The 66,847-nt window shown below is 39.4% G+C and overlaps 1 protein-coding gene across 4 annotated transcripts; it reads left to right on the top strand.

The window, feature by feature from the left end:
• Positions 1-20,203: 20,203 nt before the first annotated feature.
• Positions 20,204-58,531, top strand: LOC149005219 (E3 ubiquitin-protein ligase DA2L-like). Of its 4 annotated transcripts, XM_089169439.1 has the most exons (9): positions 20,204-20,597; positions 20,920-21,246; positions 21,420-21,471; positions 21,718-21,778; positions 22,881-22,962; positions 23,051-23,192; positions 23,286-23,385; positions 35,041-35,107; positions 57,234-58,531. In XM_089169439.1, exons 2-9 carry the CDS (start codon positions 21,055-21,057, stop codon positions 57,804-57,806), a joined length of 1,269 nt encoding a protein of 422 aa, XP_089025565.1. In that variant the 5' UTR covers positions 20,204-20,597; positions 20,920-21,054; the 3' UTR covers positions 57,807-58,531. The 4 variants fall into 4 exon arrangements, with proteins under 4 accessions (XP_089025565.1, XP_089025564.1, XP_089025566.1 ...); XM_089169438.1 differs by having other exon boundaries at positions 20,204-21,246; XM_089169440.1 differs by having other exon boundaries at positions 20,204-21,246; positions 21,733-21,778; positions 57,234-58,527.
• The last annotated feature ends 8,316 nt before the right edge of the window (positions 58,532-66,847 follow it).

Consider the following 66,847-nt stretch of genomic DNA (forward strand, 5'->3'; position numbering starts at 1 on the left):
TAAAATCCCACCTAACCCTAACTGTAAAATCCCACCTAACCCTAACCTTGCTGTTGTGCCGAATGCATACCTACCATATACATTGTTCGATTTATTCTCTATCATATGAGTTGCCTAATTTCGTTTAGTAGAAGTTTACCCCAAACTTGACATATTCTCTCTTCGAGTTCTTCTTGTGCCTTCTATTCCTTTTGATAGGAGGGTGATCTTAAGTCATTCCCATGATTGATCCTTATATCCCTGCTGTTCTAGAGTGGATCTCCATACACTCTATAACCTTGTGAATTCTCCACATGATGATTTTGAAAAGAAATCAAGTGTGATCTTCATGATTTGTTATTCCTTCTAATTGTTTCAAGACTTCAAGCTTTTCATCTCCTATTCTTCAATCAAAGAATTTTAATCTCTCTTGTGTTGTATTGATCTACTCTTGCTATGATTTATTCTTTGAGATTGAGATTATGAAGTAGATGTTGCATCCTTGCAACATATTGATCCTTGCAACCATCTCTTCTACAATCTCCTTTCATTCTTAAAGTTTTGTGATCTTCATATTAATCTTCGCCATGATCCTTGTGAAATCTTCATGAAGCCATGATCATACTTTCGATTTGATTTCAAAGCATGTCAGATTTACTCCTTGTTTTATTACAAAAGACTTATTGTTATTTGTTTCCCGTAGATTTTGGGAGAAGAAAGTCAAGATAAAAGCAATGTATCTCCATCTCTTTGGAAGCCTAGTACTCTCCCAATTTCGAGGACGAAATTTCTTTTAGGGGGGAGGAATGTGAAATCCCCCAGATTTCTACCCCTTTAACCCGTGGTTTTAAGACCGAGAACCTGGGCCTTGATTCGGCGACAATTGTGGACCATTCAATTCGAGCCCGAAGGATTGGAAATTAAACAAATGTTGGTAGATGACCCTTATAATGACTCTAAAACTCTCCTAGAGTTTAAGTGAAGAGAGAAGATTAGTCTCGATAGTGTAAAAAGGGTAATTTTGGAATATCTGTAGATCAGTGATGGAGAATCCGATTGACATAAATAAGATATCAAATCAAAGATCGTCGAAAGACCTTTCCAACGAGCCAAAGATCATCAAAATCGGAGTTCGTTTGGGGGTCCAACCATGAGCCAGAAGTTTGAGCCGCTTAGGTGAACCAACCCCCACCCTATTTTCTATTTAGGGGCAAAATTGGAAATTCGGATTTTTAAACCCTATTTATGTTTTATCTCATCCGTAAACGCATTTTTGGAGGTTAGAAAGAGGCGGAGGCTTTGGAGAAAAGGATAAACGAAATAGAGGAGCGATTTCCATTCTTCCGAAGGTGTCTGTGATCCGAATCTTTGCAAAATCATTACGAAAGGTTAATTTTCTTTAATGCTTCTCTTACTCACAATTTTGTGAGTATTTTCTCTCCTTTCTTTTTGAGGAATCTTGAAAGGGAAGGTTGTTAGGTATTGCTTTCCTTTATTGTATTAATGTCCCTTCCTAGTTTGTGGGAGTGATATCTTTTCTCTTCTATTGAGGGATCTGTGAAAGGGAATAATGATAAGTACCCTAGATGCTTATATTTTCTTATATTAATGTTTCCCTTGAGTTTGGGAGTATTGGTTTATCTCCTTGCAAAAGATTTTAGAATTTGATTCTCTAGGTCACCCACGGGTGATTTATGAGAGCCAAATTTGGGGCATTTTGATTTTGGTCAAATTTAATAAAATTGAAGGTAACCGTAGGATCCTTTTGTTTCCAATTAGATTTTCCCAAAGTTTTGCTTCATTATAAACTTTGAGTTGGTGGCAAATTAGTGACCATTCACTAGTGAGGTTGAGAACTACCCTTTTTAACCTAGTTTTCATATTTGGGTTTTCGTGGGAAGATTTTAAGATATCATTTGAAACCCAAATTGGCTCTAATTTGTGATAATTATTTCTTTTGCATGAATAGGTTAATATATCTTTAGTCACTAATTTGTGAGAAGGAATTATTGATCATTGGAGGAAGAATAAAGTAAAAGGTGAGGAATATACTTAACTTTATATTACATGTGTAATGATGTCAGTTACTATTCATTATTGATATCTTGTATTGCTTTAGTATTATCTTGTGGTTATTTTATGTCTTTTGTTAAATATGAATTGCTATGATTTATGTTTATTATTACTTATGATGTTGCTCCTTGCTTTGAAATCTATTATTGTTGTTATGAAATGGAATGTGATTGTATGAGAGGAGAAATATTATTATTTCTTCTACCTTGTATTTTCTACTAGGGTTGTGGGTTCACCCATTGCCCTAGTGATATTATATGATTGCTTATATTGTGGTTGGGAATGGGGAATGCCCTTTGGGCATTTCTGCCATAGGATACCAAAGGAGGCGGTATGGGACGCATTCCTATGGTGCCCTTGGCTCTTTCCCGATTACTAATTTACATATTTAGGGCATGTCTAGAAGTGTTTGGTTAGGTGACCTCATGAGTACTACTACCCTTTCGGCAGGGGTATTGAAGCCGGTTAACCCGTGATGTTAGTGGCTGGGTCCCGTATGTCAAGCGTGCCCACTATCATCATAGAGAGGTAGGGTTGCATATAATAGATAAGGGCTCATGGACGCTCAAGACCGGTGAAATGACCCGTGAGAGGACATGGAGATCATCCTGTCCATTATATGTGGATGACCACTGGGTTAATGAATGGGGTCCAACAGATGCCTCCATTGAGGATTCCATTCATAGGTGGGAAGGTATTGAACCAACAGAGCACTAGGCGTGAGGGGAAATATCCGGACCATATGTAGTACGAGACCATATGACTTTGCATTGGGCCTAAGATTATCCTTGACACGCGCCAGATCTTATACCAATGGTGATGTGAGAGAGTGGTGACCTAATCCCCAACCATGGCTTGACAAGACTTTACACAACAACCGCGGAGAACCCAACAGACGTGCTTGAGTGCCGTGAGGGAAGAGTGATGAGACCGCCCAAAGAAGACTGGTGTATGACTTAATGCGTGTCTACCATAGAGACTTCATGATAGAGTTAAGAGCATAATCATTCACGTATCATATCATTGTCATTAATTACATTATTGATATTTATGTTATATGTGTGGTGTGGAATCTTGAAAATGAATGTGTGATATGATGTTGAGTTGACCTCACCGAGTTCGTTGAACTCATTCCTTTTATATGTCTTTTTCTATTAGATTATACTGCAGGTTATGAGGACTTCTTCCAAATGGAGGATTCGTTGCCAATATGTCTTCTTGAAGGAGTGATCGAAGAAGAAGTGGACGCACATGGAGCTTCATGCCAGTATCAAGACTATTCTTTTGGGTGGGATTCCATTAGAGAACTAGTCTAGTTTAGTTTTCCGCTGCGTTGAAAATTACTCTCTTTTCTTTTCAAAACTCTGATGTTATATTTTTATTTTGAAGTAATGGAGGATTGTAACCATTATTTCGGTTTTGATAACTTAGTATGATAAACTTGATTTATTCTTGTCCATTTAATTACGCTATATCATGTTTTGTATGGATTTGTCACTGAACCTAGATCTTGCGGTGTATCACCCCCACGGGCATTCGGGTATGACCGGATCCGGCTGGGTGGGGGGGGGGGGGGGGGGCAAAAAAGGGGGGGAAAAAAAACAACCAAAAAAGGGGGGGGGCGGGGAAAACCCCCCCCCCAACCCGGGGGGGGGACCCTGGTTTGGGGGGGGGGGGGGGGGGGGGGGAAAGGGGGGGGGGGGGGGGGGGGGGGGGGGGGGGGGGGGGGGGGGGGGGGGGGGGGGGGGGGGGGGGGGGGGGGGGGGGGGTGGGGGGGGGGGGGGGGGGGGGGAGGGGGGGTGGGGGGGGGGGGGGGGGGGGGGTGGGGTGGGGGGTGGGGGGTGGTTGGTTTTGTTGGTGGTTGGGGGTAGGGGTGGGGGGTTTGGGTGGTGGGGTGTTGGGGTGTTTGGTTGTTGGTTTTGTTTGGGTTGGGGTTGTGGGGGGGGGGGGGGATCCACTCGACCAATGGGTGCTGTCTTTGGCAATTAGGTCTTGCTTGCTCTATTTAAGTCCAATCTCGAGTCTACTTCGTATTTTCTGCCTCCAAACTCTTTGGAACGAACCAAAGACCTCTGCAAGTCATCTCCCTTGCATCCTTGGTGTTTTTCTTGACGGATCTTCGTCAAAACTCTTCCTTTTGCATCAAAGGTATGTCTACACTCTCTTCTTCTCCTCCATCTCTGTTTTTCTTTCCTTTTTGAGTTGAGACAGTAGAGGAGATGCTGCATTCTCTGTTGCAAACATCTCTGGACTTGTCTCTCATGATTTTCCTAAGGATTAATGGCTAATGCAATGATCTTAACCGTGATCATTGCAAGCTTTTGAAGGAATCATGATCAAACCATGATCTAGTCTTTGTTTATCTTTTGATTTGAATTCTGATCTCCTTAGATCTACTATATTGATCATGTTAGTAGTCAATTGTTGTGTTTTCTTTTCATGATCCATGATCTATCAATCTCTAGTGGTTTCTCTTCTACCATACCATGTTTTCTTCATGAATCATGATAATTACATATATGGTAGGTTTTGTTTCCTTATTTAGATTTATGCTCTTAGGTCTATTTTCTTGAAGATCTAAGTATGCTTTTCATGATACCTTTACCTGAATCAATGATTCATTCTCCTATTGTTCTTGCCTTTGATTTCTATCTTGAATTCTTCAAGAACCATGATTGATCTAATTATGGTAACTTTTTGTTTCCTAATTTGTATCTTGATGACTTGATTTGATTAGTGTTTTGAGATCCCCTATATGTTAGGATACTACTAATGTAGTCTACCCCTTGATTAGTACCCTTTTGAACCACCAAATTCGGATTTTATATCTCAAAACTCTGATTTTATAGGCTACTGTCTGCATTGGTCGACTGATTGGTCGACTGGACCAGTCGACCAATCCACTCGACCAATGAGTACAGCAACTCCAGAATTGGTCTGCTTTGGATGTTTTGGTATCTTTTCTGTTAGGGATCTTTCCTAATATGTTGTATACACTTGTTTAGGACCTTCTTCTCAAGTTTGTCAAGATCTTACTTGATTTCTTAGGATTCTTGTGCGAGTTATAAAAGGTAAGGATGGTTACTTCTTTAACAACATAAATTTCATATCCTAGTTTCTATTTGAATCTTGTTAAGTTATTTCTTTAATTAGATTCTTATAATGTTATACTACTGTGGTACTGTCTTGATATCAGTAGCATTACTTATTTATATTGAATTGACTCATGTATGATTTACTTACCAGTTATATACAAAGTGATTGTAATTATTGATTTCTTTCCATATATGAAGTTACCATATATGTGATGTTATGAATTGATGCTTGTGTATGCTTAAGTATGGTTTGGAAAGGAGAGGTGTCCTTTTGACACTTCTGTCCTTGGACAACTACGGGAATATTATGGGATGTTTCCGGAGATGCTCTCTGGACACCTTCCTAAACTGTTGGATGACATATCTAGGACTGTCTAGTAGTGTTGGGCTAGGATGTCCCGTTATGTCAGACCCTAATCGGAGGGGTATTGAGACCGAACGACCCGTGGTAGCAATGGGGATTCATGGGCGCTCAAGACCGGTAACCAATCCATGAGAGGACAGGAATCACATTGTGGGGGCCATTTATTGGTAGGGTTGCATATGGATAGACTTGGGCTCACGGGCGCTCAAGACCGGTAACCAACCCGTGAGGGGACGTGAGAGCTTCCCGTTTACCATATGTGGATGACCAATAGGGTTGATGAGTCCGTAGTCAGGGACTATGAGGACTCTAGTGTGAAGGATACCGGAAAGGATCGTCAGGGACAAGGAATGGACGTATCTGAATCTGACTTGATGTAACTAAGTAGAAGACTTGCATTTGGCTAGGCTTTACCCTGACATGCGCCGGTACTTAGACCAATGGTTATGTGAGAGAGTGGTGACCTATACCCCCAGCCATGGAATGTCCCGAGGGATGCCGGACCCATTACCAACTGATGATGAGTGATTGAGACTTTCCTAAAGAAGTACGGTGCTATGACTTAAAGCATGTCTGCCAATAGAGACCAGCATATATAGAATTAGATTCATACATTCATAGTTTGTCTCATACCATATTGCATCTATGTTTGTTTTGTAATCCTGCCATTTATGTTATTATGGATTTAACTGCCTTACTGAGTTTCTTTGAAACTCATTCCTTTATTGTACAATGTTTGTTAGACTATTCTACAGGTTCTGAATATCATGACGGCCCGTATGAAGAAGCGCAAGGTGAAGAGGCATATCTCCAGGAAGGTGATTGCGGTTACAACAATTACACTGAGGATCCCGCGGGTGGTTATGCTCCGTACGATGCTTAGTCCGACCATAGAGTGGAAGCGCCCTTGTGCTGTTTTTGAGATTTATACTTATAGGGATGTTATCTATAAGATTGAGAACAATTTAGTTACCTATTGTACCTGCTATTGGGATTAGATTCTATCTTGCTTATTCTCTTTTAGAACTACTTTTCAGCTGGTTATAGAGTGGGATTTCACCTCACTTTACTTATCTGATTAGACACTCTGATTATATCTCGTACTCTGATTTATATATGATTCATTCTTTCCTTATTTGGATCTATGGTTTATCCTCCGCACTTTTATTAGTTATTGTTTATGTGGGAGGTTGATTACTCGATACCTGATCTTCGGGCTGTGGATCACACTCTCGGGTATGCCAGATAGGGTACCGGCTGGGAGGATGTGACACCTCAAACTTATGTTGGTACTCCAACACAGACATGGATCCCTGCGTAAGAACCATAAATTCGGCTTCCTTAGCATCTTTCACCGCCTCAGGGAAATAGTTCATGCAAAAAGCTTCCTTGAATAAATCCCAAGTTACAACACCCGCATGCAAACCTTCCAAAACAGGCCGGGTGGAGGTCCACCAAGCGTCAGCTTCATGTTGCAACTTCTGTTCAGCAAACAGAATCTTTTGGGCTTCAGAACATTGCAGATGTCGAAAGCCTTCTCTAACTCACGAAGCCACTTGTTAGGAAACAAGGGGTCCTTGGTCACTCCAGTAAAAGTGGGCACTTGCAGTTTCAGGAAACTCTCCATCAGTCTAGTATGAGGAGTTTCAGCTAATCCTCCAGCATTCAGAACTGCGGCATGAGGATTCACATTAGCACCAGCACGAGTCTCATTATGCAGAGTCATGAAACCCATCAGCATCTGATTAAACTAGGCTGCTTGCTGCTGCATCATATTGCCCATGATATTGGCAATATCACGAAAGCTTCCAACATTCGGGGCACCAGGTATGTCATGGGTACCCTGATGGCCATTGTTGGTGTAACACCCCCCATATTTCTAACCCGAGATCCGTATTCCAGGTCCGAGAACCCGAAGGTCTAGTCGGGTGAACTTGTGGAGTGTCCAGATTGAAGCCCATGATCCATACCCTGGACCCATGGATCTGGATCCTTTATCTAAAGAGCCTGCCTTGGCTGGAATTTGGAATTCTGGAAGTCAGGTGTTGTTCAGAGATGTCCGGATTGAAGGTAAGATCTCCCCCATCTCCTATTTTAGGCTAGGTTGGCCTTGGGTATCAACCCCCTAGTAAAAGCACCCTTGTATGGCAAATTACATGGGGGCGGTTACTAGTGGCGGTCGCTCAACCTAAGCGACCGGCCCAAGCGACCTCCCGGTTTGTTTTCGGGGATTTTGCCCTATTTTGCCCCCTGACTTCTATAAAAGGCAACCTCCGTCTAATTAATGAATACTTTATTCATGGTTGCTTATTTGGGAGGTTAGACAGCTACGGGGAAGATCCAAAAGAGTCTCTGAAGTACTGACTGTGACTTGGAAGATCAGTTCTTTTCTTCTCTGACTCTCTGGTGTGAGGTATTGAACTAACCCTTCGTTCTTTACTCTCTCTGTCCGTTAAATTAGTTTTACCCTTTTTCCCTCGTCTTTGTGATTACCCCCTTGGATATTTTAACTCTTTTTTTAATCTACTTGAGATGGAATAACCGTAAACGAAACCCTGTTTCCGTGAGATGGTTAATCCAATCAAGGGGAAGGTTATGGGTAATCTATTGATGGTAATGGTTAGTTTTCTCTCACCCTTTTGGCTTAGGGAGTGTTTAATTCGAGACTTAGGTCAAGATTACTCGAAATCCAGATTGAAATTGAGTAATCAGAAGCCTGAGTTTTGGATTGAAACTCACTATTTTTGGGGCGGTCACTAGTGGCGGTCGCTCAACCTAAGCGACCGGCCCAAGCGACCGGCTGGTAAACAGTGACCAATTGGATTTTGGTTCTGATTCAAATTGATTCATGTGACTTATATATATTCTAATAACCCTGTGTTTAGGTGTTTACTGTTTAAAAGAAAAGTCTACTAATAGTTACTGGATTCCATTTTGCGTACATTTCAATTATATGCAAGTAAGGACAATCTATCTTATCTATCTACTTATACTTGAACATGTTAATCTGATAGTTGTTAGTCTTAATTTCTATTATTATATGCTACTGTAGTTGTATTTAATTCTGATATACTACTGCTGTTTGCCTTGATTTCATAATTACCTGGTGAATTGTGAATGTTATATGATGATGATAATTGGTATATGGTTCTGATAGTTGAGGTGTTCCTTTTGGGATATCTTGGCTGGGGATATCAGAAGGTTGTGGAATGGGACACATGCCTGCTAATACCTTCAGCACTATCATGATTAATTGATGACATTATTAGGATGAATCTAGATTGCATGGCTAGGTACCCCACATGCTACTACCCTTTCGGTAGGGGGATTGAAACCGAGTGACCCGTGATGACAGTGATGTGACTTGGTGGTCCACTGTTAGTCATATAAATGGTAGGGTTGCATATGTTAGGGTTGGGCTCATGGATGTCCAAGGACCGGACCGAGTGTTGTGAGGAATCATGAGAGCATCCGCCCCAATAATATGTGGATGACCATAGGGTTAAGGAGTGGAGTCCAACAGAGGTAGCCAGTCCGTGAGGATTCTTACTCCTAGGTTGCGAAGGATACTGAACAAAGTTGGTTGGTGCCATAGGGGATGTATCTGGACTTCATGTAGGCATGTAACCATTATGACCTTGCATTGGATTAGAAACACCGACATGCGCCAGTACTCATTACCAATGGTCGTGGTGAGAGAGTGTTGACTTAACCCCTAACCATGGTTTGTGAGCCAAGTGTGGACTTTCCCTTTTTCCCTGGATCCCTACAGAGGTAACCAGTCCTTGCCGGATCAGAGTGATGAGACTTACCCAGAGGAGGGCTGGTGTTTATCTTAAAGCATGTCCACTGTTAGAGACTTGCATAGTTACAAATCATAGCATCATTCATATTTTGCATTCATTCATATTACTTTTGTATCATGGCATTATTGGATGATGGATGAGATATATGATTGTTTCTTACTGAGTTCTTTAGAACTCATTCCTTTATTCTTTGTATGTTTATAGCCTGCACAGAAGAGGGATTTATATCTGAAGATGGGCTAGTTTCCTATGAAGGAACCATCCTGTTTGAAGAAGATGTGGCACCGCCAATGGGAGATGGAAATAGCATGTGCGGGAGTTCCTGCGGGTGCATGGAGTGCGCTTATCGCACCGGTTGATGGTCAGAGGCGAAAGGTTGTCAGGCAGTTCGCACAAAGACTGGAGAAGAATTGGAGGACCCCTCACCTTATTAAACTGGAGTTTAAGTTCATTGACTTAGAAAAGCAAACTGGAAAGAAACTGATATAAACACTTTTGAATTATTCTGCTGCCCTCATTTTTGTTTTATTCCTTTATTCTTTATTTCTTTCCTTTGATATTGTAGTATTTTGAACTCCTGTAATTCATTTAATTTAGTTATTGAATATTCTTTGCTCTTGATTATCTTTATTTGTCTTAAATATTGTTGATAGACTAAAACCTTGGATCTTGTGACGGATCGCACCCACGGGTTGTCGAGCGGGTAACCGAGACCGACGGGTGGGGTGTGACAGTTGTTCTGCTGATCATGACCACCATTGGGTATCTCACCACCTCCATGAGGTATCTCACCATGACCATTGCTACTAGATCCACCACGTCCACTTCTCAGAGTAACCATTCTGCAAAAATCAAAAACATCAAAAACACCAAATTTCGAAGCTTCATCATAATCCACAAGTCCAAATGTTTTGAAAATTTAAATCATGCTTAAATACATCCATATAGTCATCAAACAAAAATCCATAGGACAAAAATCACATTTTCCAAAAATTCAACAGAAAATGAGGTCACTGTGTCCATTGGTCGATTGATTGGTCGACTGGCCCATTCGACCAATGAGTCGACCAATGCTCACAGAATACGAAAATTCGCATTTTAAGCCTCACTTCCTCATTCTAACTTCATTCTATCTACTTCAAAATGTGAGAAAGCTCTAGGGAAAGTCTTCTAAAGTTCTTCCAAGAGTTTTTGAGGTGTTTTAGTGCTTCAACAACAACACCACATCACACATTCATCACCTACAAGGTGAATCTCTCATTTCCTCTTTCATATACAATCTCTCATGCTTGCATTCTCATAGAAATCATGTTTTACTTGTATCCAATGCTAGAAATCTTGTTTAGGAATACTTAGAAACATATTCCCTAGGTTTTAAACACAATGCCATGCATAGACAACAAGTTCTAACACATTCTAGCACTTTCACAACGTTTTCGTACCGAAATCGTTAACTTTCGAAAAATTTCGATTTCTCACAAACCGCTTGGAGTTTTCGCACGAAATCAAATGCTACATATTCAAGATGATATTGTAGATATGTCCATATAGTTTGATTTGACCAATTCCAACTTTTCAAAAATCCAATTTTGACCTAGTATGCAAAAATCCCCAAATTCTTCTTGCTGAATTTTCAACTTTAAACCAAGTTTTCGATCGATTTTCTTCAAATAAACTTCATGATCATGCAATTCCAAGTATTGTGCACATGCTAGTATCTTCAAATCGAATTTTCCCCAAATTTGAAAATTTCCAAAAAAACTACGAAAATGCCCTTTTGGTTGAAATCTTGAAATGGCACTAACTAGCAATGTCTTTTGTCTCTTTCACAGACAAACACCATGCAGAGAGGAGGGCGAGGACGAGGTCGAGGTCGTATGGTAGGGGCACTCAGGGGTAGAGGTCAGGTGCCTTCAGAGTCTAGACAGGAGGTTCGGCGACCAGACAAATTCGATACTCCACAGGCCAAGTTCTTATACAATGCCTACTTCAGTTATTGCAGTATCGAGCTTAGACATCTACTTCACCTACGCTAGCTCAGAGTGTTCAGGATTCGGCAGAGATTTGACACTATGGAGTGGACACATCTATTCACCGAGGATTTGCCGGTATATCCGGAGCTAGTGAGGTTGTTCTTTAGCAACCTTACATCTACTGAGGAGTCTAGAGGTCCTGGACATCCTCTTCGATTAGTCCTCAGGAGCAGGGTCCTTCAGACATGGATCCACTTCTCTACGAGGTCATTAGCTGAGATCCTACGGGTTCCTTACTACCCACGGCAATGCTTGTGGATACTGCGGGGGCCAGGGATAGACAACTACTTGATGCCGTATGAGCTACACGAGATATGCTCTACTCTATGGGATGATCGACGAGGCCACACTCCATGGAACAGCGGCGGATGATAGATTCGGCACAGATTATCGGTTGCATTGTCGGCCGAAATATCATGCCGAAGGCCGGACATCACCATCGGGTCACAGTGATGGAGGCCTTGGTTACCTACCGCATCTACATGGGCTTCCAGATAAATCTATCTTACATCATTCAGCAGGTCATTCTGGATCTGGTTCTGCGGCCTAGTATACGGAACCTTTGCTATGGGAGGCTACTGACTTTGATCTTCTGGCACTTCGAAGTGAGTTTCGAGGATACACCAGTGGACACTGGTTCACTGGGGTATACGATCGAGACTAGGACCATCCGACAGATGAAGCTGAAACAGACAGTGAGGTCTCCTGGTCCAGAGGGTGAGGAGGATGATGAGACAAAGGAGGAGGAGTCTGATGATGGAGGAGAGGATGTCGGTCCTGATAGTGATGATCAGGCCGGAGATGACATAGAGATGCACAAGGCTGAGCCGGAGCTGTAAAATCCGGCCTTATACTAACCCTGACCCGGCCCAAATTTTATACTGTTGCAGGTCCGAAGACCCAAAGTGGTGGTAGAAGAGACTTATGGGCCCTCTTAGTTGAAGATTTGATGCTTGATCCAAAGCCTATGGACATTGACAATGATGCCCCTTACTTGAGCATATTGTCAGTGTTGAGTGAAAATCTGCGCATCGATGAAGATTGAATTAGTTGAAACACTTATTGGACCCCCGTGATCAATCCGAAGGTATTTTTTGAAACTAGACTTGTTGATTGACTTGTAGGAGAAAACCCAACTCAATTCGGATCTGTCTGGCCTTCCAATTCCCTGTTCTAAGTTGTTGTCATGCCTTGGTCGACTGTCAGTCGACCAGCAGTAATGGATTTCGAAATTTTACAAAATCACTTCCCATTTTGCCCCTACCTTTTTGGAACTGGTGAATGAGGACCTAAGCTAATCATTTGCACTCCAGAGCACAAATTTGCACACTCTCTTGGGCTTTTCTTGGTGTTTAGGAAGATTTTTTACTTCAATCATTAGTATTGCACATCAATCATCAACTCAAGGTATGACTCCTTCTATTCTTCTTCTAATCTATTCATTTTCTACCAAATTATGATCTTAAGACCATGGTTGAAGTGCTGCAACCTTGCAAACACTTAACCATGAGTTTTCCCCATTCAATCCCATGATTAGCACCCCATTCTTGTTATGTTATGATTAAATTAGGATTGCTTACATTTCATTACTTTGATTCTCTCCATTTCACCCTTGTCTTGATTCAAAACTGATATGTAAATGCATGATAGGTCTAGATTACTATAAATTCAGGATTCTAACTTGATTCTTACCATTCACTTAATTGATTCCCATCATTCTTTACAATTTCAATCAATTCCAACTCGATTCTTGATATTTATCATATAGAACATAAAGCTTCAATTTGGGTATTTTTAATTGGATCGTTGGATCGTCATGAAATTTAGTGTGTAGTGATGAGCACATTTATGTGTGAAATCTTAAGGCATAAAGCATGCATTTTACACACTTTGAGTGGAGCTACATTGGGTTTTATGTTGTTTTTGCAGATTTTATGAATTTCTAGGACTTTAGCGAATATCTGGAGTTTTGGGTATTAAACATGCGGTTTTACACGTCAAGAGGTCCGTTCAAATTCTCAAGTGCAAAAGTGGGTCTGATTTGGAGCATGATAGGCTAAAAATGCGATTATGGGCCAACTCCAGAATATCTTGTAAAATTAGATTAGGATTTTTATTTTATTTTTCTTTATTGTAATTGAGAGTTGTATGGGGCCCACAAGTAGTCAAAGACTAGGATTTTCTATTTTTTTTAGAATATTTTATTTTATTAGATTTTATTTATTTCTCTAATTAGTTTTTCTCTCTCTCTCCCCACTTTCTATTTTATTTACTTTCTTATTCCCTTAATAACCAACCCACTTATATTTTTGTTAACAAAATATATATGTTTATTTTATTTTATTTTCTTTCTCTTTTCTTCTTCCACTTTTCTTTCTTCCACTTTGTCTCCACGTGAATTTCACTATAATTATTATTATTTTTCTCCACTTTCTCTCTCTCTCTCTCTCTCTCTCTCTCTCTCTCTCTCTCTCTCTCTCTCTCTCCCTTGAATTTCTAACGAATTTTAGCTCTTTCTTTCTTTATTTATTTTCTTTCTTCTTCTTTTATTTTACTCCTTATTATTACTAGTATTATTGATATTATAATTATTACTATTATTTTCCTTGTTTGTAAATTATTCTCCTTCTTCTATAAATATTATCTCCCTCTTAGGTCTAAAAAAGACTTGATTTTCTATTTAGTTTACTTTAGTTTTACACTTTACTTTCTCTTTAGTTTTACTTTAGTCTTGCACTTTCTTCTCTCTTTAGTTTGCTCTAGTTTTCTCTAGTTCTTTGATTAATTTGTGGGCTCTAGTTCTAGTTTTTAGATTGAATGTTTAGGAAGATTGAAGTTGTGTAATTTTTCTTTTATACAAGTGTAATTCCTTTAGTTTTATCAATGCAATTTCAAGTTCAAGTTTCAAGTTTGAGGATTCGCTTTCTCTTTGGGTCTAGCAATTGCAGATCTAGTTTATTCTAAATTTGGTTGTTAGGGTTGGTTGAGATTCGAATCATTTATACAAGTTTTGTTTGGAAGATGCAAGTAAGTAAGATTCTTCAATAGTCTTCTCTCCTCCCTCCATTCCCGCTTCTATCTACCCCTCCATATTCTTAATTTAGGATTTAAATTTCAGCATTTACTTACTGTTCTCCCTTCCCCTGGGTCCTTGACCAAAGATGCCTACAGTCGTGCCTCTCTTTGGTTAAGGCTTCCTTTTCCTTTTATTGCTTCGTTTATTGCTTTGTTATTTACTTTCTGCCTATTCATTCATCATCTCGGACCACATAACCGGAGCAAGCCTACAGTCGTGCCTCTGCTTCTAGTGACGGGTGGTGTTGCATCTGCATTTTAGCTATGAACTAAATTTTACTGACTGCTTTAACATACTAATTGGTTTTACTTCTTTTTTTCCTTTTTTTTTATTGTTCGCATTTTTTTCCTGTCTTTTATTTATGCATTGGTTATGTTTGCCTTATTTTTCGTTTCAATTCGATTGCATTAGATGTATAGATTAGGATCGTTGGTTTAATTTAAGTAATTAGTTAACAAAAATTGAATCATTCCACTCTCGCATTACAATTAAGAAGTTGAATTTTAGGTGGCATATCTCCCTGAGATCGACCCATTAGTTACACGATATTGTACGCTTGCGGTTATTTTATTTTGCAAACATGTAGTATCCTCATATTATTATAATTATGCCCTCCAAATTTCGTGTCGATCGGAGCACCGGAAGGTCAATTTCGAATCAAGTCTTCATTTACGCCCATGGTTAACAAGTCTTGGTCGACTGCTTGGTCGACCGACAGTCGACCAAGCCAGTCAACTAAGATATGATAACATCCCTGTACTTGGCCGAATTGATTCGTTTGACCTCCGATTCGATTGTTTTCTTCTCTGATGTTACTTGTATGTTGTCTAGGGTACCGACACTGATTTTTGGGACTATCCTTGGTGATCATTGATTTTATTTACCACTCGATTAAGGTAAGGACGGTCGTTAACACAAGTACATTAATTATGTAATCATGCTTATGCTTTGAGAATTCAGTGAATATATTTCCTATGTGTACTTCTTTACCATGCATGACTTTTACTTACATTTTTATCGGTAATAGTATGTTACATGTCATTTGGAATATCATGCTTAATTATACTTCATGATTTCGTATATGATCAATCATGTTATGATATGTCTTTGTTATTATGATGAATTATTGATTGTGAACGATATGATGAGGTTGAGCTTGTGATTGACTACGTATGACTTGGGATTGGGAAGTGGCCTTCCGACACTTCTGTCCTTAGACATTGGAGGGAATAGTATGGGATATTCTCCGAAGGTGTCCATCGACACTTTACCGGGTTATTGGATGGCATACATAGGATGGTCTAGGTGTATGGTTAGGATTTTCCTTGTCGTATCAAACCCGAATCGGAAGGGTATTGAGACCGAACGACCCGTGGTAGAGTATGGTTGATGGGCGCTCAAGACTAGTATCCACTCCGTGTGAGGACTTGAACCATACTGCGGATACCCGAAAGGGGCCATTTATTAGTAGGGTTGCAAATGGATAGACCTGGGCTCACGGGCGCTCAAGACCGGTAACCAACCCGTGCGAGGACGTGAGAGCTTCCCGTTTACCATTTGTGGATGACCAATAGGGTTGATGAGTCCGTATTCCGAGTTGGTCAGTGCCATAGGATACGTTGACTCGAGTGTGAAGGATATGGAACCGAGTTGGTCGGTGCCATAGGGAAAGTATCTGGATCTGACATGATACGACTGAGTAGATGACTTGCATTGGGCTAGGCTATGCCGTGACATGCGCCAGTACTTATACCAATGGTGATGTGAGAGAGTGGTGACTTAACCCCCAGCCATGGTTTGATGAGGACTTTACCCAATTACCCCGGCAGACCCAAGATATCTTGTATGATTGAGGGGGAGTGACAGACGACCCAAAGAAGTATGGTGCTATGGCTTAAAGCATGTCTACCTTAGAGACTAGCATACTTAGGGTTAGAATCATATATCATCATTGTCTCATATCATATTGCATCATATCATGAATTGTATCAGATGAACTGTGTATTATGAAACGACTTGCCTTGCTGAGTTCTTTTGAACTCATTCCTTTAGTGCAATTTGTTAGATTATTCTGCAGGTGTAAATGACTCTGATGGCGCACTCTATGACCCGAGCTATGATCCCGCATACTACCCTTCGGGTGATGGTTACGATGAGAGTCAGGATTATTGTGCCGAGGAGGATTATGGTTCGTACCAGGGTTAGCCCCACCATGGTGAGACGCTGGGTTCACTTCATCCACACTTACGAAAAAACATTCATTAGGATAGAAGAAACCTTTGCGTAGTGCCCCATTTCCCTGGATGACTGTAAAACTTATGGATACATTGTCTTTAACTCTTATGGATTTACTCTTTATATTGTTTGTAATTAAGTTTGAATAACCACTTTTCCGCTATTTTGAATGAGTGACTTTTGATCACTCTTTCCCCTTGAGATTACTTTTATGAGAAGTTGATACTTGATATTTCCGCACTCTGATTGATTATCTTTTCTTATTCATTTGATCTGTTTATTGCTTACTTTAAACATTGATTATATGGTTCATGATTATGTTATCGTGTATATGGGAGGCATGGCCGCTCAATCTGGATCTTCGGGCTGTGGATCACATCCCGGGTATGCCAGATAGGATACCGGCTGGGTGGATGTGACAATCATAACATCAATGGAATGAATGGAGATTCATTCTAAATCATTAGAAATTGTAGAAGAGGTGTTTGCAAGGTTGCAATACCATCTTCATAATCACAGTAGAGAGATTAGATAAGTACTAGAGTAAATCACAGAAAACATAGAGTTTACTAACCTTGAAGATGAACTAGAGATAAAGAACTTAAGATCTTGCAAGAGTTCTTCACAATCACCAAGGAGAGGCTTTGAGAGAGGCTTCCCACGTACACAATAGGTTATGGCAACAAGGGAGGCTAAAGAATACGAAGTCTACTTAAATAGAACATCAAAAGACCTAAAAACAAGATATTCTCGGATTTCATATGCAGCTGGCAGCCTAGCTGGTCGACTGGCCAGTCGACCAGACTAGGACAACAAGCCTAACATAAGGAAATGACAGCCTAGATCAATTCAAATTCAAGTGGGCTTCTTCCTACTTCTCAATTGACTTGTCTAGAACAGAGAATTACCTTCAAATCATGTCCAAGAGTGCATTAGGTCCATCAACTAATCTCTCCTTCTTCAAGGTGCAATTTCTTATCAAACACTGTCAAAGCTTCCAAGTATGGAGCACCATCATCAATCTCCATGGGTTTTGAGAGGGCCCATAGTTGTCTTATTCCTTTACTTTGGGTCTTCGGACCTACAAACAACAGGGTTTTCGGGTCAAGGTTAGGGCTAGATTTCACAGCTGCCACGGGTTACTTGGCCTCAATATCCTTCCGAATCGGGTCTGATATAACAGGGACATCCTAGCCAAACACCGCTAGACAAGCCCTAAGTATGACAACCAATAAGTCAGGAAAACGTCAAAGGGCATAATAGGAAATGTCCCATACCACTTCCACTGATGTCCAAGGACAAAATGTCAAAATGACATTTCCAATTCAGTTATAACATACACAACTGATATTCCAACATATAGAAAGATACATAAAAACATAATCAAATGATAAGTAACAACATGAATAAGTATCCATACATGATCCAAGTAATATGAGAATACATGAATAATGTCCTACTGTACTTAAGGTACTTACAGCAGTATCATCATGATAATAAAAGACTATAAGAACAACAGCGATTTCATGAAATTCCCAATTAGAAACTAAAATCATGCAATCTAGGTTAATATGGAAACAACTGTCCTTACCTTAATTAACTTCGATGAATATCCAAAGATTAAAGAGAATGGGACCAAAGTTAGCAAATAAACCCTAAACAATCATAAATACATCATTAGAAAAAAGCCCAGAAGATTAGAAGTCAAAAGGATCAAATCGGACGAAGAAACAAGCTGCTGTCAGCCTTGGCAGCTTGCTTGGTTGATTGTGCCAATCGACCAACCAATCTACCATGTGAACAGTACGCAGCAGAATTCAGAATTATGATTCGAAACTCATCTTCTAGGATTCAAAACACTCTGAAAATTCAAAGGAACATTAGGAACAATAATCTAAGACTAACTAGCATAGATTAAACACCAAACAATGATCAAAATCATGACTTTCTAATTTGAAAACATGACTTTCTAATTTAATTAAAAACATGGTTTTCAATGAAACCAACCATGGATTCAAAGGAGAAAACAATGATTCACTCTAGATGAATATCTACAGTAGATTATCATGAATCTAACATGAAAACAGATCTGACATGCTAGAGAAATCAAATCAAAGGAATGATCATAGCTTTGTGAAGAAATATGAATCATGGGTATAATCAGGTATGAAGCTCATAGCATCATTGGAATGAATGAAGATTCATTCTCAACATTGGAGATTGTAGAAGAGGTGTTTGCAAGAATGCAATACCTTCTTCATAATCATAGTACAAAGATTAGATCATGGCAAGAGTAAATTCAATAGCAAGTTAAGAAATTGCTAACCTTGATTGATGAACAAGAGATGAAAACTTGAGAATTTGCAAGTAGATCCTCCACAACACCAAGAGAGGTTTTAAGAGGGGTTCTCCACATTTTCTAGGGGTTTTAGAAACAAAAGAGGCTAAGAAACTCAAAGTTCTATTATATAGAACACCAAAAGACCTAAACAGAGAATCTTCATAGATTTTATAGCGATTGGCCCTGTCGACCAAGCATGACAGCAAGGCCAAAACCTCTTTTAAATCCAATGGGCTTCTCCCAACTCAACATATGACTTACTTAATATAGAGGAATGCCTTCAAATCATGTCCAAGTAGGCTTTAAGTCCATCAACTAGACTCTTCTTCATTAAGTTGCAGTTTCATTTCTAAATCTGCCAAAGCTTTTAAGTATGGAACACCATCATCAACTTCCATGGGTTCTAGGTCAAACACCATGTCTTCCACTGAGATGGCCTATAATTGACTTCTTCCTTCACTTTGGGTATTCGGACCTACAAACAACATGATTCCTGGGTCAAGGTTAGGGCTGGATTTCACATCCAACTTCATAGTAAGGCATATTCTTCATCAAGAAAATTCATATCCATGGGTTCAATGTATGGATCATGGACTTCCAGCGGACACTCCACAACTTAACCAGGCTTAACCTTCGAATTATCGAACTTGCAATACAGATTCCGGATTAGAATTACAGGGGTTGTTATAGTGTGTTACCCTTGAAAGTCACATAATTGACTTTCTGGTTCACATTTATACTATACAGTACCTTAGCTCCTCTTTCTTCCCACTAGGCTTGCATTTGTGGATACTATGCACAAGTTTGGATTCTTTACCCACATGAAGAGGGAAAATTTAAATCCATTTGATTGGATGCTTGAAATGTGTTATATTTAAAAACAAAATCCTCAAATTTAGGAAATTTGTGATACTATTGATTTGAAAATTTTCCCTCTATATGATGAAGACTTCTTTTTTTTATTTTTTATTTTTATTTTTTGTTAATGTGGATAGAAAATCCAAAGTTATTGCGCAACGTCGCTGGATCGATTGTAAATGGACAGGTCATCTCACACATGTTATTAATCCTCGTGAGATTGAGCGTGGTATTTCTATTTCTACAAAAAAAAAAAAAAAAAAAAGATTGAGCGAAGTATTTTCGCAATTAAATGGAGCTCATAGACCCTATTTTGTAAATCTTCCCGGATTCTTGCCGGGTCGTCCACTCTTACCACTTCGTACTGTTCTCCCAGCTTTGCTTCTCTTTTAGCCATACCTGCATCTTCTTCTGTATCTGTATAGTTCTGTCCTAAACTCATCGAAGCAAGTGCAGAAACCAGAAAGAAAACAAAAAACTCAGATACGAAGGAGTGAATAAAAGTAAAATCTACAGTAACAGAGACCAGTCTCATGTTTCTCAGGGACAGTTTCTGAAAAAATCTTGCTCCTGTTCCGGTTGGCAAATCTTCTCGATCTCCAATCAGTTCTTAATTCTCTCGTGCCCTTAAGGAATCCTTCATTTCAAATGGTCGCTGCTTCCATTCTGTTGAAAAAGAGACTCCGGAAATGCTAACAGTTCCTCATCTGGACCTACAATTCTGTAGGATGAATCCAGTTCGTTGCCTATCTCAATCTTTGTTTTAGTTTCACGTTTTAATAGTTTGAACCTTGGGTTTCTCTTCAATGCGTGTGTTTATCCGGGTTTTGTTTTCTCGAGAGGGTAGTTGAGGCTGTATGTTTGTTAGAATTTATTTGTTGTGGGTTTCTGGTGACTGGCAGGGTCTCTTGAGGTTATGATATATTAGTTTTGAACTAGAAGGAGTGAAAGGCTGGATTTCTGAGTGGATTTTGTTGTGTTTTGAGAGATGGGGTTTTTAGATGTTGATGCTTTCGGTTTTGAGCTTGTTAATGACCGACTGTGTTTCTAAATGATCAGGATTTGAAATTGAGTGGAATTTATGAAGTTATTTTTGGAATGGAATTCAGAATTGCTGGTATGGTTCTTGTTAATTTGGTGTTGTAGTCTTAAGAAATAAGGCTGAAAGGAGGAGTTTCTTGTCATTCATTTTGAATGGGGAATAAGTTGGGTAGGAGGCGGCAGGTAGTTGACGAAAAGTATACGAGGCCGCAAGGGCTGTATCAGCATAGAGATGTTGATCACAAGAAGCTGAGGAAGCTCATTCTTGACTCCAAGCTGGCTCCATGTTACCCTGGAGACGAAGAATGCGCCTTCGATCTCGAAGAATGCCCAATATGCCTTTTGGTTAGTAAACTTAATTGTTGCTTGTTTCCATTCTTATCGCTTTGGTTTTAATATTTAAGAAGAAACTTTGCAGGCCTTATTGGATAATGTTTTGCAATTGAGAATTCTTGTTCTTTTTGTCTGTAGTGAACCACTCTAATGAAACCATTTTGAACATATTTGTCTTCTTTTAGTATTACCCGAGTCTCAACCGCTCGAGATGCTGCATGAAAGGCATTTGTACAGGTATCTTCATCATATCCTATTTCTTGCTTTTAAAGGGTGAACCTGGTGCTGAAGGCTTCGGCACACATGGAATTTGAGGGGACAATTCTCCTATGCAGCCTTACCCATCAATTTTTGCTGAGATGCCGTTTCAGTGCCTTGAACTCAGGCTACAATTGTGGTTCACTGACCATTGTGCCAAGCCCACCCCATTCTTGCTTTTCAAGTGACGTTAAAATATTGTGTTATCTGAATTAGTCTTGATAGTCTGTCCTTTGCCAGAATGTTTTCTGCAGATGAAGCCTCCTCATTCAACTCGTCCTACGCAGTATCCTTCTGATTGTTGAATTTAGATCGTTTTTGAATTTTAGTGTGTGTTAGACTAAGTGTAGTTGTACTTGTGTTTATTTCCTTTTTACATTTTAATGTTAATTAATAATTTGCATTTGGAAGGATCCATGTAGCTGACTCCATTTAGTTGGGATAAGGCTGAGTCATTGTTGTTCAAGATCTTGGTTGTGCGTGGACAACTGGTGGAAACTGGTTGAAACCAGGGAATTTTCCTAACCATTTCGAGATGACATGTTCAAGGCTTGACTGATTTTTATTTATTATTATTATTATTATTATTATTATTATTATTATTTTTTTTTTTTTGATAATCTGATTTTTGTTATTCTGCCTATTTTTGATGATTAACATGCAATGCATGATCTATTTTCGTTGGACAACCACTCAAGATGTTAGTTGTGATTTGTGACCCAAATTTACTAGTGTATGTTGAAGTATACTTGGTTACAAACTTAAACATACAATTGTCAGGGCAAAATACAAGTAGTCCAAATATGATTTGAAGTGCTATGACACTACATTTGGATCCTCTCCTTGAAGTGCACCAGCCCAATGAGGGATCTGATGGATGGGTTGGGTTCACTTCAGGGGGAGGATCCTGTTGCCTATAATTAAATTACTCATGTAAATCAAACAAGAAAAGAAGGTTACAGATGCATCAAATACGTACGACATTTGAACGAATCACCTTTTTAATGCAAAACCCCTATTCCGTGTGGAAACTGTTGAGATATGTGAAACGAGAGTTGAAACTTGCAATAGTTGGGAGTTTTCAGCTGAATTGACTTTCTACGCAATGGGTCAACCAGCATTGACCCAACTTGACTGGAACCAAGATAACTTGGTTGAAACATGTTGAAATAAGTTGAAACCAGGGGATTTTTTTCTTTGTAGTGCCTACATATCTTGTCTTGATTTTGATTGGTTTCAGCCGATATTTGGTTCCATGGTTGTTGTTGTATTGAATTTTAACTGTTGATTTCTTTTTTTCCTGGATGTCCCAGCATCTTATGTCTAATTACTTATGATTTGTTTCTTATCAATTGATAACTTTCATATGTACTTAACAACTTAAAAAGATGCCCCTTTTGTAAGACCTCCAATTATGCTGTGGAGTATCGTGGTATGAGATCAAAAGAAGAAAAGGGCCTGGAGCAAGTTGTAAGGAATTTTCAATGATTTCCTGTGAAGCTTAGAGGTTCTCTATTAGTAGCCTGGGTTTTAGATCTTTGTATGATTTGTTTCACAGGAAGAGCAGCGTGTTATTGAAGCAAAAATAAGGAAGCAGCAGCAGGAGCTTCAGGAGGATGAAGAGAGAATGCAGAGAAGGCAAGAGATGGGTTCTTCGAGCAGGAATATGGCACCACCAGTTGAATTTGAGGGTGTATCAGGTAATCCCATTAGGAGGTTTTCTGTGCATTCCATGGCTTTTATCTACTTGAAGCACAAGTTCTGGTGGTATAACTTGATTTCTGGTTCCACAGTGCAACCATCTCTTTTCCCTGTTCAATGTGATGAGACCATGTCTTCTCAGGATTCATGCACCTTGCCTACAATCATGCAATCTTCACGTTCTGAAAACAGGTATATGATGTTCTCACTCCATGGATGACCACTTTCTATCGTTTTTCCATTAACTTTATTGATTAGATATATTATGGTTAGAAATATTCAAGATCCTACAAGTGATTTTATGTAAAGGAAGGTTTACATTAGGGTTGATTTTAAAAGTGTAGAATCTAGAGGCTGGATTGGTTGAAAGTAGGATCATGTGTAATAAGATGGAGGGAAAAATCTGCTGAAAGTTTCAGCTCAATCAGATAGTCAAATTGGGAGTTAAGTGTGTCTCCTAGTGGCAATGGGTTCAAGGGAAAAAAAGGTTTTCAGTTAGTATAATAATAATTACATTGCAGAGGTTGAAGATGAAGTGCAGGTTTCTAATGTAGAAGCAGCCTATAAAATAGTAACTAAACTCAGAATTTAGTTTATGTTGAAACTTGGAGCCGAGCTTTGATAATTTAAGGGTAAAACAGGAATTTCAGTCCAGAAAATCGGCTGGTCGGATTGTGATGGAATGTGAATTGAGTTCTGTTTTTAGGGTTCTTGAATGTCGATCAGAAGTTCTGCAAAGTCCTATAGCTGGTTTGTTTAATCTTAAAAAAACCCCTTGTATATGGAATCCTGGTGGAGTCTGAAGTTTCTAGTTGCAGAAAATTTAAGAAGAAAATTACGTGTTAATGGTTTAATCTGAGTTTGGATAATAGTAACCAATATAATTAGCAGTAGCAAGAAAGATATTGCAATAGAAGATCCACTTGGGCTTCATGCTGCAATGTATTGACTAGATCATTCACCATTCTCCTTGGTCTAGATGACTAAATCTAATATGAGATTCTTTAATGGAGAAGAAGAGTGGCGGCAGCAGCAGCTTTTTCATTAATCAATTTCATTTAAAATCCTGGCCTTGCTTACAGACTATGTTAGAGACTTTTATACTACAAAGGAAAGGCCTAACCCTATCCTAATTGATAAAGCAACCTAAAATGAGTAAGGCTTTCTTTGGCATAATTTATGTTTATGACCTATTTATGAATAGTCTACTGTGATAATAGGTTATGAGCGATAAACAGTTTTCTTTTGGTTACTATTAAACATAATATATTATATAACTAGATATTGGTTTGGTACCATTGGTTTTGGGATTTTTGGTTTGTCTTATAAAATATATATTGGCTTTAATTTTGGTTTTCGCTTGCTCTTTTTGGTTTGGGTTAGTTTTAATATCCCTAAAATGTTGTTGAAGTGGAGATGGGAGCAATGTGGAGGTTGTAGAGAGAGAAAAACAAGGTTCTGTTCTAATTTTTTTTTTTAACTTTACCTTTTTACTCCTATTTAAGTATTAAATGTTCATTGACATAGTGCATAAACAAAAATTAACAGTTTATAGTGATAAATCATAAACAACCTTTGATCTATTTATGAATTTATGTTTAAGTCTATTTATTTTATTGAAAAAAGGGGCCATAAATCATATCAAATACATTTCTTTATTTTTATAGGTCAAATAATCATAAATTTAAACTCTAGAAAAGAGAACCTAAGTGATAACAAATGTAAGAGTCTCAGAAAGTCAGAACAGGAATGGACTTGGAGAAATTCAGCAATTAAAACACTTAATAATACTCGAAACTTAAATCAAACCACATAGTAACTGATCCAACTGAATTATGTACAAGAAACTAATCCCTAATAAAAGAAATTTATATCCAATCTTTCTACCAATGTCTATGCTCTTAAAGGTTTCCTATTGCATTGAAAAACCAATGGACCAAGGGTGCAATGTATACTGAACCCAATCCTAGGCTTGTTCCTAATAAAACATGGCTATGCTCTTAATAAATCTGTAACAGTAGGTGTCTGGAGGAGTTCTCGATGAGTTTTTTTTTTGGTGATATCCGTCATAGTGCATTCTCGATGGGAGGGTCTTAAGGGATACTTTTATGATGGAAAGGGGAATGATGTTTCATTAGCATGGTCGGACATCCAAAGGGGTTCCTCTGCAGCCTACTTTTTTTGGTGAGGTGTTGCAATAGTGATGTTCAAGTAGTTGCTCTACAATCGTAATTACTTCTACAAGTCCATTGGAAGTTCTAGGTTCTCTAAGAGATGATGCTTCCAGTGGAATTTTTTCTTTGACAAAATTTAAGCAGTTGGTCATCTTGTTGAAGGGAAAGGAAAATGAAACACATTTTATGCGGGGGCTCTGTTACTTGTTGAGTTCCTATTTCTCTTTATTTAGGTTGGGATGGTTAGTAGTAGTAGATTGAAATAAAGAGTCCATGTAAGGGTGGGTCCTATTCTGTAGGAAGGACCTGGTCTTTGGGATTGCAGTTCTTACACTATTGTTTAGGAATTGTTGCCACCAGTTGGGAAGTAGATGGTTGACCACTGTGGGTCGATCATTGTACTAGTTAGTATAAGGCTCATTGCCAGTAGTATAAAGATATCTTGAAGTTAATGAATTCAGTTGGAGGACTAGTTTTCCCTTGAAAAAACCATTGCTTGTGTTTCCCGTCCTTCACTAGACACAAGGACAAGGGCCCATCCCTTGAGTTCATCCAGAAGGTGCACTTGATCTCATGCACGTGATCATAACAGCTTGGTTTTAGAGCCAGGCTTGGTCCCATTCTTGGATCAGTTAGAGGTGGAGACAGTCCCTAGCAGCCGTACAAGATCAAAAGTTCTAGGAGTTGATGGAGTCGATGCAACTGATGTTTGCCATAGTTAGCACAAAGTTGGACAATGTTGCTGAATGCTGCCTACTGTGAAGTGCACAAGAGCTTTCACAACTACCATCTGCACAAAGGTGGTATGACCTCCAATAAGCTGTCCATTAGTTCTGAGGGAGCTTATGTGTTGCTGCCCAAAGTAATGAAGCTTGATTTTTTTCAATAAAATGGTGAGGAAGACCCTATCTGCTGGAATTTTTTGTGCTCATCAGTCCTTTTAATACTTTAGAATGCTGGTGGAGGAACCCGTTCTGTTACCATGAAGGTGATGTCCAATTATAATACCAACTCCTCAATATGGCAGTTATTTTAGAAAGAAATCTTCGAAAGGTATGGTCCATTCAATTATTGGGATTTTTTTTGGTGAACTAAATTAAGGCAAACTAAGATGGTGAGAGAATACTAGAACTTGCTTTCCAAATTGCTATTATTACTAGGAAATTATCATTGGGTCAATGTTGGCGATTGGAAGGAGAGTTTGAAGGTTGACATCCAAACTTACTAGTTAGTTATCTTATCTGTGACAGTTGGGTTTGCTCGACTGTATGAGGTTTGTGATTTGTACCCAAGTTAACTTGCATCTTTTGTCTACAAGGAAAAAGCCTCTAGCCAATAAAATTTTATTGTCTAATCAATAGTTCCCAATGGGAAAAAGTCATAAGAGGAATTATAAGAGAGGCAATCCAAGGGTCTATGCTTTAATTCCAATGAGAAGCTTGCCCTTGGCCATTTATATAAGAAGTTAAGTTTAATTAAAGCATCTTACAAAGAAAAAGATGGTGGTAATATAGATTATGGATGTCTATGATAGTTAGTAGGAAATAGGTATGTTATGTGTCACTAGTACATGTTACTAGTTTAGTTCCTATTTCTTTTTAATATAGTTGGGGTGGGTAATAGTAGATTAAAACAAGAATCCATGTAAGTTGTGGGTCCTATTCTTTAGGAGTTCAATTCTGATGCTATTGTTTCAGACTCATTGTTATCAATGTTGTAATGTGAGGAATTGCTCCTCTAAAGTATTTCATTCACAAGACCCCAATAGGGTATTTATAGTTACAACCTAGTTAAGTCATATACTAAGTAGGAAAAGGAAATATAAAACAAATAGAAATAAAACTCTAGACTTACTAGGAAACATAATCCTATTCTAATTAGAAAACCTTAGTCCATGTTTTCAACACTCCCCCTCAAGTTTGAGCAAAGATATTTATCATGCCTAACTTGCTCATAATGTAATTGAATATCTTCGTGCCCAAGCTCTTTGTGAGCACACCAGCCCGTTGCTCGTTTGAAGTAACAAATGTGATATGGATTAGCCTAGCCTTAACCTTCTCTTTGATGAAATGTCTGTCAATCTCCACATGCTTAGTCCTATCATGCTGTACTGTGTTATGAGCTATGCTAATTGCTGATTTACTATCTGAGTATAATTGTATAGGAACCTCCAAATCTGTCCCAACCTCTTGAAGCAGCCCTTTAAGTCATAGTACCTTACAAATGCCTTGAGCAATCGCCCTAAATTCGGCCTCGGCACTCGACCGCGCAACCACAACCTGTTTCTTGCTTCTCCAAGTCACAAGGTTACCTCCCACATATACACAATACCCAGAGGTAGACCTCCTTTCATCTGGACATCCTGCCCAGTCTACATCTGTATATGCCTCAATCTTCAAATGTCCATGAGCTGAAATTAAAATTCCTTTTCCTGGAGTAGTCTTCAAGTATCTCAAGATTTGATATACTGCATCCAAATGTGAGGAATAGGGATCATGCATATACTGAATGAGACCATCTAAGATAATTTGTCCCATTAAGTTTCACAGTGGTTATCTGAAGTGGAGAAAACTCACTATCCTTATGAATGGAAGACATGGGAGATTCTTTAGATGTACCAGATAAAGGAGATATGGGATCGGCCATCATCGCAAGGAGAAATTATTCAAGTTCACAAATAGCCCCTTGAACTTTTTCGAAATTATGAAAAAGTCCCTGAAATTGTTGAAAATTGCAAAAAAGTCCCTGAACTTTTTTAGAATTACGAAAAAATCCCTGAAATATTTTCAAAATTACGAAACATTACCTGGAACTATTCAAATTTGCAAAAGTTGCAATTGCTTCTATCACGAATTGTTGTTGACTACAAAATAACTCCCACTAATTCACGTGAAAAGTATCTCCTCAAGTTACCTCCAATTGGTATATTGTTGAACCAAAGTACACTAGGAAAGTTTCCAAAAAAAGACTGGAAGGACACAACCGGTCCGCTTAAATGCCAGACTTTTTAGACAAAATTTTCCTAGACATGCACTTAATCACTCAATATACATTTCCAGGATACCCAAAAAGAAAACAAACACGTGAATAGCGACTTAAAAAAAAAAATTTCTACTGCACCTCCGTAGAATGAAAACAAAACCTTGCTTTAATACCATGTTGTAATGTGAGGAATTGCTCCTTTAAAATGTTTCATTTACAAGACCCCAATAGGGTATTTATTGTTACAACCTAGTTAAGTCCTATACTATATAGGAAAAGGAAATATAAAATAAATAGAAATAAAACTCTAGACTTATTAGGAAACATAATCCTATTCTAATTACAAACCTTAGACCATGTTTTCAACCATTAGGTAGTCAACTATTGTGAGTTGACTGTTATAGGAGTCAATATGTAAGGCTCTATGCCATTAGTGTAAGGACACATGGAAGTCAGTGAATTGGGTGGGACGTTTGGTTTCCCTCTTGAAGAAACCATTGCTTGTATCTCCTGTACTTCACAATATGTAGGCACAAGAAACAAGGGCCAATGTTATGAGATCACCTACTTGAGTTAGGAGTCTAGTTGAGGAAGTTTGATTTCGTTTGAAAGTCTCACTTGACATTGTCCTTAGTATCATGGTCATCCATAATCTAGATTACCCCTATTATCTTCTTCTTCTTCTCTTCTTCATAAGATGTTTTGATTAAGAATAACTTCTTAGATAGCTAGGGGAAAACTTCTCATTGCAACTAAAGAACAAACCCTAGGAACACAACTCTTTTATAATTCCTTTTGTGACATTTTTGTGATGGGCATTGTCCATTGACCAATGAAATTTTCATTGCTTGAGGCTTTTTTCTTGTCGACAAAAGATGAAGGTTGGCTTATGGACAAATCATGAGCCTTATGCTGTGAAGCAACCACAATTTTGCTGATAAGGTAATCGACTTGTAAGCTTGGATGTCAACCTTCAAACTCTCCCTTAAGCCATTGATAGAACACCCTACTTGTTGATTAGGTGATTATTTCTTTGTTTATAACAACAATATGGAATGCTGGTTTTGGTATTCTCTCACTATCCTAGTTTGCCTTAATTTAGTTGTTCTCAAATTAAAATCTTGGTAAAGGGATGGATCATTGATGCAGGTCCAGCACCAACTTGGCCAGTTTCCATTTGAAATCAACTTAGGGTTGATAGATATGGGTGTTGAGCCTTTGAAAAGCAAGTTTATGTGGTTATGGGTTTATTCTATGGGCTCATAAGTTTAGTGTTTAGGCCAAGTTCGAAAATAGGTCTTTCTTGTTTAAATTAGGTCAGGTCTATCAAGAGTGATGTGCCTTAGTTAAATAGACCTTATCAGGCCTTGATACACTTTCATTAAATAATCCTTATCTAAAGCTTCATACACATAAGCATGGAAAAAATTTCGACCGAAAAAAGTCAAAATTTCGTTCGAAATGCCTGCAAAATTGATCGAAATGAAACTTAATAAATTTTGTTTTGGAACAATGTTTCTACCGAAACATACCGAAGTTGGTGATTTCTACCCCATTTTCACCCTATTTCTACAACTTCTTTGCTTTCAAATAGCTCTTTTGCTCCTCCTTTGCCTTTAAACACCTCTTAAGCCACAACAGCTATTCATGGGCCCAAGCCCAAATTACAAAGGAAACTCCGATGTCCATAGTGATAAAAAGCCTCTACTTCGAGCGGGATCCCCGTGTCTATTGGTAACAGAATGTGAAGCATGAGCCATATCCAACAGTTCTAAATTCCCATTTTCTTATTTTTGTTTTGTCCATTCCTTAAATCAGCCATAACTTAATCTAGTTGGTCGGATTTTTGTTTGTGCTTGCGTGGAGATCAATCTACGCAGGCATGAGAAGGCGACATGTGTCCTTTTAAAATCCAACGGTTAAAATGCATTTAGTTTATTTTTTATATTTAAAAAGTTTTGAATGATATAATTAACCACCCCGGAACTTTTCTAACTTACAAAAATCAACCCTTATTTCTCCCGATTAGGAAAACGCTAAACCTACACTATAAACGGCCACTGGGTGAAATAGAAAACAAAAGTCCCGATTACCTAGTAACTATAGAAGCAGGTTTAGGGTTTTGTTTTCTGTTTTCTATTTCTCCGGATCAGAAAAAACCCTAAACCCTGTGTCCTCTACCACCTGTTTTTGAGTGTTGACTGATTTTTAGATTTCCCTGAGACTTCTTGAGGAAAAATCATAAATTCTTGGGGCGATTCTTTCTAATCAGGAGAAAAACCCTAAATCCTAAGCAAGATTTTCAGTGTTGGTAGTTTTCTGCCACAGATTTGGCATCTTTCCACTGCCACCATTGTTGCTGAGCCGCTTTGCCCTCCATCACCATTTTTTGAGTTTTAAAAGATTCTTAGATTTCCTCCCACAGATCTGAATTTTTTTCCTGAGATTTCTTGAGGGGAAATCATAAGGAGAAATTGCGTAACTTGAAACACCCTAACGGAGATTCCTTCTGTTGAGAGAAATAGAGGTTTATTTTTGCAAATTAGAATAGTTCCAAGGTGAGTAATTGTAATATTTGGACTTTTTAAATATAAAATTAAACTAAATACGTTTTAATTGTTGGATGTATCAAGGGACATGTGTCACCCGCACAGGCGCAAACAAAAATCCCTAGGTGGTCATTGTACCTTGTTGACTTGTATATGTAACCATTCATCAAACAATTCATGTATGTTGATTATTCTATGCTTGTATGCAATACATTTGTGCATCTCGGAACCAGTCATAAGTTAGCATACATGAATGATAACTTCTCAATGGTTTTTTGGGCAAAATACTAGTTCCATTGTGTTATTATATTTTAAGTAGGTAGGAGGCAAGAAATTAGATGAAATGGGGTTATACAAGGCCCAAAACCTAGGATTGGAATTTAAAAAAAAAAAAGAAAGTAACAAGTTCCAATTGAAATTTTGGCGAAACTTGGAGATTTTGGTTTTTGGCTAGGTTGAAACCGGCCTAGAAACCGAAACCTTGATCCTTGCACATGATAAACAGTGCTTATGAGGTTAGTAGATTAGTAATACAAAGTCCTATTTAAATTCAAGTTAGTTTGTATTTTGTGTACTACAAGGAAAGTTAGTTCAAGGCTCTATAAATACAAGGCCTATGCAGGTAACAGAAGAAGATTTGAGATTAATAAGAATTCAAATTTCAGATTAATATTGTGTTGCTGCCTAAGAGCAAGGTATTAGTGGGGGTTCTCATCAGAGGTAAGGGACCTTCATGTGATCTAGTAAGCAACCTGGAGTTTTCTATTTGAAGGATTCTCCCTCAGTGGTGCTTGCAGCCTGCCTCCACTTCTCTCCATCATTATCTCCCCTATTGCAAGACTTGTATTACAGGTAAGTAACAAAGCTCTGATTCCATTCACCTTCCATAGTTTAATTGCTGCTTTTACAAACTGTACCCCATTCAGCTCTCTCCTTTTCCCATAAACCCTTGGAATCATAATTCTAAAACCTATGTTGGAATTCTTCACCCTTGCAGACCCCTCATCCCCATACAGCCACTGACACTCGAACCCTACCCCAACCCCTTTCGCTTGCTAAAACTCTGAATCCCTGCTGCCCTGCATCCCCAACCCCTAGACCTGAAACCCTAATTCCAAAACAAAAATCCTAAAACCTGGATCTTCAAAACCCTAGTTCCATGACTACCTAATTTTCCCTTCTAGAACTTGTAACATCCTAACCCTAACTCTGTAACCATAAACCACTCCCTGTTATACCCCATCTGACAAAAACCTTAAAAAAGGGGCCCATACGAGTCACCTTGAAACTGTAACTGTAAATCCTAGATTTGGGAAGTTCAGGTTAGCAATTTGCGTTACCAGTAAGTTAGAAACATAGAATATAATTTGAAAATCAGTTCACATTTATAAATCAGAAAAAAGGGCTAGTTTGAGAGTTCAATATCAAATTAATTAATTAATTAATTAAATTTTTTTTTTTAGCCCTAAACAGCCAACTTGATTCAGTCAACCCTAGTTTATAGTTACTGGTCATCTAAAGATCTCGAAGGACTGGTCCTCATTCACTTGGGACTACATCAATCATACCTTTTGAAGGTTTCTATTTCAAATTCCTGCGAAGTGATATGGGCATTCACATGTTCATCCTTGAGGAGTTGCTATCATAATTGGGCATCACCCTTGAGGTTCCGTGATGCTAGTGGAACACCTTCCTTCACTGGCGTTCGATGGTATTTAAAGAGCTGATCAGCAGGGTGAACACATCTGGTAGGATCTTCTTCACCATTATATGTGGGAAATCAAGCTTCACTACTTGGGCAATAATGCACCAGCTCCCCTAGAACGGTTGGATAGTCTATTCGAGGTTCTACATTCTTTCTGTAGATGGTTGTTGTGACTTGTCAGAGCTTTGACCCACTTGACGGTTGGTAGTATCTATGGAAAATAATTCGAGGGAAACTCAAGTTTCGACATAGTGAAAATGAGAAATTTTGTGGAAACTTGGAACTTTTTCCTATAAGTTTTAACATCAAGTTTCGATAGGTTTTAGGGGGTATTTTGGGGTGGGGCTCTGCATATAAGCTAAATAGAGTTTAAATAACACATTGGCACATTCATTTTGCTAAAAAAGTCATTATAGATATGTCCTTCAAAGTACATAACGTTGATTTAGAATTTTCTGACAAAGACATTATAAACTTAATTGCTCAAGTACATAACATTTAATATATAATTTCTAAGTTCAAAACATCAAATGCAAAGTAACTGACAATAAAAGGAAAGTACAATTCAATGCCAAGAGGAGTGCCTCGGTGGATCCATCCCGTGAGCCCAGTATTACTGTGCTTGTAACATCCTCTCCTCCGACCAACAAACAAAGACATCCCATGACATGTTATGCTTATGATTGTTAAGGTAATCGACAATTGCATCTCTATTAGTCTGGTCATCAACATGCCTAGGATAACTAGTTTGAGGGAAGACACAATTTGGATAGGGAAGTTTTGATGGAGGGGGTATTGTTCGCAGTATTTGGAGAACATGAAAGGAAGAAAAAAAATTAGAAAAAATCCCAATTTTCCATGACTTTCCCATTTTCACAAGGTCGAAACTTGAGTTTCCCTCGAATTTTTTCTCATGAACTGGCTGGTCTAGTCTGATCAAACCAGGTTTCGGTCTTGCTGAGGGAATTCCCTAGTTTCGCATGGTTTTGTCGAATTTTCTCAAGTTTCAAGGGAAACCTGGGAACTTTTTTTCGTTCCCATATAGTTTCATTTCCCATTTCTAGAAATAGCAAAATTTCCCAGGTAGGTTTTGCGTGAATTTTGTTCCATGGTAGTAACATTGTCTAGCTTTGTGTTAACTATCGCGAACATCTGCTGCATTGAGTCTGTCAACTCCTGAGACTTTTGATCGTGTGGCTGCTTGGTTCTCCATCTCCGCCTCTAATCACCCCATGCATGGGTCAGCTATGCTTGAATTTGAAACCTAGAGTAGAGTGAAAGTAGTCAAGAAACGAATTTGTTATGCTATTTTTTTTTTTTGGGGGGGGGGGAATTAACAGAGAAGAGCAGGGTGCAGCTGCTTAGAGAGGGCTGCCTAGGGCTAGAGTGGAAATTGCCTAGGGTGAGAGCCATCAATGGCGACTGTTGCAGAAGAGTGGTGGTTCATTATGTGCTTAATGGGGTCCACTCTAGTGTATGAACATTAGACTGGGCCAGCCTAGTATGGGATAGGTTAAAGGGCTTGATTTAACATGTTCCATTAGCTTTGGAGCTTTTGGCATATCAGTCAAGTACTTGACACTGTGTCACATATATTTTGAGTCCAAATTGACATGGGATTAATTGCTGTTAATTCTGTTGTCATTTAGTGTTTATTGGACAGAGGTGTTGGAGGAAAGTTGCCTGCAATGTAAAGAAGTACTATTGGATTCTTCCATTTTGGTATCTTTGTCAAGCTTGAAAGGAAGTAAATTGAAAGGTTTTCAAGGGTTTGCCACATTTGACAAGGTAGATTAGATAGGAAAAACTGAAGCTTTTGTGGTTTATTGTAAGCTTTGTGGACTACTTGTGCTATACTGTGGAATTTTTTGTGGTCTTAGACTGTGGAACTGCTATGTAATTTTCAGTTGAGCTTGATGACATCAGCTTGGCATGTGGCACCACTTTTCGTTCGTTTGATCCTTTATTTTCTTAGATTTTAGATTTTGTATTTCTTGTTGCCTTTGTGGAATGTTAGAAGCTAATGAGCTTATGAACTTGTTGCAGTTTCTAAAGATGGAGTACCTGCAAATTTTTTTTAACCATTAAGTGGCTATCTATTTTATTTTTTTAACCATTACGTGGCTATCTATCAATTTTTAATTTGTTACTACCGTATCCCATGATGTGAGAATATTGGCTTGATTCTAGGAATTGTTTCAGAGAAAATTATCCCTAAAGTCATGTTATGACAAATATGAACTGGATTTGTTACAAAGTTGTAATGCTATGCCATGGATTTTGATACTATTAATGTATGTTTTATGCACTTGTAGATCAGCTTTATATGTCGACTCCATGTAGTCTTCATCTTACATATTGGATCTTTTTGGAGGTTTGTTTATTTATTTATTTTTGCTTCTAATTTAGCTTTATGTTGCATTTGCACTAAATGCAGGGATGATGAATTTGACCTAGATCTGGAGGAAATAATGGTCATGGAAGCAATTTGGCTTTCGATTCAGGTAATAGTCAGAATAACTAATCTATTCACATTGTCATCAAAGTTGAAACGGTCCAACATATCTCATCTTCAGAGCTAATCCAACCCACACTGTCTTTTTCTGAGACTATATGGAACCACAATTTTTTTATTATCTACCATAAAGTAATTTTCAGAGTTTAAGTTTACCATCTTAGTGTTCAATTTCCAGGGTTTCCTTTTTTTTTTTTTTTTGGGGGGGGGGGGGGAAGGGGTCTAACAGTTGAGGTGTAGGTTCCAAATTGTTTGTAACTGCTATACCAGTTCAATGATGATGCAGTATCTGTACAAATTGTGCCTCATTGTTGTTCTTGGATCTCCACCTCCTTATATTGCCTAGTGGGTGCATATTCTTTTGGCTGTAGATTGTCAAAATGTGTAAGAAGAGACTCAGAACAAGGATTATGAACAATGTTAACCTGACAATCATGTAGATGACTTTGTAAATGTGTGCCCCCCCCCCCCCCCCCCACCCCACAACTTACAAACCCACAAGCGGGGGGGAGGGGGTTGGGTGAAAGAATGAAGACTGAATATGATGCCCAAATAAAATGAGTTGGCTTCAGCTAGCTGGTGTCCTGGCTCTGTTGAATCTTCATGTAGATGCTGGCTTTTGTTCAATTGAAAGTAATCTATCAACAACATGTATATGTTCCAGATCTTACTTCTTAGGCTACTCTTTGAGTAACTATTGTGAACTAATTGTTATAAGATGTAAACAATTAGCATTAAGGTACATGAGTAGTACAATGTTTTGAGTCTTTAAACCTTACAACAGCTGGAAGATGAAAGTGTACATGTTGTACTTGGTCTATTAGTTCTGGGGTTTTGATTATCACAAAAAACAATTGGTACATAGAGAGAGGAAATCCAAGTATTATATGACTTGCTTTGTGGTCACTGATACAGTTTCCTTGAAAGTAAGGAGGTTGCGAACTTGACAATTCTGAAAGAGTAGTGTCATTAGCTACAATGCCACCATGGAAGGAGAATGAACAAGCTCAACTGATGCCAACCCCAAATTGAGGGCCAGTCTTCAAGATCACTCAATTGAATCAGCTGTACAATTAGGGTTCCTTATAACCCTCTGGGTATGGTAATATGGGACTAATATCCTGTCCATTTTTGACAAGGAAATGGACCATCCATTTCCTTGGTCCATTTCCTTGTAGATGTGTGACATGTGTCCCAACATCACATCAGAAGGTTGAGATCCATTTACAAGTCACATCATTTTTTTTAAAATTTAATCTCAAGTTTTTGATGTGACTTATAAATGGATTTTAACCATTTGGTGTGATGTTGGGACACATGTCATACATCTACAAGGAAATGGACAGTCCATTTCTAACAAAGAAATGGACTGGATAAATTTCCTGGTAATATGGCTGTATTGAATGGTTTTAGGGATTCGGAGAGTGAAGAATAGGGTTCGGCTAGGGTTATGATGGCTGGATTTTTTGAGGTTCAAACCTAAACCTTGCTGTAATTTGAAATTCAGATTGAACTCCAAGTCTAGGGTTTGGGAAATTAGGGCATTAAAGGAATTATGGTTTGGTTGGTCCGATTAGGCTCAAATTTGGAGGGAAGGTCACTAGGGTTTAGGGGGATGAGGTTCCTAAAGTTTGGGACAGATCTAATGGTTAGATTGCAGTAGGCTTGACCTTGAATTTTAGGTCTTTAGAGAAGTTCGAAAATTCCAGAAAATTCAAGAAAATTAAAAAAAAAAAGGACATGGGGATTAGGGTTTAAGGGAAGAAGAAAGGATTCAGTCTTTTTTGGGTTTATTTTTTATTAAGCCGGGGGGGGGGGGCGGGAGGGAAGGTTTCGTAAAGGGAATGGATATAGGAGAGGGAGGGGGTGACCTAGGGTTTAGGATTTGAGGAAAACTATGGCTGCCACAAGAGAGGAGAGAAGAAAGGCGAAGAAAAGGGGCTGTATAGGGGAAAATGGCTTGGGGAATGGAAGAACTAGGGTAGGGGTAGAGGGTGAGGCTGCTGCAGGCTAGGGGAGGGAAAAATGAAGGCTGTGATTGGGGTCTAGGAGAACTGGGGTTTGGGGATGGGGAGGGTTGCTACAGGCTAGGGTGAAAGGGGAAGAATAAGGTCTGATGGGGTGAGAGAGAATAAGAAGGGTAGGGGCAGGGGTGAGGAATTTCCGTTACGTACTTGTAGGGGGCAGAGGTTGAAGAAAATTCAGCAAACCAGAAAATCAGAAGCAGGTTTCCTCATTGGAAACCCTGCAACAACAATTCTCCTTCAAACTCTTGTTTATTCAATCAATCATAATCTGTTCTCTTATAAGCAAGGGGCTATATTTATAACCTTACATGAAGGATTCATGCTAGGACTCAACATTAGAAAGTAAATCAAACTAGGAGTCAATATAAGAAAGCAATTCAAATTTTGGATTTTTGCTTGACTCATGACTCCCACTCTATTAAGGGCTCTCTCAACTCAACCTAAGATGAATCAAATTACATAACATGAGTAGGATAGGTTCTCAATAGAACTTGGACTATAACTAAAGGAACCCCTCTTTGAATAGGACTCCTAACAAGACTAGGACTCTTCCATAACTTGTCCAAAACTATACATAATTCCAGAACAATAAGTAGAGTTGGATTCCTAGTAGCATATTGAATCCAACTGACCCTAATTGAACCTAACTAGAATAGGCCAACATTACCAAAATGCCCTTACGTTATATGATTCCCTTTAGGGTTGTAGGGTGTGGGCTGCTACCCTAGGCCGTGTTTTGGCCCCTAAAGTGGTCCTGGGTCTGGTTGACATAAACTCTTTCCTTCTTGAAACATTCATCTCCGATGAATGGGTTACTTTCCCCTGGTTCCCACTTGATCCTGGATCAATGCCTTTTGAATCTGCAATAGCCTTCCCTTTGGTTTTCTTGGGTGGGATCACAGGAGTTGCTGGTTAGGGTTTGAGTCCTTTTTGTTTTTCTGGAGGGTCTGCTTCTTCTTGGCTTCTTCAAGTAGATTGAGGAGTAGGAGCACAATTCTCTGGCCCTTGTGTTTAAATATGCACTTGTTCTCTTTGCAGGTGATGGTGACATTGTTGTCAAACAACCATGGCCTCCCAAGGATGATGTTTGTCAGCTTCATGGGAACTACATCGCACCAGATCTCGTCAGAGTAGGAGTGTAGACTCATTGGTACTTGGCAACTTGAAATTACCTCAAGCTTGCACTGTTGAGGAAGGATACGTTATAGGCTTAGGGGTGCTTTGCAGTTTTTAGTCTTGCTCTCTTAATGAAGTTCTTGACACCCTGTTGACATGGCTTCCACTGTCTATGATGATTTGTGCTAGAAGATCACCTGCCTTGAGTCTGGTGAGGGCGGTTCTGCTCTTCTTCCAGTTTTCACCTTCAGGCTCTATCATGGAATCACGTTGAGGGGTACTCCTCTTTTGGTTTTGCTTCTGTGGAGGGCAAAGTACTCCTCTTTTTCTACCAAAAAAAAAAAGTACCTCCTCTTTTGGAATTGTTGGTTGCTGTCTTTGACAGCAACTCCCCTTCTTTGGGGACACTCTGGCAAAGTTTCCCTTCTCATGACAGTGAAATCACTCTTCGTTGTTGTTAATGACGAGGCCTCTTGCTAAGGAGTCTGCTTTGAGTGGATTAGTTCCCCTTGGAGGGACTGCAGACGAGGGAGAGGGCTTGCTGGTGGTTGGGTCCTTCTTGTAGTCTTGATTACTTCGTTTCTTCTATGCCCGGACGGTTTCAACTCGCAGTGCTAATCAAATAGATTCCTGAGATCTTGCACATCAGTAATTCCTAGGGCCACCTGGATTTCATACTTAAAACCAAGTCTGAATTGGGTCATCATTTGTAGTTTGCTCTCCCTAGTCCTTATCCTCGAGGCTGAGGATTGAACTGCTGGATGTAATCGGCACAGACATGGTGCCCTGCTTAGGGTGTGGAACTGTTCCTGTAGCTTAGTCTTACAGTGTTTTGGTAAGTATCTCTCTGTCAACTCCTGTTTATCTGGTTCTAGGTTGTGCATTCTTTACCTTCATAGTACAACTTTCTCTCCATTGAGTTCCACCAGTCTCTATCAGCACCTACTACCCTTGGTTCTGGCTAACCTCATCTTTTTGTCCTCTTACTAGTTATACCAAAGTAGTCATTTAGAGCAGCTCTCCAATCATAGAACACCCGTGGGTTTAATGATCCATTGAACTTGAGCTTGACTTTGTGGTGGTCTGCTCCCCTTCTTTGGTCCTGGCCTCCGTTAAAGTAAGAACAGATGTGCTTCTCCAAATTAACTGGTGTCTGTGGATGGCCTCTCCCTCATGGTGGGCTTTCATCTGTACATATTTGTCGTAGATAGGATTGTCATACCTAGATTCATGGGATGGCTGTTCCTCCCTCTGTCCTCCCTGTATCCACCAAACGAAGCATCTTCTTTGTGTCTATGGATTTCACTGATCTCTCTACAATGGAGTAGCATTATCTGAGAATGGACCCTTGGGAATGGGGGAGGGCTCAGTAGCACTTCTGCCCTGCGGTTGGCGTCTAATTAGGTCACCCTCCTGTTCAGTCCTTGCAATTGGGCTAGCACATCAGTTAACGTGTTCTGTATACTTTCAAATTGTTTGGCTACTGCTGATTTGTCCATAGCTTTGATACCAATTAACGTAACCCCCAAATTTAGGGCCAGTCTTCAGGATCACTCAATTGAATCTGCTTTACAATTAGGTTTCCTTAAAACCTTGCAGACATGATATAGGGCTGTATTGAATGGTTTTAGGCTTCAGAGGAAAGAACAGGGTTTGGTTAGGGTTAGGATGGCTGGATTTATTGAGGTTCAAACCTAAACCTTCCTGTATTTTAAAATTCAGAATTCAACTCCAAGTCTAGGGTTTGGGAAATTAGGGCAGCAAAGGAATTAGGATTTAGACTAGGTTTTGGTTGGTCTTGATTGGGATGAAATTGGGAGGGAAGGTCACTAAGATTGGGGGATGAGTTTCCTAAAGTTTGTGACATATCTAACGGTTAGATTGCTGTAGGTCTGACCTTGAATTTTAGGTCTTCACTCTTCAGAAAAGTCCCAAAATTCCAAAAAATTCAAGAAAGGGGGGGGGGGGGTGTTTGGTAGAACAAAGGTTAGGATCGAATGCAAGGGGAGGGGAGGGGAGGGGGAGGAGATTTTGTAAAGGGAGTGGGATGTGGGTGGAAGAGGTGAAGTTTGACCTAGGGTTTAGGATTTGGGGAAAACTATGGCTGCAACAAGAGAGAAGAGAGAAGAAGTGGAAGAAAAAGGGGCTGTAAAGGGGAATAAGGCTTAGGGGATGGAGGGGAACAGAAGTTTTAGGGTAGGGGAAAGGGGTGGGGGGTAAGGCTGAGGCAGGCTAGGGGAGGGAAGAATGAAGGCTGCGATAGGGTAGGGGATTGGACTTTAGGAAAATTGGGGTTTGGGGGAAGGTTGAAGAAAATTCAGCAAACTAGAAAATTATAAGCGTGAGGCTTCCTCCTTGGAAACCCTGCAACTCGGTAACAATTCTCCTTCAAATTCTTGTTAATTTAATCAATCATAATCTGTCTTCTTTACAAGCAAGGGATATATTTATAGCCTTACATGGACTCATATTAGGACTTCAAACTAGGACTCAACATAAGAAAGCAATTCAAATTTAGGACTTCTACTAGATTCATGACTCCTATTCTATTAAGGACTCTATCTCAGCTCAACCTAAGATGAATCAAATTACATAACATGAGTAGGACTAGGTTCCCAGTAGAACTTGGACTCTAACAAAAGGAACCCCTCTTTGAGGAGGACTCCTAACAAGCCTAGGACTCTAATAAGAACCTGTGGATCCAATATGAGAATTAATGATGTTTTATTGCTGAAATAAAGAAGGAAAGAACACCAATAGAGATAACACTGGTTATGATGGTGCCAGTCACCCCCACAGCATATGCTGCCCCCCTCATCCAATGGCCTGCCCAAACACTCAAATAAAATATTTCATAACCCTTGCTCACATCTTCTCTGCTATTTATTACCCACCAACCTACACTAACCTTCTCTCTCCTCCATGTGGCATGATCCCAGACCCCTATCACTACCGAGGGATTGTACTCAAGGTGAAGGAAAATTAGAAGGTTGGTCTTCACATGCTTGCCGCACAACCATGCCAATGCAGTGTCTTCAAGAACAACCCTCCCTGGGATCCAACACATTCTATACCCCCCATAAAGCAGCTCATGAAAAACCTTGGAATCTTCAGCTGATGAAAAAACACACCAGGATAGCCATTGGATTTGGGTTCAGCTGAGAACCAATAGCATATAGATCCATGTAGAACACAACACCTCCTACAATGAGTTTTGCATCACTGTATGAATCAAGGACTTCCAGCAAATTGGCAGCACTGATCTCCCGATTGTCATTGGAAACCATTCTCATAAATTATTGAAAACGATGCCTTTGTTTTCTTCAAATGTGCATGGTGTCTGCTTCTCAAGAAAAGAATTTGGCGGATAGCCTTTGCTTCCAGAACCTTAAAGAGAAGTTGTTGGCCTAAACCTGCCTTGAGCCCGGCCTGATCCCAATCCAAAATTTTCAACCTGAAGGGCGGGCTTAGGTTACAAAATAATCAGCCTTGACAGTGTCGGGTTCGGGCTAACCCGGCCTAGCTCAACCCGACCGTATGTTAGTTTAATTTAATTTAATTTATATTTAAAATTTAAAATGGCTTTAAACAAATCGAGTATCCCTTTTGTTTTGATAAGTAACAATTGAGTATCCCTTCTTTTTGTAACAACCACAATATCCCTCTAACCTTAAAAAACAACAACAACAATAAGCCTTGTCCCAACTAAATGGGGTCGGCAACTTGGATTCTTGCCTTCCAATCAATTCTATATGAGGCCATGCTAGATACGAGGCCTAAGCTATACATAACCTTTTTGACCACTTCTCTTAAGGTTATCTTAGGTCTACCCCTAGCTCTTCTAGTATATCCCACTAACCTTAAATATCTAAATATATTCCCATAAAATCACATTCCCAAATCAATTAATTGTGTATGCTTTTCCTTAATACTAACTTTTTCTTTTTATTATCTTTGTCCCAATTAGTAACCTTTTTTCTGTTGTTTAATTGTGTATCTTCTTCTTAAGGAAGATATTTAATCGTGTATCTATGCTTTGTCCCAATTAGTAACTTTATAATTTAATAATCGTGTATCTTCTTCTTAAGGAAGATATTTAATCAATGAAGTCATCTATACTTTTTCCCAATTAGTAACTTTTTCATAGGAGCACTCAATTGCCCAAATTTTATTAAATTAACCCTTCAAAAATAAAAACTAGGATCAGGGTCAAGGTTAATTAGGGCCAAACTAACCCTATCAGGGTTAATTAGGGGGTTGGGTCAGGCCCTTGCTGGGGCAGGTTAGGGTTGGGGATTTTTAAACTCTGATAGGGTTGGGTAGGGCTTGGGTTTCAATTTTAGTCTCTATGGTAGGGTTAGGGTTCAAGTCTGGTTTGACTAACCTGGCCCATTGACAACCCGATATTCGAAATATCCGGTCTTCCTTGAGGAGTATCACTTTTCAGTTTTGCAATGCTGGCAAGCTCGAAAAATTCCCACATTTCTCTGTATAAATTATACCTGAGTTAGGCAAGAAAAAAGGATCAGAATCTTGGATTCAAGGTTGGTTTCGACTAGGTCAGAGATATCCTAATTTTGACTAAAATTTGGGTCAAAATGATCGAGAAACTTGGAACATTTCAACCCAAATTTTGATAGTTGGTTTTGACCCTTATATGATGTGTTTTTCATTTGACTTCTTGCCTCCTACCTATTTAAAGCATAATGAACACAATGGAATTGCTATTTCGCTTAACAAACCACTGAAGAGGTATCGTTTAATTATGCTAACACATGAGAGGTTCTGATAAGTACAAACTTTGTATACAAATTAAGCACACTATATTGGATATATAGCATACATAAATTGTTTGATAGAAAATACGTAAACAAAATAAATAACCAAAAACAAAGTCCCAAGCTTTAGTTCTAAGTTAAGTGCCTGGCTGAAATTAGTGGATCCATCTCGTCTATAGTAGTACTTTGAATATTGGATGAATGCTGCACATGACATGTTATGCCTAAAGTTGTTTGCGAATTGATTCATTGTGTCTCTATAGGTGTGATCAATATAATGTGAATACCCCATCCTAGGAAATGTGTCATAAGGGTAAATACTCTCTATGACACTTGCTCTCAAAACTTGCCTAGTTGGATCACATCGGTGGTGGTATTACTGCTACTGGAGCTGGAACTCCAAAGATGGAGTCCACGAATGATGCCCCTCCCCCTTAATAGGTTCCATCACCATATTGTCCATGCCTATATCCCTATGGGATTGTGTACTGCTACCATCATCAGAAGAATAAGTAGATGATCCCCCAACTCCAAACAAGTTTTTGTTAATTACTTAATTAAACTAAACGAACCGTCCTAATCCATAAATCTAATGCGATCGAATTGAGACGAAAAATAAAGCAAACATAATCAACGCATAATTAATAAAAGCAGAAAAAAATTTGAATAATAAATAAAAATAAAAGGGAAGTGATCCGAGTGTTAGCTCTGGATTTAGGGAAGGGGAGTATAATTATAATGACTTTGACTGTTGACCCTTTGCCGTAGCTTACAGTCCACCGATCGGGTGAACGGATATTAGAGAAAAATAAATTGCAGAAAAGAAATAATCAAAGCAATAAAAGGAAAGGGAAACTTTAACCAAAGAGAGGCACGAATGTAGGCATCTCTGATCAAGGACCCAGGGGAAGGGAGAACAATAAATAAATGCTGAAAGTAAATTGCAGAAAGTATATAACTGAGCAATAAAAGGAAAGGGAAATCTTAACCAAAGAGAGGCACGATTGTAGGCATCTTTGATCAAGGACCCAGGGGAAGGGAGAACAATAAATAAATGCTGAAAGTAAATCCTAAATTAAGAATATGGAGGGGTAGATAGAAGTGGGAATGGAGGGAGAAGAGAAGATTATTGAAGAATGTTACTTACTTGCAAATTGAACAAACGATTCGAATCTCAACCAACCCTAACAACCAGATCTAGATCTAGATCTGCAATTGCTAGACCCAGAGAAAAACGAATCTTAAAACTTGAAACTTGAACTTGAAACTTGAACTTGAATTGCATTACATAGAAAAATTAAACCTAAACATTCAATCTATAAATTTAAATCTCACAAATGCAAGCAAAGAAAACTAGAGAAAGCCTAAATAAACTGAAGAGAGAAGAAAGAGTGCTTCTACTAAGCTCTAAAACACGTTCTCCCTTGATGGAGTATGCTCTCCTTTTATAAAGTTTACATGGGATATGAATCTTAACAGAATTTGAATCAAACTTAGGGTTCCTATCTGACTCAACCAATTAGGGTTTTAACGTACTAATCGGACTGACTTAGAGAGATCAAATGCACAATTCCACCGTTGGATTTGAGGATCAAGAAGTCGTGAAGCTCTCCTCCAAAAATCAGCTCGATCGGACACCGGATGACCGTTCGATGAAGGGCTTGATCGAAATTGAACAGAGACATTCAAAAACGGGATTTTTCCTTCTTTCTTATCTGAATATAATTCTTTTTCCTCTTTTTCTTTCTTTAATCAAATCACAAATATTAAATAAGATATTGAGGTATGCAAGGACTCTTTTCTCCATTTGGACTCTCTCAATAATATCTCTGTAGATTTGATTGATAATTTATAATCTCAGCCGTAGATCAAATTTGCCTTCTTTATCTCTTAAATATTTCGGAGTTGGCCCATAATCACATCTCTAGTCCATCATGCTCCAGATCAGGCCCATTTCCGCATTTGAGAATTTAAACGGACCTCATGACGTGTAAAATTGCAGATTCATACCCAAAACTCCAAATATTTGCTTAAATATTGAAAAGTCCTAAAATCTGCAAAGACAACATAAAACTCAAGGTAGCTCCACTCTAAGTGTGTAAAATGCATGCTTTATGCCCTAAGATTTCACACATAAATGTGCTCATCACCCTCCCCCTTGATAGTTTCCATCACCATATTGTCCATGCCTATATCCCTATGTGGATTGTATACTGCTACCATCATCAGAAGAATAAGTAGATGATCCCCTAACTCTACCATGTGTCCCCCTTATCCATATGGATATCCATATCCATAATGTGCCCCATATAGTGTAGACCCAACACTCGCCATACAACTATCTTGGGGTTTGAGAATCAACGAATGATGATGATCTCCAATATCAAGATCCTCTAGGCTCATCTAAGCTCATGGATCCCATAGAGCCTGCTACGCTGACCACATCCATCTGAGACCTGTCATCCTGAGATCCACGTTTGCGACCACTGCAATGGCTATATGTATGTGGTGATTCATGTGGCACATGCTGAATCAATTGATGCTGAGTCTTCCTGAGGATGTTGGTGCTGGTGGTGCGGTTGGTTCTTTGGTACCTCCCCATGCTACAGATGAGGTTGAGAACTTGCTCTGCAGTTGTTGTTGGGCTTAGATGGAGCTTGTGCTTGAACACCACTATGGCCATCATCATTATCATCATCATCATCATCATCTCCTTGGGTTAGTTGAGTGGCATCATCATCGGTCGGAAACCTCTAGGTTATCTTCATTGTTCGTCGATGCACCACAAGGTGGCATGAATGATAGGCCGGCTATGTATGCACTCTCTCCTCCATGGAGAAGAAGTCATCCACATCAACCCCCATATGTTGTGCAATATGTCTATTGGGACTACCTTCCTTCTCATCCAACAATGGGTTTCCTCTATACCTGATCCACTCAAATAAGGGGTTCTCATCATCATCTTTCACCTCAGATATTTCGAACAACTCAATCAGGTTATTATTTCTCTCCATTCCCTATTTAATGTGATCCTCCCTCAGTCTCTTATTTTAGTGTACATAGACAAGGTCCTGTAACTGCTTCACTCCCAATCGGTTTCAACTCTTTGAGTGAATGAGGTTAAAAGTGTTCTAGTTCTGCTCATACCCAGTGATAGAAGATGTCTATAGGAGCACTTTATATGCAATCACAGACAAGTTGGGTGAGTCAGTTTTATATTGCAGCCACCACTTAGTTGCAAGCTGCAACAAATGTGTGGAATTCAATTAGTAAGGTCAATAGTGTAATGTATAACTTAAGTAATAACTAATAATAAGTGTAGGAGAAAAGCTAAATGATAGGATATGATGACATGTAGGGATTTGAACTAATCCCTAGCGGTGGTGTCACTTGTCGATATTGCAATGGAGCAATCGAAACTCCCAATGGCATCTTTGAATGGCTTCATCTGGTATAAACAATAATTAGGTTAGTAGCTTAATATGAAATTAAATAAACTCATCAGCCTTATGTAGTGGATGCTGCAGCTGCCTCTCCCATTTATTCTAGATTATGTCGAGGAGTTTTTTATTACCCCTTTGGTAGACCATCTGAACCTACTGCTTCATCTTATCAGTTGCATCTCATATGAGTGGTAAAGTTGGTCTTCTTGATGATGAGTTGATCTACCATCCTCAGTACGATCACCACATGTTCAAGTATCTTTGCTACAATCCTCATAGTACCCCCCCCCCCGGGAATGTCTCACTCAACATTGTAGTTTGTGTTGTCCTCCCACATTGGGTTGAAGAACCCTCCCAATTAAACCATTGGTTTGATGAGAACATGGACCTTAGGCCAACCTTTGTGCTCTTTAAGCTCCGTAGTGCAATACTGCAATCCAATTGGTTGCAAACCTAGTAATGCCTAACCTCACCAAGTCACTCCTAGATTGGTCTGTCAACATCTGTAGTGCAAACCCATGATTATAAATGAAGGTGCTAACTTCTTGTGCTCTGTCTACCACTCCTTTTATAATCTTGCATTGACCCATGTCCTTTAGCATTAGGTCAATGCAATAAGCCTCACAAGGAATCCAAATGAGCTTATACCTGGGGTTCTTCATCTTCTTCATCCCAACCTTTTTAAAGTTGGATCCATTATGACAATTTGACCACTTGATCCACTCCAACCTCCACCGCCACTTTGTTTAGTAGGTTATATATGTATTCCGCATCCTTCTCCTTGGATGCATCCACTGACTTGAGGAACACCATCCTCCCATCATATAGTTCAACATTAAATTGATGATGGATTGTCTAGTGGGACTAGTCCAACCATCACACATCTTGTAACAACATAATGAGCTCACATAGGCTTCAAACCCGCAATGTTTGCATTCAGATCTTCCCACCACTCCCAGCCTTGCTAACCTCATCAAATATATCCCTATAATAGGGCCCCAAGGCTGCATTTGTTGGAATGCTATGGTAGAAAGCCCATTTAGAGAAAGTAAGTCCTGCTTTCTCCTTCACATTCCCCCATATATGCTTCAACTTCCTCTATTTGTTCTTTGACCTCCTAAATAAGGCAGGATTTGTGACCAATCTGTATATTTGGATCTGTGGCTGCTACTGATAAAGCTTGGCCCCGTGGGGGTAGGATGGAATTTGGCTCCTCCTCATGGGTTGGGTTCCGCCTCCTAGAAAATCTAGCTTTAAAGGACCCTACTCTTATGGCCCTCTGTTGCCTCCTCAAATCATTGAGCCTATGTTGCTTTCTGCTCATCATCATCCTCTCCTCATCTGTGTTGCCTCTCTTACTCAGAAACTACTCTCCTAGCTCCTCCGAATCGAAGTTCTGCTCTCCTAGATCTGGGAGGTCATCTAGACAAGCATCTTCAAACTCCTCCCAATGTACTCTTCTCCTTCCTCTTTTCCTTTCCACCCCTCTAGTGTTGGGCCATTGTTTGTTTGATCTCTACAGGAACGTTAGGGCTTCAGTGATATTCTTATCACCCCCAACTAGATATCATTTTAATCTAGTTGCCTCACCTTCTCCTATCTGTTTCTTGTAATAGTTACACTCAGACTTCTTATCTGCGGTCAGTGGCCTCCCGTGCTTCCAAGCAGTGTCCAATATCTTTAGAAATATATGCCTGATACAACAAATACACACTAAGTATCTTCAAGAGCGTTGCTAAAACTTCAAAAATTACATACATGCTTCTACTAATATTCTCCTATTTTTAAATATAAAATAGAAAGTAATTAGTAATTTTTTTGAATTTTAAATAAATTTAGAAAAAATATTTAATAATTTTCAAATAATTAAAATAAATAGTTAACAACAAAAAAAATCCAATTCAACACCATCACAATGAAGATCGAGTTATAGTGTCTCACATACATTAAATTCAATCCCATACATCATGTATACATATGCATTTTTTTAAGAACATAGTTTAGAAAATAATTTTTAAAATTGGAAAATAAAAAATTACAAGCATTAAGAAAAATAAATAAATAAATAAAAAAAAAATAACAACACACAATCATAGATCATAGTCCTAGATTTAACTTATAGCGATACAAGATCATTCAAGCCATCACCAGAGCAAAAATAAAAAATGGGAAGTTTAAACCAAACCTTGCAAGAATCTTCCCAAATCCCCAAAGGAGTAGAAAATGATGTTATTGAAGGAAAAGGAATTACTGATTTAGGGTGAAAATGAGCTTGAAATAAAAAAAACCCGAGGAAAAATCGATTTGTTGTTTGAAACCAGAGGTACAAAACTGGGCAAAAGCTGTTGAAACCTGCTAAATCTAGCAGGTTTCCACCGAAACGGTATACTTTTGTAAAGCAAACCAACTGTTCTTTGTCAAAACCAGGTTTTGAGTAATGTTGGTTCGAAGATTTCAACAGTTTCAGTCAAAACCTGGTATTTTTTCGATTCCTATCCAAGTTTTATTTCTTTTCTTGGAAAACCATTCTAAATTTCGGTGGTATCGGCGGAAATTTATACCATGGCAGCAACTCAAACGCTTCATATGTGGAAATAATGCAGAAATATGATGATGAGAGACCTCTAGATTAGAAACCATTATATATTCCAAAGCATTTAAAAACCACACATTAGAGAGGATGAAACGTTTATGGTACAAGCCACGAAGGACTAGCCCATCTTCTTTCTAGTAAGGTTTTAGACCTTCAAATGGTCCCTTGGGGAAGTTGCCGCCGCTAGCCAGCCCTTTGAGGTCTTCTTTATACAAGAGATGCAGCACTGCTGCGGTCTGGGTTGTTGCAACCTCCCTTGCCACCGCTGTGAGCCCTCTGTGGTTCTAGTTCACAGATTTGGCAGGTCTTTGGGTTGCGGTCACTGTTTTTGTGCATGAATTGGAGGTAGAAGGTGATGGTTTGGACCATTTTGAGTTTGATTGGTCCATGGTTTGGGTGAGTCGATTTGAGCTGGTTCTCGGGTTGCTCTTCGGTCCAATTGCACTAGTTGGGCCCAAGTTAATAGTACATTTTGTTGGGCTGAAGTAATTAAGGTGATGGGTTGGGCTTCGGTTAATGGAGTAGGCTGGGCTTCGAGTAAATGAAATGGGCTGGAACCAAGGGTTTTTTTTAGGGAACCTGGTGGCACAGTCTTTGAATTTGGTTCGCTTGGACTTAAGCTTGACCTATGCAAACATATGGGCCGGTCTTGGACCTTTATTAATTGGTCCTTGGTCCTTAGAGCTTGAACCTTACCGATGAACCGGTTGAGGGATGGTTCGAACAAGAGGGCCTCCTTCAATCTTCCTTTTCCTTGTTTGTCAAGCTGCAACCCTTGCTGCCTATTGTCCTCCTTTCTTCTCCATGTCCAATGAGGAGTGTTGCTCGCAATCGTTTGATCGACTACCAATCCTTGATTCTTCCCTGCGAATGTAGGGCATGACATTGGGATTTTATCCAATTATTGTTGTCTGTGATTGTAGTGTTGCTATATCGCCTCAGCCGTCTTCTGCCAGGTATTCCCAACCTTATTCCCTACCATTCCTCAGCATGGCCTTTTGAATTGCCCGTGCTGACATTGACCTCAATCCTAGTGCCATCGGTGTCCAAACCCGAGCATGGTTTGGTGCCTTTCCCTTCACCGAGCTCCATTTTTAGGGCTTCCTTGAAGCTCGCCCAAGTAAACTTTGGCCAACACCTCCTAATGTATCTCCTTTCAGATGTTGTAGAGCCACCCTCATCCTATGCTCATCTCCGATCTGGTGTTCTCAACAAAAGAGCATAACTTCGAGAAGCCATCCTTTGTGCATCTCCTTCGCGGGGAAACATGGACAAACCAGTCTCCATCTTCTTCCCTTGGATCGAAATGTGCTTTGATGTTAGCTGATAAGAACCCACAAATCCAACATGAAAAATAATATTATTTAATTACTGAAATAAAGAAGAACAAACACAAATAGAGAAAACTGGTTACAATGGTGCCAGTCACCCCTACAACATATATTGCCCCTCAGCCAATGGCTGCTCGAGCACTCACATACAATATTCCATATCCTTTCCTCTCATCTTCTCCCCTATTTATAACCCACCAATCAGCACTAGCCCTCTCCTCCATGTGGCGTGATCCTAGGGCCCTGTGACTTTTTCATAACTTGTCCAAAACTAGATCTAATTCCAAAAAAAAAAAATAGAGTTGGATTCCTACTAGCACAATGAATCCAACTAACCCTAATTGAGCTTAACTAGAAGAGGCCAAGATTGCCAAAATGCCCTTGCTTTATGCATAATTCCCTTCAGGGCCATAGGGTGTTGGGCTTCCACCATAGGTCCTGTTTCGGCCCCTGGAGTGATCCTGGATCTGGTTCACATCACCAACAAAAGCATATCCTAATTCCAATTAAGTCCATGTTCTGTTTAATTGATGGAACCAATCAACCGTTTGTAAAGAAAGAAGAATAGCCACCCCACAAACTTAGGGTCTGTGAAGATGACCTCAAGGAGAATAGTTCTACTATGGTGCTTAAAGCTCCATGGTTGTTGAGTTGAAGCTTGGGAATGGGAGGAAGTTAAGGAGTCACATCCTTGTAGTAGGTAATTTATTAGTGTACATTCATGGATACGTATCTCTTACACTGTTAGCAAGATGGTCGCTAAGATGCTTCGATTTTTGTATTGAACTTTTTCATTTGTCATTGTGAACCTAATGTTGTAGTTATCAAGTGGGTAATTGATGGTAGGGTCCTAGCACTTTTGTGGTGGGGTGCTACATAATGGAGGTAGGTGCTTCCTAACAGTACTTGTTGCATAAAATTAGGGATTGTAGCTTCTTTTGTGGTGGGTGCTGTTAAACATTGTATTGTTCCTTAGACTGCCACTGGATTTGTCTTGTAGCCTGAATGGTCATTTACACTGTGGATGTAGCAAACACTGGCAAACCACGTATACTTTTTCTTGTGAATGTTTGTATGGTAAAGTGAATTTGTATATGTGGTCAGCTTTGAATGTGAATGCATGAATGTGGTGAATGCATGCTGTAACAACGTGTGAGACTTCATGCTAATCGGCAACAAAAAGCTTTGTGAGACCTTTGTCACAAATCACCCCCGCTTTATGACAGCTTGAATTCACATTTTGCAGCCAAATTCCTTGGTTATATGAAAGATGATAGGAATTCATATGGGAAGTATCATATGTGGCAAGAGTTTAAGGTAATTAGACAATTGCAGTTGCAAAAAGTTATATGTTTCTTTTTATGCTGATTCCACTTTCCTCCCTTTGTATGCAACTAGACAGCCTCTTTGAGGATATCTCCCGGTGGCCTGCTGGCCTTCTTGTTATGGCTGGTGAACAAGCTAGACTGAGCAGAACCTTAATAGACTTTGAAAGTTTTTCCTTCTATTGTTCCTTACAAGTTATAACTAGGTATATTTTTGCCAACAACTAGGTGTATGATTTTTGCTGATGATATTGTGTTGATAGATGAAACTTAAGTGAGGATTAATATCAAGTTAGAATCATGGAGAGCAGCTTTGGAATCAAAAGGCTATAAATTAAGTAGAACGAAGACAAAATATCTAGTTTGTAACTTTAGTCATGATTGGGCAGACGATGAGGTGGTGAAACTTGACGATAAAGAGATTCCTCAAAGTGATTGTTTTAGTTACCTAGGTTCAATTATAAATAAAAGAGGTGATATAGAGGATGATGTTTCCCAAAGAATTAAAATAGGGTGAATGAAGTGCAGAGGTGCGTTTGGGGTCTTGTGTGATCGATGTATTCCAGTAAAGCTTAAAGGAAAATTCTATAGAACCGACCGTCGTTCAACCAGTTATGATGTACGGTGTAGTGTGTTGGGTTGTTAAAAAAAATTATATAGATAAACTCAATGTAGCAAAACTGAGATACTAAAATGGATGAATGGCAAAACTAGGAAGGATAAGATAATGAATGATCATATTAAAGTTGGTCTGGGAGTTGCTCCCATAAGTGATAAGCTTCGGGAAAGTCATTTGAGGTGGCACGACCACTTTCAACAGACCTATAAATGCCTCTGTATTGAGAAGTGATATAATCCGGATTGAAGGAACTAGAAGAGCTAGGGGTAGACCTAAGACAACCTTAAGAGAAGTGGTGAGAAAGGATATGCATAGCTTAGGCCTTGTATCTAGCATGACCTCAAACAAAACTGATTGGAAGGCAATAATTCGTGTAGCCAACCCCATTTAGTTGGGACAAGGCTTATTGTTGTTGTGTTGTTGTTGTTGTTATTCCCCAAGCAACATAAGAATGTCAACGTTGAGGGGTTCAATTACGCAGGGATTAGGTGCTACTAGCAAGGTAGTCACTTAGATGTGGGTAGTCAACTACTATTAGGGGTTAGGAACTGGGTGAAGTTTTATCTTCTGCACCAACCACGAGCCCTCTTTTTTCCTGTCTTTTTAATCTGTATATTAGGCATTTATATGGGGAAAGTATTGTTGCTATTACTTTTGATTTCGGAATACTTAACATCCTTTATTTCATTTGCATAGTTGTGGTCTTTATTGTTGTTAGTATACTTATTCAACCCCTTGATTTATTGAAACATCATATCCTTATACTATCTAATAGGCTTCATCTTGGGAGGGCTAATAATCCACCTTCTTGGTTTTGCCATTGATGTAGAAGATTGTCCAATTAGGTCAATCAGGCCTCAGAAGACACTGGTTACTTGTTTGTTATTTAATGGGGCCTACTTTGTAAGCCAATACAGTGGGGATATTGGTGTATTGAATTAATTGTTTGAGTGTTTTGAGTGAGATCAGGAAACTAAATAACTAGATATAATTTTGTTATGACTTTATTTACTTTATTTTGAGTGTATTGGAGAGATTTGGAAGCCCTATTTCGAGTCACATTAAGAACTTATTAAAGACTATTAAGAGTCTTGGTGCTATTGAGCAGTGTATATGGGATTGGAATATGAAACCTGACTTCTCTTTATCTTCTTTTATCGTCTTCCTTCCAAGAAGATCAATCTCATCTCCCTTCCATCCATTTAATTTCTGCACTTGGCAACACAGTTTCTTCCTTTGTCTCAGATCTGATTATGGATTTGGTTGTTGGGCCTGCTTGCATTGAGGTCCATAACCTTGGTTTTTGTACCCCATTTTTTTGGGTAATTTTCAAGTGGACCCCCTGAGGTTTAGCTCAAGTCAGATTTGATCCCAAGAAAATCACCTTTTGCGTTTGGTTCCCCATAGTATCCAAATATGACCAATTAAGGATACCACATTAGCGCATTAACCGTTTCGCTTAGTTTAGTTACTTTTATGCCAAAAAGGCCTTCATAAGACCATGTCTTCACCTTTTACAAATTTTAACCCTGCAAAAGTGAATGGGAGCCCTTACTAACAAAATTCAAGATGGACCACAACCCTATATAGAAGGAAGACATGAGGCTCCGTTGCTTTGATACCCTCCTTATCGCCTTCCAGGATCCCCCCAAAGATGTAAGGGATAGGGAGTAAAGCCCAGCCATGGCTGTGAAGGAGACGTAGAGACTCAGTATCTTATTGGTCTGGCCAGACTGAGGGATAGGGGAAGGACCCAGAGGAGGGAAGGTAAATTTGGAAAGGAAGAAGATGCAAGCAACGTGGAGGGCTGTGATTGCCATGTCTCCTATGCTTAGCATTCAAGTCCCTGAGAAGACAATGATGACGGTGAGATCATTGAGTTGAGGAAGATGTTTTGCAAGGCAAGGATATTTGGTCATTGATTTTTTTTCAGAAATTGAAGTCACCAGAGTCTAGAGAACGGCGATTAATCAGAAATAACCACCAAAAAGCCAATAAGTGTTGCCGCTGATGCCTGACAAAAGTTCTTTTTGTTTCTGATAATTGGGTAGGAAACCATTCCTCCTAAAATTACTGGATCTGACTTCACATGCTTCATTCTGAAATCAGAATTTCTGGGTTTGTCAGAGTAGCAAACCGAAAGGTGGATTAGCCAAAGCTTACCTGATGAAAACCTGAATATAAATATGATTTTTGGATGAATGAAACCTCCACTAAAACTCGCTTACACTATTCTGTATCTTCCCTCTCTTAATCGGGTTTAAAAATTCAAGGTGTGGGTGAGAATAAAAAAGCTAAAAGGTGGAAGAAGAAAGGATTATGGGAGATTCGATGCTTTGTTGCAAAATGAGATTAGAAGATGGGTAGATAACTTGAAAAATTTTGGAAGATTCCATTTAGTTGATGTTTTGGAGTGGAACCGTTTTAATGCAAATGATTGGTTCTATTAGTCAATGGATTTTGTTGCAGGAAAAGCAAACCTAGAGGAGACCCAGAGAAATTCGTGTATGTAGAATGGTTTTATTTTCAGAAAAATCTTTATTTAATAGAAAGGGTAACTTGTTCGCCAAAAAAAAAAAAAGAAACTTAGTGTTAAAGTCAAGGGTATATCCTTATTTGGACATTTCTAACCAAATGCAAAATTTGATTCTTTTTGTACCAGACCTAATTTAAGTCAAACTTTAGCGTTCTTAACTGAAAATCACCGTCTTCTTTTGGTTTTCTTTTTATCTTTTTTTTTCCCCTTTTTTTTTTTTTTTTTTGGGGGGGGGGGGGGGGGGGGGGTTGGATAGCAGAATCTTGGCAGATTTGCTGAACCTCTTCTACACAAATGTTTGTATTCCATGAAATAGACCCTTAGTTCACATTCTCTCTCTCCCTCCCCCCCCCCTCACGCACACATTTGTGGTACAAATTCCAGTAAAGCTAAGTTCGGAAACCAAGAAAAAAGTTACGCGGGGGGGGGGGTGTACACACACACAAGCCAATGATTGTTCATCATATTTTTCTGGGATTTTCCGCGCCTGTGTGGATGTCGTCCGTGCAGGTGTCGGAGTTTAAATTTTTTTCCTAAATTATAATTAGACCCCTCCATAAAATACTTTTCTTTTTTGTAGGAACTCCCATAAAAATAAAAAATTAAATTCTCCAAATAAGGCCGACATTTTCCATACACAAAAATGAGAGTTTTTATTCTAAACCCTATCCCTAGCTACTGTTCCGCCCTCTTCTCGGGCAACCCATCAGTCTATTCCATCTTCTCCTGCACCCTCATCTTGGTCTATCGAATCCTTTGATCCAACATACTCCAATGCCATCATTCTGTTTGTTTCTGAGAGACACGCTTCTGCAGTTGCAGGTATGAATGACGGGAAAGAGAATAGGAAGAAGAATAAGAAACCCCCAATTGTACACTGCATGAGGAATCATGTCTATGCCTGTTCTTGGGTCCACCATGGAAAAAGCATTATTCCATTAGTATAAGAGACAACAGGTAAATTTTGAGTTGCATTCAGCCATCAGTGCACATCTTTGCACAGAATAGATCTTTTGGTCACCATCAATACATTTCAGGAGTGTCCAAGAAGGTCAGCTACAACATGGTTTAGGACACTGACTCTAGGATGAAGACCCATGTAGACCTGCAAACATAAATTCTGTGAATAAGGGCTCAACAAACTCTGGTAGTGGAGGGTTAAGAGTCTGAGAGATGGGATGAGTACCAGGAAGAGGGAGAAGAGGGAGCAGATGGAGCAGTCTTGAAAGACTGCTGGAATTTAAGGCATTGGGAAGTTGTGGAGACTCCTGAAGCTTTAAGCTGCTGGATATGGCTGTGAGGGAGAGATGACGAGGTGGAGGCGGAGAGAGGGGGGGGGGGGGAGGAGAGACCGAGTGCAAGCTATTGAAATGGTAGGGGGTCTGTTCGGATTTTTGAACGTCTGCTGTCACTGGCGAGGAAGGAGTGGTTTTATTTAACGGTTAAGGCTGGATTTTCTCCCTAAATGATGAAATAGGATTCCAGGAGTTAATTTGATAAATTTAGCGGATTCAATATGTAAATTCAAAAAAACTGTATTATCAAAAAATGACTCTTACAATTTCACCCTTGTTTCTAGACTGTAGGCTTTTCCAACACCAGGTTTCCACCGTCCCAGGCCTGCACGGATGATATCAGCACAGGCACCAAAAAAAAAAAATCCTTTTTTTCTGTTTTCCAAGCACAGCCTAAATAGAAGGCTAGGCCATGCTTTACATATGAAGGTTCCAAATTAGTGTATAGGGTTAAATCCTGGAGTTACTGTGAAGAAACTCGATTACAATTATTACAACTTCATTCCGAAGCAGAGTAGACTATGGAAGGGTCTCGGTGTGGAGCTGTACATAAGTTCAACCCAATATAGCTTTTTAACATTGGATGGGACCCCAATTTCCAGATGAGGTCCATCCATCTGACATGGGTAATTTTCATGAGGTATGGTACTTTCAGGTTGCATTTTCAACAGAGAGATATATCTCTGTATAAGCATGGAGATGTGGCCCAGTTAACAAGATGAAGATTACTCTCCGGTTATGTCCATGTCTCTAACTTTGTTATCTCATTTAAGAAGATGGAACCGTGTTGAACTCGTTAATTACCCCATCAGTGGTTTTTCACTTTCTTTTTGTAAGTGTACAAAGTCTTGATTCAGGATACAGGAAGGATTTTAATGGAGTAGGTTTTAAAAACTTATTGTTAGTGTACCATTTCTGGTGTCTAGTCGTCTTAAACATTGGCAACAGTTAATGGATTTGTTGTGTTTCTTACAAGATTACTGGCGAGTGTCTATATTATTGCCCTTCTCTACCTCTCTCTCTCATTCAATCTGACAAAGAAAAATGTACAGGAAAATGATGCTCAAAGATGTCCAACTCACGTTGCTGCTGCTGCAAACAGTGAACAATTTGTCGCTGAAGATCGTTATGTTTCTCCAGCCATGGTCCCATTTGAAGCATCTTCCCCATCGAGTGGTCATGCTCATGCAATTGCTGAGATTCAGCATAGGGATGGCGACCCCTCTACTAATGTTTTTGAGAGTTCTGGAGCTTTGAGCTTGCTCGGAGCTTCTGGAAGGTCATTCACCGGGGAGGAGAGATTGGTTGAGGCTTGCCCTTCAGGTAGCTGGATTGATATTGCACCTGACAGTGGAAGAGCAACGTCAAGGAGAGAGGCAGAGTGGGGAATAGATCATGGATCAGAGATAGCTGAGGCAGGGACTAGTTATGCGAGCTCTGATTCTACTGTAGGTGCAGTGGGAGGTGGATCTTCTCTCTGTGATGGTATGGATGATCGGTTTCAGCCTAACATGACAGACACTACCATGCCTGAGAGTTTTGAGGAGCAGATGATAATGGCAATGGCTGTTTCAGTAGCAGAAGCTCATTCAAGAACAAATGCACAAGGAGTTCCATGGTATTAGATGTTGAAGTTTAACTCATTGATTCTTGCCTTGTCTCTATTTCTTCCCCTTTTAGCAAAGAATTGAGCAAGTTCCAGTGCACAAAGCAGTTGAATTGCATTCATCTGCTTCCCTCTTCCCTCCCTCCCTCCCCTAGCCATCCCCTTCTCGTAGCATCTTCCATATAGATATGTCATTTCAACATTAGTAGATGTAAAAAAGGAAAGGTATGTTTTTGTTGTTTTTTATGCATGAATTGCAATGATAGTTTACCCCTATTCCATTCTCAATCCCATCCTCCCCGATGCTTGCTGCCCGCCCCACCCGACCCCTACGAAAGGTGTTTTAGTTGATGCACTTAGGTGCACGAATTGCAATGATTTTTAATCTATTCGGTTTTCTGCACAAGTAAAATCCTAGTACTGCATAGATCATGCTGGTTTCGGGAACTGGTACTGAATGCTTCTGAAATGGAGTCTCTGAATCGCACATTTGCGTATTATTTGGATATCCGTTCTTGAATCCCGATTCCTTGGAAGTCCAATACTGTAATCACTCTCCGCTGGCATGGATAGATTAGATATCTCTGGGAGTTATTAGTCATCAGAAACGTATCAGGTTTATAGCAAGTAGAGGCAATCGATGATGATGGCTCCACTGCTTCAATTATGGTGCATCAATGTTTTGTGTCTCCGTCACGTTAGCATGGAGGTCCAAACCTAAAGTATCAACATTGAGTATTAACAGTCGAGTATCAATGTGTTCTTTCAAAGAAAACAAGAGAAACCATCGATATATATTATATCGGCTGTATCTAATGTGGATATGTAATGGTTAGTATCTTATAATATCATGAGATACCTTAAACCATGTAGACCGTTGTAGTTGGCAGTTGAGTTTTATATTTGAGCACCAGAGTCTGAATTTCAAATTCAGTCAATTTTACTTAAGTTGGGTTCGGTGATCGACATATATATATGTCGATGACGGGAAGAATAAGCTTGGATGGAAAATAGACAAGCTAATCCAGATGGAGGGGGAAAGGGATTCCAAAGGAAAGTGAGAGTAATGCATGGTGGTGGCACTGAAACCCAATCTGTCCTCGTCATCCCAAGCGAGAGTTAGATTCGGATTTAGCAGGTGAAGCCACGAATTCGGATCCTTTACCTCCGAGAGCAAGAGTATGTATCATCCTAAAGTTTTTTCACCATAATTTCAAGAGGGAATTTACCTTTAAACACTGATAAGGTAATTTTTTTTCTAAATTTTTGTTGGCAGAGAGTCAAGATAGTGTCATTTTCTGGCCTCAAGGATAGAGGAATTAGACTCTAGAGCTACAATCGGCTCGTATGAATTAGGAGAGGGATGGAAGACGACCAAGATTGACTTGCTAAATAAAATGTTAATTTTTCTTTTGCTAAAAAGGTCATCTGAAAATGTCAATCAGATCCTTCATCAACGATAAGGAAAATATTATTTTTGTTAGTTTTGTTTCGTTTCTACTGTCTTTTAATTTGTGGAACTTTATTTATGTTTGTATTGAGGCCGGTCAATGATAGCTTCGTTGTAAGACATAGTAGGGATTACAGGTCATTTGTTAGTGATGGTGATATTAATAAAGAGGAAATGGTTGGGACTTGGGAGAGTAGGTTTTTTTTTTCTTTCTCTTTTTGATATTCTCACAAGTATAATATAAAGTTTTTCCAGTTATGATATTCTCAAAATCGTGTAGGTTTATTTGACAAAAGTTTTCTGGGTATGTTTTTAGTTGATATTCTAAAGAAGTTTCCAAAAGTTGTAAAGGGGATACCAGCACTAGTTTCTTTTACAAGAATAAGTTTGTTGTTATAACTGGTGTTTTGAATTTTTAGAATTTATTGTTGAATTTATTTTCACTATACCTTCACCACGTTGGGCTGCGGTAATTTTTGAGAGACATAAGGAATCATAAATTGTTGGTGTTGGGATTTATTAATTATTAATAAATCATGTGTCCAAGGGCAAAACTGAAAAATCACTTTTATGGCGGTTACAAAATATAGGGTTATATATTTATAACTACCACATCACTTGGGTGTGAATAATTCGTGTGTTAGATTTTTTCCAGAGAAAGACGGCTCCCTTTCTCTCTCCCTCTCCAAGAAAACGTAGGAAGGGTGTTCTTTGAGTGGATTTCTTCCCTTTACTTTAGATCTCCATACCATCCTTCCACGGCATTTAGGTTGTGGAGTTTATTCCCTTTCTTAGATATTGTGGAATCAAACCGGCAAAGCTTTGGTGGAGGAACGAGAACGTGGATCTAAATTACTTTTGCTGCAAATATTCTATATTTAAGAAAGCAAATCCAGGTAAAGATCTTTCTCCTTCAATTATGTAATTGATAGATATGGAATATAACCTACAGTTGGGGTCATGGTACAGTGTTGGAAGAAGATGAGGGCTTATTTGGTAAGAAAAAGTCTAGAAGTATGGATATAAAAGAAAATTAAGTTCTAATAACATGTTAACAGTGGATGGTAAATCATGTTTAATGTAGATAGTATCAAGAGGAAGATAAGGGTTATATTGTTTGCAATGGTTACGAAAAGCTAAGGTGGCTGGTTTTTATTTATGAGTGTAATAATGAGGAATTTGGTCAATCTTATAACTGAACGTAGTTTCAGGATTTTGTATGGATTTTTGGTCATCGTCAGTAATGAATTGTGGGGAAAGTAGGTTTTTGATGCATCATGTATCAACATGGGCTGTAAGGAAAATATGTTTATTAGAATATAAAAGGGTAATTTGAATTTTTATTAAGAGATTTAGAGTAGTAAGTCTGGAAAACATTGTAAGTCTTCATGGTTTTGAATTTTATATTCAGTCTCAGATAAAGTTTGGTTTTGTAAGAAATAGGTGATATGTATTCTTGTTTGTTTAAGAGCCTTTGGAGTAAACCATGGATTTGGTCTTATTTGACCAAGAGTTGTTGAAGAATATCTTCTCTATTTTGTACTCTATTTTCTAATTTTTCAGAACGTTGATTATTTTTAGTATTCTTAATATCTATGTGTTGTAAGAGGTGATTTAGAAGATGAGGTTTCCCAAAGAATTAAAATAGGGTGGATGAAGTGGAGAGGTGCATCCGGGGTCTTATGTGATCGGCGTATTCCATTAAAGCTTAAAGGAAAATTTTATAGGACCGTTGTCCGACCAGCTATGATGTACGGTGCAGAGTGTTGGGCTGTTAAAAAGAATCATATAGATAAACTCAGTGTAGCAGAAATGAGGATGCTAAGATGGATGAGTGGCAAAACTAGGATGGATAAGATAAGAAACGATCATATTAGAGTTGGTCTGGGAGTTGCTCCCATAAGTGATAAGCTTAGAGAAAGTCGTTTGAGGTGGCACGACCACGTTCAACGGAGACCTATAAATGCTCCTGTTCGGAGAAGTGATATAATCCATATTGAAGGAACTAGAAGAGCTAGGGGTAGACCTAAGATAACCTTAGGAGAAGTGGTGAGAAAGGATATGTATAGCTTAGGCCTTGTATCTAGCATGGCCTTGAACAGAACCGATTGGAGGGCAAGAATCCATGTAGCCGACCCCATTTAGTTGGGAAAAGGCTTATTGTTGTTGTTGTTGTAATATCTATGTGTTGTCTTAAGTTTACAATATTATTTTGATTTTGATTTTGGAGGACTTTAGATTCTAATATGGTGAATCTAAGGTTAGATGGTGTTGATGATGGGGTTATGATCGTGTAGGAAGTGTGTTGTTTTTCTATAAGCAATGTCGACAAGCTTCTTTATAGCAATGTGAGCATTGATATCTTAGGTCAAGAGAAGGATAATATCGACAATAGAAGCAAGGTTTATTGAGACTTCTCTTTTTGTATGTTGATAAATTTTTATTAAAAAATGAAAGAATTGAGTTCAATATTATGAAATTGGTGTATTGGTAGTGATGCCTGATTTTTTTTAAGTCTCTTCAATATTTTTGACATTATTTTCTAATTCGATTATATTATAAATATTTTCAGATCTTGAAACGTCATGGTCTATTCTATTAGTTTGGATTTGTAGTTTGTACTTGGTATGAGTTTCTAGTGTATATGTTTTGTAATTTTGGACAATTATTGCTTAAATGTCATAAGTCTCCACACGTATAACATTTTAGTTGTGTCTTGTAAGTTTTCTCGGATTGAATATTTGAATATGTTTGTTTTTATCTAAGAATGATTTTTTTATATTATATAATATCAACTAGAAACATACCTAGAAGAATTTTGCCAAATAAGCCTACAAGATTTTGAAGACTATAAGAATCTACAAATGATACACTCCCCTTGTAATGTGGTTGCATGTAATCTCTCTCTAGTGTAATAAACAAAGTTTTTCATTGTAAGATCTTCTCCTTCAACTTTCTAGTTTCTTTAATATTTTCGGGAACTCTAAAGGGAACTCAAGCAAAGTAAAGATGTAGATCAACGGCTTGTTTTCCTTTATTTTTCTTAATTTCACAGAGGAAGGATTGAGATGGCATGCCTACAGTCGTGCCTCTACCATCTCATAGACCCCTCTATAATTTTTTGCATGGCATGTATTAATAGATTATCATTTGTAAATCCTCTAGTCATTCTGTAAGTATTTTCTTGTATGTATCCTCGCATGCCACCAATCGCACTCAATTGGTCCTCATATTCTTTTTAAAAATACGAATATGAATGCCAATCACAATGAATATAGAATCAATAGTAATGAAAAAATTACCTTTGATAATCTCTGGCAATCCATTAACATAAGTGTTGGAAACAAAAAGCTCCAGCCAGCTGTAGTTAATGCTCTTAATGCAGTATCATTACTTTTTTTATCAAGCTAGAACTAATAGAGGAAAATTCAAATTTTATGTAATATTTGAAGGCAACACAAAAACATATTCCTTTATTGGGAAGATGTTGTCCAAACAATATAGGACTACCCAATTACAAGATATAAATGATACAATACTATTGAAAAGCCACCATGCAAGTCAAGCTCATTATTGGCTCAAATTACTACATTGACCCAAAGCTCAGAGCAACACCACCTGATGCTTCCAAAATCTGCTCAGCCCTTAAATATCCTCGTGATGACCTGCAAAACGAAAGTGTCAGATGTGGCCCGACCGCTGGGGTCGGGAGTCCACCTCCGAAGGCTAAGTCAGTTGATGAACTTAATCACAAACGGCTTTGCTAGAAGCACAGAGCTAAGGAATGAAGAACTGGGAAAGGTGATCTAGATAGCAGATCGCTGATAGTTTTGATCTATCAGTATGTATCTGAACCTGAGTCTCAGATAGTATTCTTTTCGATCCCCTCACCTTGTATGGTAGTGAGGTTTATATAGAGTGTACCTTCGAATCTCCTTCGTTGGTTGCACTTGAGCCTTCTTCGGGTAGTCGTTGGATCTTAACAATTATATCCGTTGAGCAATAGACTTCTACTAGTTTGGACTAGTAGAGGACTCCTGAGATAACCTTTAGGTTATGTGATGATTATCCCTTCGATAATGATTATCCGCAGCCGTCAATTCGAGTCTGCCATCATTAGGGTGATTACCCTAATCCATAAGTAGGATTAGGGCACGCTTGCAGCCGAATAAGCTTTCTTCTTCAGCAAGCCATCTTCTGGATCCGGTTCGCTCGGGAGCGAGTCGGTTCTCTCCGGTCGAGGGTCGGACCAGGTATGAACCCGGTCTAATCATAATCTCTCCGTATCACGAGCCCCCCAGACCAAGCGTTCGGTCGATCCTGAGGGCTTGGTTTTTAACTGGGTTCGTCGTCAGGTGATAATCTCTGCGTGCTTCATTAAATGTCATATCACATTTAATGCGGTGGTCACTTTTCCTCAAGCGTTGTGAGTGTAAGGCCACGTATCTCCTTGCAGTTGATCTGTCGTGGCTCACGTCATCCAAGCGACGGTTTCCGAACGCCTATTTCGGATTCGTGAGTTCAAACTTTTAAAACGTCTTTCAATCTTGATCGTTGATTTTGAATCAATCTTGATCGTTCAGATTCCCGAACAGTCGTGTGGGAGTTTTAAAAGTTGTTCGTTGTCTTCGTAGGTTTCATTTTTCCTGTCTGGAATTTGAACCTTTGTTGTCTGCTTCGCGCCTTCTTGCTCTCAAGCTTCCGCCACACTGAATCAGTAATTTTACTGGTCTTTTTCTTTTTGTAGTTTACTGAAACAAGTAATGGCGGACGATAGGGCTTTTCTGGTACCCAGTGTTGGTAATAGCAGTGAGGCTTTTGCTTCTCTTGCTCCCGAACAGTCGGATAGTGATAACAAAACCCTAATTGTCATCTGGCGCGAGTTTGCTGAAGTTTCTCAAAAAGGTTTAGAAAGAAAAACCGAAACTTCTCCTGTCCTTCTCGAGTCTGGATCTTCCAAGATTGTCAAGTCTTCTAGGCAGCCTCAAACTTCCAAGTCCGATGGTAGACCTGGCTCTGTTCCCTCCATTTATAATGAGGAAACCCTTCTTTCAGCTATCCAAGATTTTGATTTTCCTTCCTCTTATCAGGTTAGGGCTCCCCACCCTGATGAGAGGGTTGATTCAACCCTTTCGGGTGAATTTTCTCTGTATATAGATGCACTGGAAAGCGGGGTTCGCTTTCCCTTTTTTAATCCTTTGTTCTCCGCAGTTCTGAATCATTGGAATATTTGTCCCGGAATGCTCCTCCCCAATAGCTGGCGTCTCATCGTCGGCTTCTTGGGTTTGTGTTTTGAACTTGGCATTACGCCATCTCTTTCTCTCTTTGTACATTTTCATGTTCTTTCTATCTCCCATCCTCCCGAATGGGTTTTTCTGTCCAAACGCAATAAGGCTGAACTTGATTGGAGGGGCAACATCCTTGTCAAAGGAACTTGCCCTTCAAACCACAAAAGATGGCGCGAACGATACTTTTTCTGTCGAGCGCCTCCATCAGATCTTAACTTCCCAACCGCCTGGAGGAGGTGCACTTCTTCTTCCAAGAATAAACGAGGCCTTCCTTATCCAGAGAAGACGAGGCGGCCGTCAGGAAGATCAAATCCATTCCATGGTATCAAGAGATACATGGACTTGAAGTGGAGTATAACTCCATCCTTCAGTACTAGAGCTTGGCTCATTGTGAGCTTCTAACCACCATCCTTTAATTTTACTGAAGTGATATGTCTTTAATTCTGACTCTTGTCATTCTTCTTTGCAGTGCCCCCAAGAATGAACCCTGAGAGCCTGCGGGTGAAGGCCGCTAGGGCCGTTGTGACAGCCGAGCAACGATCACCCAGAGCCTTGACCGTAGATCAAGAGGCTTCTGTTCCCTCTCCCGACCCCTCTTATAGGGGTATCAGGAATATCAGGCCCGTGGCTGATGCTTCGGGTAAAGGGAAAAAACCGATGGTTGAGAGGTCCAATATCTCTTCCTCCGCCCGAACCAAAAGGAGGCATGACACAATTGATGCTTCCTCCAATAAAAAATCCAAAGCTTCAACGGATTGTGAGGAGGTCTTCACCCCCCAGTGGACCCTGAAGCCGACCGACGAGGGTGACTCGGGATCCCGAGAAAGCTGAGAATGGAGCTCCCTCAGTCTTGCTCCTTCTGATCGCCAGGAATTTGAAGCCCTGGATGACACCTCCCTTGTTAGTCAATCTACAAGGTACCGGTCTTCTTGCTCACTTATTTTTTCATAATTTCTTATGACTTCTTCTGATATTTTCCGCCTTCCCAGGAATGCTGTGTTGAGCTTTTATCAACACATGGAAGCATTGAGCCGGGTTGGTCGCACCGACTTCTTGCTTGCAAACTCCGTGAAGAGAATTTGGCCAAAGCCAATTCCGGAAATAGACCAGCTGACTGCAGCTGCCGTGGAGCTGCAGAAAAAGCATGAGGAAGAAGTGATCTCCCTCAAGGAGGCCCTCGAAGCTTCCAAGATTCATGCCGCTGCTGCCGAGCACGAGGCCAGGAAGCAAAAAGCAGCTGCCACGTTGTTTGGTGACAGGCTTGAATTCAAAAGTAGGGAGCTCGAAGAACATCTAAAGTTGGCGATCCCTAGCAAGCCCGAGCATATAAAGCCAGAGCTTCGGAAGGAGTGTGTTCGGAAATACCTGAACAGCGTACCTTTCTCCGAGCTGCTAGGTATCTACAACATTCAAGCTTATCGCTTGGGGAAGAACGACGTTTGGGAGCGAATTCTCGGATCAATCCCTGCCTTCGACACTGCTCCCTTTCGTGAGGTGTGCCACAAAGAGGTCTTCGGGAAAGTTGGTATGGATCTCCCGGACTGGGCTCAGGAAGAAGATGATCCTTTTCCAGCTGACCCTCAATATGAGGCATACTCGGCTGACGAGCCGGCACTTCCAGAGGAGAAATCACAAGCCGAGTCTCAAGTTGCTGCTGTAGAGGACTCAGCCGATGCCATTCTTGAGAAAGGCTCTTCTCATGATCCTGAGAAAAGTCCTCCCGACCAGGGTCCCTCGGGCAACAATGAAGAAAAGGCTTAGGGAGTTATCTTTTTTTAAAGATTTACCCTCTATTTAATGAATAGACATTTCTTTTTCATGTTGGCCTTTATATTTCCCCGTCTCCTGCCGAAATCTTGCCTTGAATATCAAAGTATTAATGATAAAACTTATCACTTAACTTTACATTCCTCGCCGAATAATAATCTTGTAGAAATATTGTGAAGATGTGTTTCGGAAAGATGCATTAATCTTCCCCACTACTTCATTTATTGCAAAGTCCGCATGTTTCCCTTCTGCGAAGTTCAAACGTTTTCTTGCTTTTGTATATCATTCACTGTTTCCAATGAATCGGAAATACATCCATTATTTTAATGGCGGTGCGACGATTGGAGGTATCTCTACATCAGGTGCTCGTTTCCACATGTTTCCATGTGGCATCCCTCCGACCGTTGATCTTGCTTTCTCGGATTTCGAAGCGTCATTTCGATCTAGGTCGTCGGTAGTCCTTAGCCTTCAACCGTCGTGTTAATACCGAGGCTATTTAAAGCCTTCGTGGGTACTCTCCATCTATCCTGCCATTTGCAAGTTAGATTTGCTAAA

The sequence above is a fragment of the Hakea prostrata genome, chromosome 9 (genome assembly GCF_041222555.1).
Source record: "Hakea prostrata isolate BN-2017 chromosome 9, UWA_Hpros_2, whole genome shotgun sequence".
In the NCBI taxonomy this organism is placed as follows: Eukaryota; Viridiplantae; Streptophyta; class Magnoliopsida; order Proteales; family Proteaceae; genus Hakea; species Hakea prostrata.

Bases quoted from the DNA above. Each gene is read 5' to 3' on its own strand.
- LOC149005219 (XM_089169438.1), top strand. From the start codon at position 21,055: ATGGGGAATAAGTTGGGTAGGAGGCGGCAGGTAGTTGACGAAAAGTAT. The intron at 22,963-23,050 runs GTAAGGAATTTT...TTTGTTTCACAG, and splicing joins AAAAGGGCCTGGAGCAAGTT to GAAGAGCAGCGTGTTATTGA. The intron at 23,386-35,040 runs GTATATGATGTT...CACTAAATGCAG, and splicing joins TCTTCACGTTCTGAAAACAG to GGATGATGAATTTGACCTAG.